Here is a 72,089-nt window from a genome sequence, read left to right as displayed (position 1 = left end):
TTTGATTTTACACATATTTAGTCGTTTGTAACAAATTTCAAATATTTGCTGATTAATATTTAGATGCTGGAATAACTCATCTAGACTATTAAAAGTCTCCTCTTTTACCGCTTTTTTCACTGCCTCCAGAGTTTTTAATGCCAAATCCTTATCTACCTTAAGCAGGTTATAGTAGTACTCATTACCACATGTGCACCGTTTTACTTCATGTTTTTTATCAGAATCGGAATCAGAATCACTCATTTTCTTTTCTTTTACTTTCTTACATTTATCGCATGGATTTGGATTTAAATTAACATTCACAACAAATGTCCTACCTGACACTGGTCTGGGGAAATTAAAGCGACATTCAGTGCCACCTTTTTTACAACTTTTTGAATGTTTCTTTGAATGTTGCTGCACAGATGTGACCTTCTCCAATAATGTCTCATCCTGTGCTGGTAGCTCGCATGTTACATACTTATCAATAAAAGCTACCACTTCCTCATCGGTGTTCGTATCAATTTTAGGTGCATTTTCTATCCAGAAAAGACAGTGCACATGAGGACTCCCGCGGCATTGAAACTCTACCCGATAAAAGTAATCAATAATTTTTCCTATTGGATTTGAAGGAGACATAAGGACCTCCTTCAAAAAACAATGCCAGCGGAAATCAAACATTCTGGCGGCAGTGACAGGATTACGACGCAATAAATCGCATCTATCGGTCCACTCCAAGTCTTCTAATGTTTGTGTTCGACCTTCCTGTTTTAAAATAGTTTTAAGAAGGTTTTGCCATCTCAGATCCGCGGAAGAAAATGAACAAAACCACGTGGGAATCCCAAGTTGCCGAACACAAGCCATCAGGTCGTTCTGTACTCCCTGCCAAAAGGCTGGAGTCCCTCTAATAGGCTTAAGAAACCGAAAACCATCATCTACCTCCAACAACTGCTTCAAGGACTCCTTGTTTTCCACATTCACCTCACCTCCTTTTCCTTTTCTTAATGCTATGCTAACTTTGGAAACAACCTGCTCTACCTCAGACATGTACTGAGCAAAGAAAATATACTCAATGTTCTGAGCAAACCTTCTATCCGCATGTAAAATTCGGTTATTGAAGTAACGACACAATGTTAAATCATACGCACGGCTTTCGTGATACATATTACAACCTCTAGGAAACAACACTGGAAAACACTTTGCTTCATTTTCTTTATCCGTCAACAACTTAACTGGGTTATTACCCTCAGCTGGTGCAACATTAACTATACTGTCAAAATACTGATCTAGAACTTCCTGACCAATATCTACCGGCATCAGACACGTGTCTGAAAACATGCAATGTTGCTGCCGATCATGCAGCATCTCATTATCAGCATCATCTGCTGTACTTTCAACTACTTCTTTCTTTTCCTTTTCTTCATCCTCAAGATGGTCTAAGCTAGACAACTCATTCACCCATTCCTCATTAAAATCTATGTCTTTATAAAACTTATTTGATTGCTTTAAAACCCGTAAAGCTTGCCGAATGTGCATCGTATCTACAAACTCGTACTCATAATGGCCTTTATAGGTTAATTTACGTTTTAATTTTACAGCTAATAAAGAGCCCTCCATATTTGAGCGGGGCAACATGTTAGATGTTTGAACTATGTTTGATGGAACGCAGGTTACTGGTCCATGAACTCCATTTTGGCCACCTTTGGGCAACGCGAGCATTTTCATGAAGGGAATATTTAAAGCAATCAAATGTTGTTCTAACCTATTTAAACAAGCTAATTCTGGGGGAACTGGATCTACTGCCAACCTATTTGTTACACTTTCAGCAGGCATTTGGCCAAGTGAAAGTTTACAATGACAAGTGTAACAAATCCAAAGATGTCCTCTACTAGAACTCATTATCTGACAGGGCTGAACACAATCCTCACTACATTCATGTAAGTAGTCAGTTTTAATACACCTGTCTGCTAAAGAACCTATCACTTCAGTCTTGTTATAAGCAGCCTTCCTACAACTCAACACCTGATGGGGAAACAACAGCCTGAAACAGACACAACAGACATACTCAGGACCATCTTCAACTTTGTTTAAAAACTCTCTGTGAAGAACTCAATATTCTGTGTTGCATCTTTATCTTTTATTTCTTGCCTCTTCAGTTTCACTACTCTTTTAACCATTTCTCGGTGACGCGCATCCTTTGCATATTTTATTTTGCTCTGGTCCTTCACATTTTTTCGGTGACACACATCCTTTGCATATTTTATTTTGCTTCTGTCCTTCACGTTTTTTCGGTGACGCACATCCTTTGAATATTTTAATTTGCTTTGGTCCATCATGTTTTGTCGATAATGCGCATCTTTTGCATACTTCGTTTTGCTATGGTGTATTACGTTTTGCCGATGACGCGCATCTAGTGCATATTTTACTTTGTGTTGCTCCTTCACATTTTGACGGTGACGCGCATCTACTGCATATTTTATTTTATTTATATTCCTAATTTGGGTTCTTCTCAGGACTTTCTTATATTTAGACGTATACAATCTTTTGTCGTACTGTACATCTTTTTTGGAAGTGGATGTGTCACTTTTGGATGAAGCACTACTAATTAAACCTTTGCCTGACAACCTAGTGTGATATGGTTCTGAACAATCTACTTTACAATACTCGTAACAACGTTCTAATCCAGGTTCTTTAACACATACCACAGTTTCATAATGATTACCCTGGCAGTTTTCCAAATAAATGGATTTTTCTGACACACTGCTACTGCATCCATACTTTAACCAACGACCATCTAAAAAGGTGAAGACATTAATACCCAATAAATCTGCTGTCGCTTGTATTTCTAATTCTGTGGCCCAGGTGCTAACGTATTTCATTTTTGATTTGTCTATGTAATCTGCCACAGAGGAATAACTTTCTCTTAGAATAGTTTTATATTTGAAGTCATTTTTTAATAAATGTTTAACAACTGCTCTCCTGATTTTGATGTGATGCTTTTGTGTGCCACTCACTGCCTGAGAAACGGCCCTAAAGTAGCAGCTACCGTCAGCAACTATATCTCTATTTTGGCACGGAACGCCTAACACGCCAACACGACTAGACGCAGCACTATTTACACTTTCATGCTCTATTTTTAATTTGGTACACAAGCTTTGGCAAGTACTTTCACAGAGAGGGTTAAACATAAGCTGTTCATGTTCTTCACTGACTACCTCCACATCTGAACTAACCTGCTGACTTAAGAAAACCTGTTCCTCAACAGCAAACTCTTCATCTGAAACATGACGACGTTTCTTTGCCACATGTTCAGATGGGCTGGAAAGGTCTGTTTCATCCCAATCTGCTGATTCCTGATGTTTTACACCTCACTTATTGTCATCATCAGAATCACAACCAAATAAGCTACTCGGCACATCATCATCACACTCCCTGCTAACATCAACACCATTGATCTCAAAAGGCTTGCTACGACCACCTAACATCACTGCCAAATGACTGAAGTGATCAAACACTTCCCTAATGGAACCAAAGTACAAAACAACACTGGTACCATTCACATTCAAGAGACCAGTAGGACCACGTGAATGAGAGTCTACCACGGCATACCTACCACCAGCAGATATGACAGCACATGTATTTGAACACAAGGTCAAAAGACATGTCTGGTACTGAGATAACATCCTTTCCAGCCAGTTTTCTAAAGTCACATAAGCTCCACACTCAATAAACTCTCCCTCAGTCACAGTGACATCCCCACTCAGAGTATCGGGGAACTCAAACTTAAAGTTCTGCCAGTACAAAACTCTCTGTCTCGGCAACTCTGGGACCATCAAAAAGTTTTCTCCTGAAGGGATTATACCACGGTCCTTTAGATCAGTATAGAGGTCATCTCCTAACCACAGAGCTAAATCTAAATCTTGTGTCCTCCAATTCATCACACTAGACACCATATGTCTGGCTAAACTGACCAACGCTATCGCCATGCACTGAACTCCAGGATTCCTAAACTGACCGTGCCCCTGGTGAAATGAACCCCGAACAACATCAGCATTAGCCATACTCACCTCACTTACCTCCACAGTAGCTTCCTCATCTTCATCAGTAGAAGACAACACACCCTGGCTCTGTGATGTCTCAACCTAAGCAAGGAAATCAACAAGCAATGGCCTCAAAACACTGTCATGTGTAATAATAAAAATATTTGATGCTAGTCTTTAAGAATAATATTCCTTACCGTCTTCACCTCCACAGTGGTCTCGGACTCCGACGACGACCCCCGGCTGGATGAAGTGTCGGTCTAAAGAGAAACCAAAACAAGTGTATTTTACTTTACATATACCCAAAATAGAAATAAATAAAATACATGAGAAATTTTTTCCCCCCCATACAATACAGAAATATGAACATAGACACATATTTATAATTTTAAAAAACCTTTAAACACAAAATAACATTTCTTACCTTCTTCGACTCCACAGTAGCCTTGGAGTCAGACGACATCCCTCGGCTGGATGTCATCTCGGTCTGGGGATTAAAAAAAAAAAACAAAAAAACAACTTTATTTTACTACATCGTCACAGGAAAAAGATTCAATACAAAAATTTTCATTGCCAAATCTCCTTACCCTTCGCTTGTCCGGGCGAATCCTCTTGGACTGGTGTTTCACGCGCCGCCTCTGGCCAAAACACAAAGATTTGCACACCGTGAATTTGATATGGACACTGAACACATTCAGCATTATAGAAGTCTATCGTTAATCAATGACTCTTTCAGAACAAAACATTTTATGACAACCCATAAACACGTTTGTCTTTATGCACTTTACCTTTGGTGGTGAAACACCAGCGAAGACAGCAGGAGATGTCAGATTCGATGGTGAAACCTTCTCCATCTCCTCCAACATCTCACTGCTGAACAGCACAGGATTCAGGGGGATGCCAGCAAGCTAGAAATACAAAAACAGAAACACAAGCAGTGACTTTTACTGCTTTTCCAATTGGAGCAAACCTTTCTTCAAACGTCTTTCTGTACAATTATCACACTGACCTCCCACTGAACTGCACTGCATTCTCCAGAGGACTGAAAAAAAAAGGAAAAAAAAGAAAATTAAAAAATAAACAAGGATAATTTTTGTCTGTGGAACTGTGACAACACTAAAAACCTTAGAGCTGTGACATTTCCTGCCATATTATTATTACCTTGCCGCCCGGACGAACAGCAATCCACTCCTCGGGGCCTGGACTCCGACGGACACGCACCTCTCCCTTCACAACCACACGGGGAGTGAAGCGAGGTGGTGGTGACGGACGACACACTGGGGGGGCTGGTGGCACGGTCTCCAGTTGCTTCAATAAAAAATAAAGACAGAATAATTATAAACAATATAGCTTTTTACATACTTGGTCAGCAGCCAAAATCACATCCAGCTGAATGTTTGTAAGGTAAAAAGTGTTTTAAATAAAAAAGGGCAAACCAGGTAAGCGACGTCGAACAGCAACTCTGCAAAGCGCACCATCCCGACGTCATCACTCAGGTGCACCTAGTACAACGACATGAATGAAATGTTAAGTTTCTCCACAACATCTCTCACTAAATACACACAGCTCTATTCAAACAGTTTGTCATCTCTGGATCAGAAGGTCCTGGATTCCATCCCAGCCACTGACTTGAGCATGAGTGCATCCAACTTCATCAAGACAAAAGATTTACTTACACCGTCACGACTCCACATGCTGAGGCACTGCCGGGGGAAGTAATCCACGAGGTGGTAGTACTTCACAGCTTTCAAAGAAAAACACATAGCACAGCTCTTTATGCTTGCAAAACAACACAATTACATACATCTATATACCACGATGCGGAAGATAAAATACAATCACGACACATGTCTGATGTCTTCTTTGATAAACATGCAACAGCACAAGTACATATTTTAACGTACCCATGCGGGTTGCCACGCGGTGAAACTCCTGACGGTAGAGCTCTTGCAGGGATTCCTCGACAGTCAGCCTCGGGGGAAAGTCCAGCACACACACCTGTAGAGAAACAACTCATCAACATCTCTCGTTTTCTGATCTTTTCTTGAACAGTCAGAAGGCTATCAATTTACACATTTTTCTGTCAACTTTTATCGGATGAAATTCTGTTCACACTACTGAGTTTAAACATACTGCAAAAACACTTTTAGTCATTTAGGAAAACGGACTTCTCAAAGACTGCTCTTACATATGCAGTATCAAAACATTAAAAACAAAAATATGCATTTTACATAAGTGTTTGAGCTGTATTCAGAGAAAACAGCTTTTACATGTAAAATACAAGGAAGAAGCTAATCATGCCTGCCACAAAGACTGTAATTTCAGGGTGTGCTTACCTTAGGCCAGCGACTGCAGACGGCGGCCAGGTACCTCTCAAAGTCTGCAGCCACGTGACCGATGGTGTGCTTGGAAGTCAAGTCATTGCTCGGAGCTAAAACGCACACCAAGTCGGGTGTCAGAGGGACTACTGCGTTAATCACCTCTGTCCTCAACTCTCGGGCGCCAGCTCCGGGCGTTGACATGAACCCCCACGCCAGACGCTCCCCGTCGACCTGCACGATGCCATCTAAAATAAAATCAAAGACGGTTTCTACTGTAATTGTTTTTATCTGTAAAACATTTTTATAAAACACATCAATACAGCACAAATGAATACTTTATTGAACATACAAAATAGTGATGTAAATACCTGCAAGGCTTCGAAGATGGGAGTCACCAATGGCTAAGACCACCTGAATGAGAAGATTTTTGTATTTATTTCAACATGTACTGTTCACTTGGGTAACTATTATGTTAGTCTATTTCAAACACAACATTACCTTCTTGCCGTGGGACTCCTGCGGGAGGACCAGTTTGTGCTGCCGCCCGGTGAACACCGATGTCTCCCACTTCTCCACCTGATGTCGGTGCCCAGTTCCGTGCGCTACAGACATACAGAGAAAATAGATCAATAACAGAATAACAACTAACTAAAAATACATAAAATGCTTGGATAAGAACTTTATTAGGCAGGCAATTGTTGTGCAGGGGTAGCCATACAGTAAAAACTATTAAAATATACAAAGATAAAAAATATATGAATATAAAGTATAAAAATATATGAAATATGAATACAGGCAGATAAGGTGCAAATAAGAGATACATACACGCACAGTGGACCTCGGGAGGCTGAGGAGAGGCCTCGATCGTCAGTCTGTTGGCTGCCCTCCTCATGGCTGCCTGGCATCTCCGGAAGTTCTTCTTTCTCGGCATCTCTGCAAAAAAAAAAAAAAAAAAAAAGAAAGAAAAACCACAACACACACTCACTCGCACACACACAAACACCCCCAACAGAGAGACAGGCGCTCACACAAACAGTCTTACACAAAAGCTGTATAAAAAGAGAAAATAGGTTAGACAAAATACAAAAAAATAAGAATATAGAAAAAAACAGAATGATACTGGTATAACACAAACATTTGCAAGCCATCATCAATTGCAATGAAGACAACATATTTCTGCTTCTACCAAATAAAATTCCACAAGACTAAACAGAAGGTAAATCACACACAATTATGGAAGAGTGACACATTCATAATTAATTTTTATTGCCTCTATGGAGTTATGTGTTGGATAACATGCAGTCATCCAACCATTAACTTGTGTGTTCCACCCTCAGATTTAAGTGTAACTACTATCAGGCAAAAATATTTTACTAGAAAATTTAGGTTTAAAAGTTTATTTGAACATGATGATAAATCTAAAAACAAAAACAGAAATAAAACATGACAAAATGTTCAAAAGGAGTGGGGAGAAGCATAAGCTTATAATGTAACCTGTCCCAGTGATAAAGAAATATAACAAAAACAGCAGTAGCAGAAACACAACAGCAGCAACCATCCATCAGTGATACCTGTACAATGATATCCTCACTATCTCATAATCGATAAGAATACAAGAATCAACTACAGTGATGAAGAAACAACAACTGGTCAAGCCAGCCTACACTTTGCACGTTCACTTTCAACTTTATGGTAAAGCCAACATCTACCAACGATTACTTTGGATTTCAAAATAAAGCATTTCACAAATGAAGCACAAAAACAATGAAATACTTTTGTGTACTTTACCTGTAATGCATTCAGAAAGTTCCTTACACACAGAAATAAAATGCATTATCAGCTAACTTTGAAGTATGATATAATTCATTTCTTGAATAGTTAGTACACCAAACCTGTACTGTAAGTACTTCATAGTTTCTGTACAAGTAATATATGAGGTACTGGGTCCAACTGCATGGGTTTGGCGGACTAACTATTAAGGAAATTAATTTTAATCCACTTCAACGTCATCCAAAAAGGTATTTCATTTTACGTGTTTGACACTTTATAAATGAATAACAGGAAAAGTACACAGTAAAAGTAGTTCATAGTTTCTGTGCAAGTAGTATATGAGGTACTGAGTCCAACTGTATGGGTTTGGTGGACTTGAAATGATAATAATGAAACCTGCCCCCAGTGATAAAAAAAATAGCACAACAAAATACAACAACAGCAGCAGCAGTAGCAGCAACACAAAAACAACCACCCAGTATATCAGTGATACCTGTACAATAATATTCTCAATATCTCATAATCTATAAGAAAACAACAATCAACTACAGTAATGGAGCAATCCAGCAAGACCAACAACAATAGCAACAATTATATCAATATTAACAGAACTACTCAGTTTATATAATACGTCTGTATTCTATACTATTTCTACCTTGCTCAGTTATCATTTCTGGACATTTGATAAGTGTGGTTTTGTAATTGTTACCCCACACCTCCACACAGTACTGTAACTACAGTAATATCAGTTAACAAAACAGAGTGTAAAGCGACTGGTAATCCAGAATCAGCCTAATACTCATGACTGCCTCTTTCATGTCATATTTAACACTACTGTTACCAGCAAAATATCTGGATATGTCATTTTCTTTGTCCCACTCTTTCTAAGTTGATTTAATATTCCTCAAATGTTTTTTTAATATCATTTTTAGTCTTATTTAGCTTTTTTCTGCAATACAATTTCTTAGTATATTAATTATTATTCTTATATCAATTAATATATCAATTAAATTGTTAACTTTTAAATTTATTTTCAGATTCTTCAGAACTTAATCTAAAAACATCCCAACTTTATAGCATCGTCTCACTAAATCTTCAGTAAAATAAAGCCATTTTCACAGAAAAACTAAATAAAATGCTCTGCAAATTTAGAGCTAGGAGAAGAAATAATCAACTACAGTAATGGAGCAATGCAGCAAGACCAACAACAATAGAAACAATTATATCAATAATAACAACTACTCAGTTTATATAATACGTCTGTATTCTATACTATTTCTGCCTTGCTCAATTATCATTTCTGGACATTTGATAAGTGTGGTTTTGTAATTGTTACCCCACACCTCCACACAGTACTGTAACTACAGTAATATCAGTTAACAAAACAGAGTGTAAAGCGACTTAATAAAGCGAACTTAATCTAAAAACATCCCAACTTTATAGCATCGTCTCACTAAATCTTCAGTAAAATAAAGCCATTTTCACAGAAAAACTAAATAAAATGCTCTGCAAATTTAGAGCTAGGAGAAGAAATAATCAACTACAGTAATGGAGCAATGCAGCAAGACCAACAACAATAGAAACAATTATATCAATAATAACAACTACTCAGTTTATATAATACGTCTGTATTCTATACTATTTCTGCCTTGCTCAATTATCATTTCTGGACATTTGATAAGTGTGGTTTTGTAATTGTTACCCCACACCTCCACACAGTACTGTAACTACAGTAATATCAGTTAACAAAACAGAGTGTAAAGCGACTTAATAAAGCGAACTTAATCTAAAAACATCCCAACTTTATAGCATCGTCTCACTAAATCTTCAGTAAAATAAAGCCATTTTCACAGAAAAACTAAATAAAATGCTCTGCAAATTTAGAGCTAGGAGAAGAAATAATCAACTACAGTAATGGAGCAATGCAGCAAGACCAACAACAATAGAAACAATTATATCAATAATAACAACTACTCAGTTTATATAATACGTCTGTATTCTATACTATTTCTGCCTTGCTCAATTATCATTTCTGGACATTTGATAAGTGTGGTTTTGTAATTGTTACCCCACACCTCCACACAGTACTGTAACTACAGTAATATCAGTTAACAAAACAGAGTGTAAAGCGACTTAATAAAGCGAACTTAATCTAAAAACATCCCAACTTTATAGCATCGTCTCACTAAATCTTCAGTAAAATAAAGCCATTTTCACAGAAAAACTAAATAAAATGCTCTGCAAATTTAGAGCTAGGAGAAGAAATAATCAACTACAGTAATGGAGCAATGCAGCAAGACCAACAACAATAGAAACAATTATATCAATAATAACAACTACTCAGTTTATATAATACGTCTGTATTCTATACTATTTCTGCCTTGCTCAATTATCATTTCTGGACATTTGATAAGTGTGGTTTTGTAATTGTTACCCCACACCTCCACACAGTACTGTAACTACAGTAATATCAGTTAACAAAACAGAGTGTAAAGCGACTTAATAAAGCGAACTTAATCTAAAAACATCCCAACTTTATAGCATCGTCTCACTAAATCTTCAGTAAAATAAAGCCATTTTCACAGAAAAACTAAATAAAAGCCTCAGCAAATTTAGAGCAAGGAGCAGAAATATCTCCATTCATGTGCAGTAAAACTTATGCCTAATCATCTCCTAAGCTAAATTAGCTTAGCTTAGATATCCATGTAAGAGAGGCATTTAGTTAATAAAAACACCGTTCGCTGTTAAGACATATTTTTTGAGCTCACGTTAAAAAAAACAAAACAATACAAACAAAAAAAAACAAAAACCCAAAAACATCGAACTATAATTTCAATGCAGAGGGATAAACAGGTTTTATTATTATTATTTACTTTTTTTTTCTCTTACCTACTATTGCTGTTTCTATTTCTTCCTCTATTGCTGTTCTGAGCTACTGTGACAACAGAATTTCCCTTGTGGATGAATAAAGTCTGTCTAAGTCTAAGTCTACAGGCTACACGAAGCTAAGCTCCACTTAAGCTAAGCTAAGCTAAGCTAAGTAAGCTAACACGGTGAAAAACATCTAATTGATCAATATAAAAATGATAAACTTACCAGTCGAAGACACGAAGGCTTTATAAGAAGTTCTCCCGGTTGAAAAGCTCGAAAATCTCTGGATGAAGTGACAATAATCCACCAATATTCAGACAGGCTCTCAACGAGACATGCAGTCAGGTCAGAAGCTCGATCTGAAAGACCGGAGAAGCTTCTGGAAGCTTCTAGAAAACAAGATGTCCGACCGGACACATCAAAGGAGCCGACGAGCACCTGCAGTTTGCAGCGCAGCAGCAGCTCTGACGAACGGTTTTTTTTTTTTTTTTCAATAAACTTTATTGAACAAAGCCAGTTTTACAAAACGAATTTTCTATTGAATATCAACTACATTTAGGAGTTATTCGCTGAATTGTAGTTTTTGTGTTTATAATGACTGTGGGGATGCTGCTAGTTTTATGAATGACAGCCCTGTTGTGTCAATAAACAAATAAATAACACAAAAGGTCTCTCTTCCATATGAGGAAAACAGGAGAGTGAAGGCTTTTTTTTCTTTTTTATATACACAAAAGCCTGTATGATTTTGTGACGCAGCATTGAAGCACTTCTCCGCAGCTCCACGGTAAAATTATCCGGATGTGAGAAAGCTGAGACGAGAAAAAGGTGGATTGGAACATAAAGATGAGGATGACAGCTGGAAAAAGCACTTCTTGTGGATGTGCCAGTGAAAGACAAACCACCGTGGTACAAGACACAGAACACCTCGTTGTCATCTTGAAGACGGAGGGGATTAAGGTGATGACACCTTGGACATGGATGAATAAATGAAAATAAATAAATAAACAAATAAAATGGAAAAAATACAGTATATTTTGTATTCAGTGACCCATAAATGTCCACATGTACACACATATATATATATATATATATATATATATATATATATATATGTGTGTGTGTGTGTGTGTGTGTGTGTGTGTGTGTGTGTGTGTGTGTGTGTGTATAATTTATTATTTTTTAGGTGGGGCTTTGTCAAATCTACCTATTGTTGAAGACAAACAATTATAGCAATAAAAAAAATTCTACTTTAAAAGTTATGTATTTCACAAATACTTTATTATATCATAAAATGACAACAATGACAAATACCAGAAATTCATTATTTCAATTTAGCTCAAAAGAAAATTTTGTTTTATAATGACAGGATTGTATTTAACATCTTATTTAATACAAATATTTTTGTAAAAAAAAAATTAAAAAAATAAGACATTAATTAGCTCATAATATATTTTGAAATATAAACAGTGGTAAAACAAATCTACACATAAATATTTGTCACAAGCCTTAATAAGACAATAGGCATGAGAAGTGCTTTTGGTGGCGGCTACAGAAAGTAAACACCAGCATACCTTTCCTTAAAAAATCTAACCTCACTCAAACTTTTGACATGACTTTTGCAACAATCTACATTCAGTAGTAATTCTTTGATTACTAAATAATGAACACTAGAACCTGATGAATGAACTGATTTCATATTTGGTTTTCTCCAAGAACAACAAAAAATCAAATAAAACTGGTAGAAGAATTTAGTTTTCCTCTCCTTATTTAAGGCAAATCTCTCAATAATCCTCCTATTAAAGTCTGAATGTCCCCCACAAGCTTATTCTCCATGAAGAGCATGGCATGGCGTTGAGGCGATCCTGTGTCATGGAGTTTCTCACAGTAGAGTAGAAAAGCATTTCTCAGATTCAGCAGTTGTTATGGTGTTGTCATAATGATCTGGAGAAGGCTGTGACTCATCTGAAGGTTGTTCTTTATGAAAAACTGCTACAGAGGCACTGCTGCACCACAACCTTTAACTTCACCGTTCTTGTAGAAGAGGGACAGTTCTGCCTTGGCCTTGTCCAACATGGGACATGCCTCAACAGTCGTGTTTAGCTGCTCCTCAGCGTGCACCAGGATGGTATCACAGACCTGAAGCAAACATCAAAAGTTTTCAATTATAAGAAAGTTAGACCTTAGCAATTCTATTTATCAGGGGTGTCAATAATTCTGTACCAGATCTTCAGTATTGTTCTAGCATCATGTGACCAAAGTAAGAATATAAACTACATGTATTTGACTGAAAATATGACTGACCTCTGTAGCCAGCCTCTGTTGTTCTCCTGGTCCCAGCATCCTGTCTCTTCACCGGCTGTCCAGCAGTGCTGTCCTCACAGAGAGACGGGACTGACATCCTGGTCCAAACAACATAATAACATAATTGAGGTTTTTATGCACTAAAAACATTCATGAAACACCATAATAATCTAAATCTGCCGATCACTTGACCTGTTTAGGTCACAGTCTGGATTAAGAAAAGGTTTATCATAAAACTTAAAAGAATCTTTATTTAAATACCAAAAGAATAAAATGCGATGTGCTTCATAAGACTAATTTGCTGTGATGTCAAGTCAATAAACTTATGGCTTTTACAGTCTTAAATGAGTGACTGCTCTATTTAACAATAACTTTCTGAGTAAACAATAAATTATAGTTTATATAAATATAAATATTTACCTGATGTTGAGCATGTTGTCTTTGAACCTCTGACAAAAAGTTTTAATCCAGACAGGGTCGATGTTTATTTTCTGAAACTGGTTGAACAGCATATCCACATGAGTCATGATTTGGTGGACCAGTACATTTTTTTTCCCACTGAATAGACATTGTTTATGTCCATAAAAATACATTGGATCGGCATCAAAGTTAACTGCATTTCTATTTTGTAGGTCCTTAACATGGTCCACAATGGAGAGGGGGGGGCGGGGTGTCTTCGGCATGAGGCGAGGACCCGATGGATGCCGCTTGCGGCTTTAATTATTATTATTCTCCTAAGCACAACTCACTCAATTTTGACCCCCTTAGACCCCGTGAAAAGTTGCGAAACTTGGCACACACCTCACGTCCGGTGAAAATTTCGATAATTTGGCGTTTGTATGCACGCCAATGCAAAAATGCCTCGACAGCGCCCCCTAGAAACGCCAAAAATGGCCTCTAGAATGGGGAAAAAATTTTTTAGTTTGACGTAGGACGACGAAATTCGGTACACATGTCTATCACATCAAGACAAGTAAAAAAGTCATTGAAACGCCTGTTGTCATGGCAACGGGCTTTCCGCCATCTTGGCGTTTGCGGCCATTTTTTTGCCCGTTTTTGTCAATTTGGGCGCATCGCATTTGAACGAACTAGTCTGAGGCGATTCATGCTATTGGCTCCACATTCGCCATGGAGCTTCGTGACGAGATGGGGACCAAAAGTTATTAAAATCTTTTTGATAGGCGAAAGCGTGTTACCGTGGCAACCCATGGAAAAAAGCGATCTCGCCATGAAACACGGTTTGCTTATATTTCTGCAGAAATACATCCGATCGGAACCAAAATTCTGATAATTCATGTTTGGTAGGTCCTTCACGCATTGTAATATGTATTGTGGGGGGGGCGCATTTTGGGGGGGGCCCCGAGGGGCCCGATAGTCTACTTTGACCTATGGCTACGAAATTCGGTACACATGTATAAGTAACCAAGACGAGCAAAAAACTCTATTGAGAACCTGTTACCATGGCAACGGGGTGTCCGCCATCTTGGTGTTTATGCCCTTTTTATCACTTTAAGCGCATCGTATTTCAACGAACTAGTCTGAGGGGATTCAGGCTATTGGCTCCACATTCGCCATGGAGCTTCGTGACAAGATGGGGACCAAAAGTTATTCAAATCTTTCTGATAGGAGAAAGCGTGTTACCGTGGCAACCCATGGAAAACAGCGTTCTCGCCATGAAACACGGTTTGCTTATATTTCTGCAGAAATACATCCGATCGGTACCAAAATTCCAATAATTCATATTTGGTAGGTCCTTAACGTGTTGTAATATGTATTGTGGGGGGGGCACATTTTGGGGGGGCCCCTAGGGGCCCGATAGTCTACTTTGAGCTAGGGCTACGAAATTCGGCACACATGTGTATCAACCCGAGACAAGCATAAAACTCAATTAAGAGCCTGTTACCATGGCACTGGAGTGTCCGCCATCTTGGAAAAAAGCCTTCTCGCCATGAAACACGGTTTGCTTATATCTTTGCACAAATTCATGCGATGTGCACCAAAATTTTAACTATTCATATTTGGTAGGTCCTTAACACATTATAGAATGTATTGTGGGGGGGGCACTTTTTGGGGGGGCCCTCAGGGGCCCGATTGTCTACTTTCATCTTAGGCTACGAAATTCGGCACACATGTGTAACAACCCAAGGCGAGTAAAAAAGTGCATTGACCACCTGTTACCATGGCAACATGGTGTCCGCCATCTTGGCGTTTATGCCTATTTATTTCTGAATGTGCATTATTTTTTAACAAACTAGTTTTGGATTCATGCCTTTTACTTCACATCTACCCGGAAGCTTTGTGGTGAGTTCGGGTGGAGGGTTCGGCATGAGGCGAGGACCCGATGGATGCCGCTTGCGGCTTTAATTAGGGTCCTCGCCATACGAAGTATGGCAGGGCCCTATTGTTATTGTAATGTTTATTATTATTATTAGGGTCCGAGCCATACGAAGTATGGCAGGGCCCTATTGTTATTGTAATGTTTATTATTATTCTCCTCGTTCTGAGCACAACTCGGCCATTTTTGACCCCCTTAGGCCCCGTGAAAAGTTGCGAAACTTGGCACACACCTCAGTCCCGGCGAAAATAGCGATATTCTGGGGTCCGCGTGCACGCCAATGTGAAAATGCCTCGACGGCGCCCCCTAGAAACGCCAAAAATGGCCTCTAGAATGGGGGAAAAAAATTTTAGTTTGACGTAGGATGACGAAATTCGGTACACATGTCTATCACATCCAGACAAGTAAAAAAGTCATTGAAACGCCTGTTGTCATGGCAACGGGCTTTCCGCCATCTTGGCGTTTGCGGCCATTTTTTGGCCCGTTTTTGTCAATTTGGGCGCATCGCATTTGAACGAACTAGTCTGAGGCGAATCATGCTATTGGCTCCACATTCGCCATGGAGCTTCGTGACAAGATGGGGACCAAAAGTTATTCAAATCTTTTTGATAGGCGAAAGCGTGTTACCGTGGCAACCCATGGAAAAAAGCGATCTCGCCATGAAACACGGTTCACTCATATCTTCGCAGAAATACATCCGATCGGAACCAAAATTACAATAATTCATGTTTGGTAGGTCCTTCACGCATTGTAATATGTATTGTGGGGGGGGGCGCATTTTGGGGGGGCCCCTAGGGGCCCGATAGTCTACTTTGACCTAGGGCTACGAAATTCGGTACACATGTATAAGTAACCAAGACGAGCAAAAAACTCTATTGACAACCTGTTACCATGGCAACGGGGTGTCCGCCATCTTGGCGTTTATGCCCTTTTTATCACTTTAAGCACATCGTATTTCAACGAACTAGTCTGAGGGGATTCAGGCTATTGGCTCCACATTCGCCATGGAGCTTCGTGACAAGATGGGGACCAAAAGTTATTCAAATCTTTCTGATAGGAGAAAGCGTGTTACCGTGGCAACCCATGGAAAAAAGCGTTCTCGCCATGAAACACGGTTTGCTTATATTTCTGCAGAAATACATCCGATCGGAACCAAAATTCCAATAATTCATATTTGGTAGGTCCTTAACGCGTTGTAATATGTATTGTGGGGGCGGCACATTTTGGGGGCGGCCCCTAGGGGCCCGATCGTCTTCTTTGAGCTAGGGCTACGAAATTCGGCACACATGTGTATCAGACCGAGACAAGCATAAAACTCAATTAAGCACCTGTTACCATGGCACTGGAGTGTCCGCCATCTTGGAAAAAAGCCTTCTCGCCATGAAACACGGTTTGCTTATATCTTTGCACAAATTCATGCGATGTGCACCAAAACTTTAACTATTCATATTTGGTAGGTCCTTGACACATTACAGAATTTTTTGTTGGGGGGGGCAGTTTTTTTGGGGGGGCCCTCAGGGGCCCGATCGTCTACTTTCACCTATGGCTATGAAATTCGACACACGTGTAACAACGCAAGGCGAGTAAAAAAGTGCATTGACCACCTGTTACCATGGCAACGGGGTGTCCGCCATCTTGCCGTTTACGCCCATTTAGCACTGTATGTGCATTGTTTTTTAACAAACTAGTTTTGGATTCGTGCCTTTTACTTCACATCCACCCGGAAGCTTTGTGGCGAGTTCGGGTGGAGGGTTCGGCATGAGGCGAGGACCCGATGGATGCCGCTTGCGGCTTTAATTATTATTATTAGGGTCCGAGCCATACGAAGTATGGCAAGGCCCTATTGTTATTGTAATGTTTATTATTTTAAGCACAACTCGCTCAATTTTGACCCCCTTAGACCCCGTGAAAAGTTGCGAAACTTGGCACACACCTCACGTCCGGTGAAAATTTCGATAATTTGGCGTTTGTATGCACGCCAATGCAAAAATGCCTCGACAGCGCCCCCTAGAAACGCCAAAAATGGCCTCTAGAATGGGGAAAAAAAATTTTAGTTTGACGTAGGACGACGAAATTCGGTACACATGTCTATCACATCAAGACAAGTAAAAAAGTCATTGAAACGCCTGTTGTCATGGCAACGGGCTTTCCGCCATCTTGGCGTTTGCGGCCATTTTTTTGCCCGTTTTTGTCAATTTGGGCGCATCGCATTTGAACGAACTAGTCTGAGGCGATTCATGCTATTGGCTCCACATTCGCCATGGAGCTTCGTGACGAGATGGGGACCAAAAGTTATTCAAATCTTTTTGATAGGCGAAAGCGTGTTACCGTGGCAACCCATGGAAAAAAGCGATCTCGCCATGAAACACGGTTCACTCATATCTTCGCAGAAATACATCCGATCGGAACCAAAATTAAAATAATTCATATTTGGTAGGTCCTTCACGCATTGTAATATATATTGTGGGGGGGGCGCATTTTGGGGGGGCCCCTAGGGGCCCGATCGTCTACTTTGAGCTAGGGCTACGAAATTCGGTACACATGTATAAGTAACCAAGACGAGCAAAAAACTCTATTGAGAACCTGTTACCATGGCAACGGGGTGGCCGCCATCTTGGCGTTTATGCCCTTTTTATCACTTTAAGCGCATCGTATTTGAACGAACTAGTCTGAGGGGATTCATGCTATTGGCTCCACATTCCCCATGGAGCTTCGTGACAAGATGGGGACAAAAAGTTATTCAAATCTTTCTGATAGGAGAAAGCGTGTTACCGTGGCAACCCATGGAAAAACGCGTTCTCGCCATGAAACACGGTTTGCTTATATCTCTGCCAAAATGCATCCGATTGGAACCAAAATTCCAATAATTCATATTTGGCAGGTCCTTAACGCGTTGTAATATGTATTGTGGGGGGGGCACATTTTGGGGGCGGCCCCTAGGGGCCCGATCGTCTACTTTGAGCTAGGGCTACGAAATTCGGCACACATGTGTATCAACCCAAGACAAGCAAAAAACTTCATTGTGCAGCCGTTACCATGGCAACGGGGTATCCGCCATCTTGGAAAAAAAACCTTCTCGCCATGAAACACGGTTTGCTTATATCTTTGCACAAATTCATACGATGTGCACCAAAACTGTAACTATTCATATTTGGTAGGTCCTTAACACATTATAGAATGTATTGTGGGGGGGACACTTTTTGGGGGGGCCCCTAGGGGCCCGATCGTCTACTTTCATCTCGGGCTACGAAATTCGGCACACATGTGTATCATCCCAAGACAAGCTAAAAAGTCAATGAAACACATGTTGCCATGGTAACGGGCTGTCCGCCATCTTGGCGTTTACACATTCTTTTCTCAATATGTGAATTGTATTTCTCTATTAAAATGAACTGGCTGTGCGGGTCCTTCACATGTAGCATTAGGAGAACCAGGACTCGGGTGGAGGGTTCGGCATGAGGCGAGGACCCGATGGATGCCGCTTGCGGCTTTAATTATTATTATTCTCCTCGTTCTGAGCACAACTCAGTCAATTTTGACCCCCTTAGACCCCGTGAAAAGTTGCGAAACTTGGCACACACCTCAGTCCCGGCGAAAATAGCGATATTCTGGGGTCCGCGTGCACGCCAATGTAAAAATGCCTCGACGGCGCCCCCTAGAAACGCCAAAAATGGCCTCTAGAATGGGGAAAAAAAATTTTAGTTTGACGTAGGACGACGAAATTCGGTACACATGTCTATCACATGAAGACAAGTAAAAAAGTCATTGAAACGCCTGTTGTCATGGCAACGGGCTTTCCGCCATCTTGGCGTTTGCGGCCATTTTTTGGCCCGTTTTTGTCAATTTGGGCGCATCGCATTTGAACGAACTAGTCTGAGGCGATTCATGCTATTGGCTCCACATTCGCCATGGAGCTTCGTGACAAGATGGGGACAAAAAGTTATTCAAATCTTTTTGATAGGCGAAAGCGTGTTACCGTGGCAACCCATGGAAAAAAGCGATCTCGCCATGAAACACGGTTCACTCATATCTTCGCAGAAATACATCCGATCGGAACCAAAATTAAAATAATTCATGTTTGGTAGGTCCTTCACGCATTGTAATATGTATTGTGGGGGGGGCGCATTTTGGGGGGGGGCCCCTAGGGGCCCGATAGTCTACTTTGACCTAGGGCTACGAAATTCGGTACACATGTATAAGTAACCAAGACGAGTAAAAAACTCTATTGACAACCTGTTACCATGGCAACGGGGTGTCCGCCATCTTGGCGTTTATGCCCTTTTTATCACTTTAAGCACATCGTATTTCAACGAACTAGTCTGAGGGGATTCAGGCTATTGGCTCCACATTCGCCATGGAGCTTCGTGACAAGATGGGGACCAAAAGTTATTCAAATCTTTCTGATAGGAGAAAGCGTGTTACCGTGGCAACCCATGGAAAAACGCGTTCTCGCCATGAAACACGGTTTGCTTATATCTCTGCCAAAATGCATCCGATCGGAACCAAAATTCCAATAATTCATATTTGGCAGGTAATTAACGCATTGATATATGTATTGTCGGGGGGGGCACACTTTGGGGGGGGCCCCTAGGGGCCCGATCGTCTACTTTGAGCTAGGGCTACGAAATTCGGCACACATGTGTATCAACCCGAGACAAGCAAGAAACTATATTAAACACCTGTTACCATGGCACTGGAGTGTCCGCCATCTTGGAAAAAAACCTTCTCTCCATGAAACACGGTTTGCTTATATCTTTGCACAAATTCATGCGATGTGCACCAAAACGGTAAATATTAATATTTGGTAGGTCCTTAACACATTATAGAATGTATTGTGGGGGGGACACTTTTTGGGGGGGCCCCAAGGGGCCCGATCGTCTACTTTCATCTCGGGCTACGAAATTCGGCACACATGTGTATCATCCCAAGACAAGCTAAAAAGTCAATGAAACACATGTTGCCATGGTAACGGGCTGTCCGCCATCTTGGCGTTTACACACATTATTTTCTCAATATGTGAATTGTAAATCTCTATTAAAATGAACTGGCTGTGCAGGTCCTTCACATGTAGCATTAGGAGAACCAGGAGTCGGGTGGAGGGTTCGGCATGAGGCGAGGACCCGATGGATGCCGCTTGCGGCTTTAATTAGGGTCCGAGCCATACGAAGTATGGCAAGGCCCTATTGTTATTGTAATGTTTATTATTATTATTCTCCTCGTTCTGAGCACAACTCACTCAATTTTGACCCCCTTAGACCCCGTGAAAAGTTGCGAAACTTGGCACACACCTCAGTCCCGGCGAAAATAGCGATATTCTGGGGTCTGCGTGCACGCCAATGTAAAAATGCCTCGACTGCGCCCCCTAGAAACGCCAAAAATGGCCTCTAGAATGGGGAAAAAAAATTTTAGTTTGACGTAGGACGACGAAATTCGGTACACATGTCTATCACATGAAGACAAGTAAAAAAGTCATTGAAACGCCTGTTGTCATGGCAACGGGCTTTCCGCCATCTTGGCGTTTGCGGCCATTTTTTGGCCCGTTTTTGTCAATTTGGGCGCATCGCATTTGAACGAACTAGTCTGAGGGGATTCATGCTATTGGCTCCACGTTCGCCATGGAGCTTCGTGACAAGATGGGGACCAAAAGTTATTCAAATCTTTTTGATAGGCGAAAGCGTGTTACCGTGGCAACCCATGGAAAAAAGCGATCTCGCCATGAAACACGGTTCACTCATATCTTCGCAGAAATACATCCGATCGGAACCAAAATTAAAATAATTTATATTTGGTAGGTCCTTCATGCATTGCAATATGTATTGTGGGGGGGGGGCGCATTTTGGGGGGGCCCCTAGGGGCCCGATAGTCTACTTTGACCTAGGGCTACGAAATTAGGTACACATGTATAAGTAACCAAGACGAGCAAAAAACTCTATTGAGAACCTGTTACCATGGCAACGGGGTGTCCGCCATCTTGGCGTTTATGCCCTTTTTATCACTTTAAGCGCATCGTATTTGAACGAACTAGTCTGAGGGGATTCATACTATTGGCTCCACATTCCCCATGGAGCTTCGTGACAAGATGGGGACAAAAAGTTATTCAAATCTTTATGATAGGAGAAAGCGTGTTACCGTGGCAACCCATGGAAAACAGAGTTCTCGCCATGAAACACGGTTTGCTTATATCTCTGCCAAAATGCATCCGATCGGAACCTAAATTCCAATAATTCATATTTGGCAGGTCCTTAACGCATTGTAATATGTATTGTGGGGGGGGCACATTTTAGGGGGGGCCCCTAGGGGCCCGATCGTCTACTTTGACCTAGGGCTACGAAATTCGGCACACATGTGTATCAACCCAAGACAAGCAAAAAACTTCATTGTGCAGCCGTTACCATGGCAACAGGGTGTCCGCCATCTTGCAAAAAAACCTTCTCGCCATCAAACACGGTTTGCCTATATCTTTGCACAAATTCATACGATGTGCACCAAAACGGTAACTATTCATATTTGGTAGGTCCTTAACACATTATAGAATGTATTGTGGGGGAGACACTTTTTGGGGGGGCCCCAAGGGGCCCGATCGTCTACTTTCATCTCGGGCTACGAAATTCGGCACACATGTGTATCATCCCAAGACAAGCTAAAAAGTCAATGAAACACATGTTGCCATGGTAACGGGCTGTCCGCCATCTTGGCGTTTACACACATTCTTTTCTCAATATGTGAATTGTATTTCTCTATTAAAAGGAACTGGCTGTGCGGGTCCGTCACATTTAGCATTAGGAGAACCAGGACTCGGGTGGAGGGTTCGGCATGAGGCGAGGACCCGATGGATGCCGCTTGCGGCTTTAATTAGGGTCCGAGCCATACGAAGTATGGCAGGGCCCTATTGTTATTGTAATGTTTATTATTATTCTCCTCGTTCTGAGCACAACTCGGCTATTTTTCACCCCCTTAGGCCCCGTGAAAAGTTGCGAAACTTGGCACACACCTCAGTCCCGGCGAAAATAGCGATATTCTGGGGTCCGCGTGCACGCCAATGCAAAAATGCCTCGACGGCGCCCCCTGGAAACGCCAAAAATGGCCTCTAGAATGGGGTCAAAAAAATTTAGTTTGACGTAGGACGACAAAATTCGGTACACATGTCTATCACATCAAGACAAGTAAAAAAGTCATTGAAACGCCTGTTGTCATGGCAACGGGCTTTCCGCCATCTTGGCGTTTGCGGCCATTTTTTGGCCCGTTTTTGTCAATTTGGGCGCATCGCATTTGAACGAACTAGTCTGAGGCGATTCATGCTATTGGCTCCACATTCGCCATGGAGCTTCGTGACAAGATGGGTACCAAAAGTTATTCAAATCTTTTTGATAGGAGAAAGCGTGTTACCGTGGCAACCCATGGAAAAAAGCGTTCTCGCCATGAAACACGGTTCACTCATATCTTCGCAGAAATACATCCGATCGGAACCAAAATTAAAATAATTCATGTTTGGTAGGTCCTTCACGCATTGTAATATGTATTGTGGGTGGGGCGCATTTTGGGGGGGGGCCCCTAGGGGCCCGATAGTCTACTTTGACCTATGGCTATGAAATTCGGTACACATGTATAAGTAACCAAGACGAGCAAAAAACTCTATTGAGAACCTGTTACCATGGCAACGGGGTGTCCGCCATCTTGGCGTTTATGCCCTTTTTATCACTTTAAGCGCATCGCATTTGAACGAACTAGTCTGAGGGGATTCAGGCTATTGGCTCCACATTCGCGATGGAGCTTCGTGACAAGATGGGGACCAAAAGCTATTCAAATCTTTCTGATAGGAGAAAGCGTGTTACCGTGGCAACCCATGGAAAAAAGCGTTCTCGCCATGAAACACGGTTCACTCATATCTTCGCAGAAATACATCCGATCGGAACCAAAATTCAGATAATTCATATTTGGTAGGTCCTTAACGCATTGTAATATGTATTGTGGGGGGGGGCACATTTTCGGGGGGGCCCCTAGGGGCCCGATTGTCTACTTTGACCTATGGCTACGAAATTCGGTACACATGTATAAGTAACCAAGACGAGCAAAAAAACTCTATTGAGATCCTGTTACCATGGCAACGGGGTGTCCGCCATCTTGGCGTTTATGCCCTTTTTATCACTTTAAGCGCATCGTATTTGAACGAACTAGTCTGAGGCGATTCATGCTATTGGCTCCACATTCGCCATGGAGCTTCGTGACAAGATGGGGACCAAAAGTTATTCAAATCTTTCTGATAGGAGAAAGCTTGTTACCGTGGCAACCCATGGAAAAAAGCGTTCTCGCCATGAAACACGGTTTGCTTATATCTCTGCAGAAATGCATCCGATCGGAACCAAAATTCCAATCATTCATATTTGGTAGGTCCTTAACGCATTGTAATATGTATTGTGGAGGGGGCACATTTTGGGGGCGGCCCCTAGGGGCCCGATCGTCTACTTTGACCTAGGGCTACGAAATTCGGTACACATGTATAAGTAACCAAGACGAGCAAAAAACTCTATTGAGAACCTGTTACCATGGCAACGGGGTGTCCGCCATCTTGAAAAAAATACTCCTCGCCATGAAACACGGTTCACTCATATCTTCGCAGAAATACATCCGATCGGAACCAAAATTCCAATACTTCATATTTGGTAGGTCCTTAACGCATTGTAATATGTATTGTAGGGGGGGGGGGCACATTTTGGGGGGGCCCCTAGGGGCCCGATCGTCTACTTTGAGCTAGGGCTACGAAATCCGGCACACATGTGTATCAACCCTAGACAAGCAAAAAACTCAATTAAGCACCTGTTACCATGGCAATGGAGTGTCCGCCATCTTGGAAAAAAACCTTCTCGCCATGAAACACGGTTTGCTTATATCTTTGCACAAATTCATGCGATGTGCACCAAAACTTTAACTATTCATATTTGGTAGGTCCTTAACACATTATAGAATGTATTGTGGGGGGGGGGCACTTTCTGGGGGGGGCCCTCAGGAGCCCGATTGTCTACTTTCACCTATGGCTACGAAATCCGGCACACATGTGTAACAACCCAAGGCGAGTAAAAAAGTGCATTGACCACCTGTTACCATGGCAACGGGGTGTCCGCCATCTTGGTGTTTACGCCCATTTAGCACTGTATGTACATTGTTTTTGAACAAACTAGCTTTGGATTCGTGCCTTTTACTTCACATCCACCCGGAAGCTTTGTGGCGAGTTCGGGTGGAGGGTTCGGCATGAGGCGAGGACCCGATGGATGCCGCTTGCGGCTTTAATTATTATTATTATTATTAGGGTCCGAGCCATACGAAGTATGGCAAGGCCCTATTGTTTTCCAAATGTTTATTATTATTCTCCTAAGCACAACTCACTCAATTTTGACCCCCTTAGGCCCCGTGAAAAGTTGCGAAACTTGGCACACACCTCACGTCCGGTGAAAATTTCGATAATTTGGCGTTTGTATGCACGCCAATGCAAAAATGCCTCGACGGCGCCCCCTAGAAACGCCAAAAATGGCCTCTAGAATGGGGAAAAAAAATTTTAGTTTGACGTAGGACGACGAAATTCGGTACACATGTCTATCACATCAAGACAAGTAAAAAAGTCATTGAAACGCCTGTTGTCATGGCAACGGGCTGTCCGCCATCTTGGCGTTTGCGGCCATTTTTTTGCCCGTTTTTGTCAATTTGGGCGCATCGCATTTGAACGAACTAGTCTGAGGCGATTCATGCTATTGGCTCCACATTCGCCATGGAGCTTCGTGACAAGATGGGGACCAAAAGTTATTCAAATCTTTTTGATAGGCGAAAGCGTGTTACCGTGGCAACCCATGGAAAAAAGCGATCTCGCCATGAAACACGGTTCACTCATATCTTCGCAGAAATACATCCGATCGGAACCAAAATTACAATAATTCATATTTGGTAGGTCCTTCACGCATTGTAATATGTATTGTGGGGGGGGGGCGCATTTTGGGGGGGCCCCTAGGGGCCCGATAGTCTACTTTGACCTAGGGCTACGAAATTCGTTACACATGTATAAGTAACCAAGACGAGCAAAAAACTCCATTGAGAACCTGTTACCATGGCAACGGGGTGTCCGCCATCTTGGCGTTTATGCCCTTTTTATCACTTTAAGCACAACGTATTTCAACGAACTAGTCTGAGGGGATTCAGGCTATTGGCTCTACATTCGCCATGGAGCTTCGTGACAAGATGGGGACCAAAAGTTATTCAAATCTTTCTGATAGGAGAAAGCGTGTTACCGTGGCAACCCATGGAAAAAAGCGTTCTCGCCATGAAACACGGTTTGCTTATATTTCTGCAGAAATACATCCGATCGGAACCAAAATTCCAATAATTCATATTTGGTAGGTCCTTAACGCGTTGTAATATGTATTGTGGGGGGGGCACATTTTGGGGGGGGGCCTAGGGGCCCGATTGTCTACTTTGAGCTAGGGCTACGAAATTCGGCACACATGTGTATCAACCCGAGACAAGCATAAAACTCAATTAAGCACCTGTTACCATGGCACTGGAGTGTCCGCCATCTTGAAAAAAATCCTCCACGCCATGAAACACGGTTCACTCATATCTTGGTAGAAATGCATCTGATCTGCACCAAAGTGGAAAACATTCATATTTGGTAGGTCCTTAACATATTTTAATATGTATTGTGGGGGTGGCACATTTTGGGGGGGGGCCCTAGGGGCCCGATCGTCTACTTTGACGTAGGGCTACGAAATTCGGCACACATGTCTAACATCCCAAGACGAGCTGAAAAGTCAATGAAACACATGTTGCCATGGTAACGGGCTGGCCACCATCTTGGCGTTTACACACATTCTTTTCTCAATATGTGAATTGTATTTCTCTATTAAAATGAACTGTCTCTGCGGGTCCTTCACATGTAGCATTAGGAGAACCAGGACTCGGGTGGAGGGTTCGGCATGAGGCGAGGACCCGATGGATGCCGCTTGCGGCTTTAATTAGGGTCCTCGCCATACGAAGTATGGCAGGGCCCTATTGTTATTGTAATGTTTATTATTATTATTATTATTTTTTTCCTCAGCACAACTCACTCAATTTTGACCCCCTTAGACCTGGTGAAAAGTTGCGAAACTTGGCACACACCTCAGTCCCGGCGAAAATAGCGATATTCTGGGGTCCATGTGCACGCCAATGTAAAAATGCCTCGACGGCGCCCCCTAGAAACGCCAAAGATGGAAAATAAAATGGGGTGTCAAAAGTCTACTTTCACGTAGGACAACGAAATTCGGTACACATGTCTACCACCTCAAGACGACCAAAAAAGTCAATCGTAGACCTGGCGTCATGGCAACGGGATGTCAGCCATCTTGGCGTTTGCGGCCATTTTTTTGCCCGTTTTTGTCAATTTGGGCGCATCGCATTTGAACGAACTAGTCTGAGGCGATTCATGCTATTGGCTCCACATTCGCCATGGAGCTTCGTGACAAGATGGGGACCAAAAGTTATTCAAATCTTTTTGATAGGTGAAAGCGTGTTACCGTGGCAACCCATGGAAAAAAGCGATCTCGCCATGAAACACGGTTCACTCATATCTTCGCAGAAATACATCCGATCGGAACCAAAATTAAAATAATTCATATTTGGTAGGTCCTTCACGCATTGTAATATATATTGTGGGGGGGGCGCATTTTGGGGGGGCCCCTAGGGGCCCGATCGTCTACTTTGAGCTAGGGCTACGAAATTCGGTACACATGTATAAGTAACCAAGACGAGCAAAAAACTCTATTGAGAACCTGTTACCATGGCAACGGGGTGGCCGCCATCTTGGCGTTTATGCCCTTTTTATCACTTTAAGCGCATCGTATTTGAACGAACTAGTCTGAGGGGATTCATGCTATTGGCTCCACATTCCCCATGGAGCTTTGTGACAAGATGGGGACCAAAAGTTATTCAAATCTTTTTGATAGGTGAAAGCGTGTTACCGTGGCAACCCATGGAAAAATGCGTTCTCGCCATGAAACACGGTTTGCTTATATCTCTGCAGAAATTCATCCGATCGGAACCAAAATTCCAATTATTCATATTTGGTAGGTCCTTAACGCATTGTAATATGTATTGTGGGGGGGGCACATTTTGGGGGGGGGCCCCTAGGGGCCCGATCGTCTACTTTGAGCTAGGGCTACGAAATTCGGCACACATGTGTATCAACCCGAGACAAGCATAAAACTCAATTAAGAGCCTGTTACCATGGCACTGGAGTGTCCGCCATCTTGGAAAAAAGCCTTCTCGCCATGAAACACGGTTTGCTTATATCTTTGCACAAATTCATGCGATGTGCACCAAAATTTTAACTATTCATATTTGGTAGGTCCTTAACACATTATAGAATGTATTGTGGGGGGGGCACTTTTTGGGGGGGCCCTCAGGGGCCCGATTGTCTACTTTCATCTTAGGCTACGAAATTCGGCACACATGTGTAACAACCCAAGGCGAGTAAAAAAGTGCATTGACCACCTGTTACCATGGCAACATGGTGTCCACCATCTTGGCGTTTATGCCTATTTATTACTGAATGTGCATTATTTTTTAACAAACTAGTTTTGGATTCATGCCTTTTACTTCACATCTACCCGGAAGCTTTGTGGTGAGTTCGGGTGGAGGGTTCGGCATGAGGCGAGGACCCGATGGATGCCGCTTGCGGCTTTAATTAGGGTCCGAGCCATACGAAGTATGGCAAGGCCCTATTGTTATTGTAATGTTTATTATTTTAAGCACAACTCGCTCAATTTTGACCCCCTTAGACCCCGTGAAAAGTTGCGAAACTTGGCACACACCTCACGTCCGGTGAAAATTTCGATAATTTGGCGTTTGTATGCACGCCAATGCAAAAATGCCTCGACAGCGCCCCCTAGAAACGCCAAAAATGGCCTCTAGAATGGGGAAAAAAAATTTTAGTTTGACGTAGGACGACGAAATTCGGTACACATGTCTATCACATCAAGACAAGTAAAAAAGTCATTGAAACGCCTGTTGTCATGGCAACGGGCTTTCCGCCATCTTGGCGTTTGCGGCCATTTTTTTGCCCGTTTTTGTCAATTTGGGCGCATCGCATTTGAACGAACTAGTCTGAGGCGATTCATGCTATTGGCTCCACATTCGCCATGGAGCTTCGTGACGAGATGGGGACCAAAAGTTATTCAAATCTTTTTGATAGGCGAAAGCGTGTTACCGTGGCAACCCATGGAAAAAAGCGATCTCGCCATGAAACACGGTTCACTCATATCTTCGCAGAAATACATCCGATCGGAACCAAAATTAAAATAATTCATATTTGGTAGGTCCTTCACGCATTGTAATATATATTGTGGGGGGGGCGCATTTTGGGGGGGCCCCTAGGGGCCCGATCGTCTACTTTGAGCTAGGGCTACGAAATTCGGTACACATGTATAAGTAACCAAGACGAGCAAAAAACTCTATTGAGAACCTGTTACCATGGCAACGGGGTGGCCGCCATCTTGGCGTTTATGCCCTTTTTATCACTTTAAGCGCATCGTATTTGAACGAACTAGTCTGAGGGGATTCATGCTATTGGCTCCACATTCCCCATGGAGCTTCGTGACAAGATGGGGACAAAAAGTTATTCAAATCTTTCTGATAGGAGAAAGCGTGTTACCGTGGCAACCCATGGAAAAACGCGTTCTCGCCATGAAACACGGTTTGCTTATATCTCTGCCAAAATGCATCCGATTGGAACCAAAATTCCAATAATTCATATTTGGCAGGTCCTTAACGCGTTGTAATATGTATTGTGGGGGGGGCACATTTTGGGGGCGGCCCCTAGGGGCCCGATCGTCTACTTTGAGCTAGGGCTACGAAATTCGGCACACATGTGTATCAACCCAAGACAAGCAAAAAACTTCATTGTGCAGCCGTTACCATGGCAACGGGGTATCCGCCATCTTGGAAAAAAAACCTTCTCGCCATGAAACACGGTTTGCTTATATCTTTGCACAAATTCATACGATGTGCACCAAAACTGTAACTATTCATATTTGGTAGGTCCTTAACACATTATAGAATGTATTGTGGGGGGGACACTTTTTGGGGGGGCCCCTAGGGGCCCGATCGTCTACTTACATCTCGGGCTACGAAATTCGGCACACATGTGTATCATCCCAAGACAAGCTAAAAAGTCAATGAAACACATGTTGCCATGGTAACGGGCTGTCCGCCATCTTGGCGTTTACACACATTCTTTTCTCAATATGTGAATTGTATTTCTCTATTAAAATGAACTGGCTGTGCGGGTCCTTCACATGTAGCATTAGGAGAACCAGGACTCGGGTGGAGGGTTCGGCATGAGGCGAGGACCCGATGGATGCCGCTTGCGGCTTTAATTATTATTATTATTTTTTTCCTCAGCACAACTCACTCAATTTTGACCCCCTTAGACCTGGTGAAAAGTTGCGAAACTTGGCACACACCTCAGTCCCGGCGAAAATAGCGATATTCTGGGGTCCATGTGCACGCCAATGTAAAAATGCCTCGACGGCGCCCCCTAGAAACGCCAAAGATGGAAAATAAAATGGGGTGTCAAAAGTCTACTTTCACGTAGGACAACGAAATTCGGTACACATGTCTACCACCTCAAGACGACCAAAAAAGTCAATCGTAGACCTGGCGTCATGGCAACGGGATGTCAGCCATCTTGGCGTTTGCGGCCATTTTTTTGCCCGTTTTTGTCAATTTGGGCGCATCGCATTTGAACGAACTAGTCTGAGGCGATTCATGCTATTGGCTCCACATTCGCCATGGAGCTTCGTGACAAGATGGGGACCAAAAGTTATTCAAATCTTTTTGATAGGTGAAAGCGTGTTACCGTGGCAACCCATGGAAAAAAGCGATCTCGCCATGAAACACGGTTCACTCATATCTTCGCAGAAATACATCCGATCGGAACCAAAATTAAAATAATTCATATTTGGTAGGTCCTTCACGCATTGTAATATATATTGTGGGGGGGGCGCATTTTGGGGGGGCCCCTAGGGGCCCGATCGTCTACTTTGAGCTAGGGCTACGAAATTCGGTACACATGTATAAGTAACCAAGACGAGCAAAAAACTCTATTGAGAACCTGTTACCATGGCAACGGGGTGGCCGCCATCTTGGCGTTTATGCCCTTTTTATCACTTTAAGCGCATCGTATTTGAACGAACTAGTCTGAGGGGATTCATGCTATTGGCTCCACATTCCCCATGGAGCTTCGTGACAAGATGGGGACAAAAAGTTATTCAAATCTTTCTGATAGGAGAAAGCGTGTTACCGTGGCAACCCATGGAAAAACGCGTTCTCGCCATGAAACACGGTTTGCTTATATCTCTGCCAAAATGCATCCGATTGGAACCACAATTCCAATAATTCATATTTGGAAGCTCCTTAACGCGTTGTAATATGTATTGTGGGGGGGGCACATTTTGGGGGCGGCCCCTAGGGGCCCGATCGTCTACTTTGAGCTAGGGCTACGAAATTCGGCACACATGTGTATCAACCCAAGACAAGCAAAAAACTTCATTGTGCAGCCGTTACCATGGCAACGGGGTATCCGCCATCTTGGAAAAAAAACCTTCTCGCCATGAAACACGGTTTGCTTATATCTTTGCACAAATTCATACGATGTGCACCAAAACTGTAACTATTCATATTTGGTAGGTCCTTAACACATTATAGAATGTATTGTGGGGGGGACACTTTTTGGGGGGGCCCCTAGGGGCCCGATCGTCTACTTTCATCTCGGGCTACGAAATTCGGCACACATGTGTATCATCCCAAGACAAGCTAAAAAGTCAATGAAACACATGTTGCCATGGTAACGGGCTGTCCGCCATCTTGGCGTTTACACATTCTTTTCTCAATATGTGAATTGTATTTCTCTATTAAAATGAACTGGCTGTGCGGGTCCTTCACATGTAGCATTAGGAGAACCAGGACTCGGGTGGAGGGTTCGGCATGAGGCGAGGACCCGATGGATGCCGCTTGCGGCTTTAATTATTATTATTATTCTCGTTCTAAGCACAACTCACTCAATTTTGACCCCCTTAGACCCCGTGAAAAGTTGCGAAACTTGGCACACACCTCACGTCCGGTTAAAATTTCGATAATTTGGCGTTTGTATGCACGCCAATGCAAAAATGCCTAGACAGCGCCCCCTAGAAACGCCAAAAATGGCATCTAGAATGGGGAAAAAAATTTTTAGTTTGACGTAGGACGACGAAATTCGGTACACATGTCTATCACATCAAGACAAGTAAAAAACTCATTGAAACGCCTGTTGTCATGGCAACGGGCTGTCCGCCATCTTGGCGTTTGCGGCCATTTTTTGGCCCGTTTTTGTCAATTTGGGCGCATCGCATTTGAACGAACTAGTCTGAGGGGATTCATGCTATTGGCTCCACATTCGCCATGGAGCTTCGTGACAAGATGGGGACCAAAAGCTATTCAAATCTTTTTGATAGGAGAAAGCGTGTTACCGTGGCAACCCATGGAAAAAAGCGATCTCGCCATGAAACACGGTTTGCTTATATTTCTGCAGAAATACATCCGATCGGAACCAAAATTCTGATAATTCATGTTTGGTAGGTCCTTCACGCATTGTAATATGTATTGTGGGGGGGGCGCATTTTGGGGGGGGCCCCGAGGGGCCCGATAGTCTACTTTGACCTATGGCTACGAAATTCGGTACACATGTATAAGTAACCAAGACGAGCAAAAAACTCTATTGAGAACCTGTTACCATGGCAACGGGGTGTCCGCCATCTTGGCGTTTATGCCCTTTTTATCACTTTAAGCGCATCGTATTTCAACGAACTAGTCTGAGGGGATTCAGGCTATTGGCTCCACATTCGCCATGGAGCTTCGTGACAAGATGGGGACCAAAAGTTATTCAAATCTTTCTGATAGGAGAAAGCGTGTTACCGTGGCAACCCATGGAAAACAGCGTTCTCGCCATGAAACACGGTTTGCTTATATTTCTGCAGAAATACATCCGATCGGTACCAAAATTCCAATAATTCATATTTGGTAGGTCCTTAACGTGTTGTAATATGTATTGTGGGGGGGGCACATTTTGGGGGGGCCCCTAGGGGCCCGATAGTCTACTTTGAGCTAGGGCTACGAAATTCGGCACACATGTGTATCAACCCGAGACAAGCATAAAACTCAATTAAGAGCCTGTTACCATGGCACTGGAGTGTCCGCCATCTTGGAAAAAAGCCTTCTCGCCATGAAACACGGTTTGCTTATATCTTTGCACAAATTCATGCGATGTGCACCAAAATTTTAACTATTCATATTTGGTAGGTCCTTAACACATTATAGAATGTATTGTGGGGGGGGCACTTTTTGGGGGGGCCTTCAGGGGCCCGATTGTCTACTTTCATCTTAGGCTACGAAATTCGGCACACATGTGTAACAACCCAAGGCGAGTAAAAAAGTGCATTGACCACCTGTTACCATGGCAACATGGTGTCCGCCATCTTGGCGTTTATGCCTATTTATTACTGAATGTGCATTATTTTTTAACAAACTAGTTTTGGATTCGTGCCTTTTACTTCACATCTACCCGGAAGCTTTGTGGTGAGTTCGGGTGGAGGGTTCGGCATGAGGCGAGGACCCGATGGATGCCGCTTGCGGCTTTAATTATTATTATTATTTTTGTCAGCACAACTCGGCCATTTTTGACCCCCTTAGGCCCCGTGAAAAGTTGCCAAAATTGGCACACACCTCAGTCCCGGTGAAAATAGCAATATTCTGGGGTCCGCGTGCACGCCAATGCAAAAATGCCTCGACGGCGCCCCCTAGAAACGCCAACAATGGCCTCCAGAATGGGGTCAAAAAAATTTAGTTTGACGTAGGACGACGAAATTCGGTACACATGTCTATCACATGAAGACAAGTCAAAAAGTCATTGAAACGCCTGTTGTCATGGCAACGGGCTGTCCGCCATCTTGGCGTTTGCGGCCATTTTTTTGCCCGTTTTTGTCAATTTGGGCGCATCGCATTTGAACGAACTAGTCTGAGGGGATTCATGCTATTGGCTCCACATTCGCCGTGGAGCTTCGTGACAAGATGGAGACCAAAAGTTATTCAAATCTTTTTGATAAGAGAAAGCGTGTTACCGTGGCAACCCATGGAAAAAAGCGTTCTCGCCATGAAACACGGTTCACTCATATCTTCGCAGAAATACATCCGATCGGAACCAAAATGCCAATAATTCATGTTTGGTAGGTCCTTCACGCATTGTAATATGTATTGTGGGGGGGGCGCATTTTGGGGGGGGCCCCGAGGGGCCCGATAGTCTACTTTGACCTATGGCCACGAAATTCGGTACACATGTATAAGTAACCAAGACGAGCAAAAAACTCTATTGAGAACCTGTTACCATGGCAACGGGGTGTCCGCCATCTTGGCGTTTATGCCCTTTTTATCACTTTAAGCACATCGTATTTGAACGAACTAGTCTGAGGGGATTCAGGCTATTGGCTCCACATTCGCCATGGAGCTTCGTGACAAGATGGGGACCAAAAGTTATTCAAATCTTTCTGATAGGAGAAAGCGTGTTACCGTGGCAACCCATGGAAAACAGCGTTCTCGCCATGAAACACGGTTTGCTTATATTTCTGCAGAAATACATCCGATCGGAACCAAAATTCCAATAATTCATATTTGGTAGGTCCTTAACGTGTTGTAATATGTATTGTGGGGGGGGCACATTTTGGGGGGGCCCCTAGGGGCCCGATCGTCTACTTTGAGCTAGGGCTACGAAATTAGGCACACATGTGTATCAACCCGAGACAAGCATAAAACTCAATTAAGAGCCTGTTACCATGGCACTGGAGTGTCCGCCATCTTGGAAAAAAGCCTTCTCGCCATGAAACACGGTTTGCTTATATCTTTGCACAAATTCATGCGATGTGCACCAAAATTTTAACTATTCATATTTGGTAGGTCCTTAACACATTATAGAATGTATTGTGGGGGGGGCACTTTTTGGGGGGGCCCTCAGGGGCCCGATTGTCTACTTTCATCTTAGGCTACGAAATGCGGCACACATGTGTAACAACCCAAGGCGAGTAAAAAAGTGCATTGACCACCTGTTACCATGGCAACATGGTGTCCGCCATCTTGGCGTTTATGCCTATTTATTACTGAATGTGCATTATTTTTTAACAAACTAGTTTTGGATTCATGCCTTTTACTTCACATCTACCCGGAAGCTTTGTGGTGAGTTCCAGTGGAGGGTTCGGCATGAGGCGAGGACCCGATGGATGCCGCTTGCGGCTTTAATTATTATTATTATTATTTTTGTCAGCACAACTCGGCCATTTTTGACCCCCTTAGACCCCGTGAAAAGTTGCGAAACTTGGCACACACCTCAGTCCCGGCGAAAATAGCGATATTCTGGGGTCCGCGTGCACGCCAATGTAAAAATGCCTCGACGGCGCCCCCTAGAAACGCCAACAATGGCCTCCAGAATGGGGTCAAAAAAATTTAGTTTGACGTAGGATGACGAAATTCGGTACACATGTCTATCACATCAAGACAAGTAAAAAAGTCATTGAAACGCCTGTTGTCATGGCAACGGGCTGTCCGCCATCTTGGCGTTTGCGGCCATTTTTTTTCCCCGTTTTTGTCAATTTGGGCGCATCGCATTTTAACGAACTAGTCTGAGGGGATTCATGCTATTGGCTCCACATTCGCCATGGAGGTTCGTGACAAGATGGAGACCAAAACTTATTCAAATCTTTTTGATAGGAGAAAGCGTGTTACCGTGGCAACCCATGGAAAAAAGCGTTCTCGCCATGAAACACGGTTCACTCATATCTTCGCAGAAATACGTCCGATCGGAACCAAAATTAAAATAATTCATGTTTGGTAGGTCCTTCACGCTTTGTAATATGTATTGTGGGGGAGGGCGCATGTTGGGGGGGGGCCCCGAGGGGCCCGATAGTCTACTTTGACCTAGGGCTACGAAATTCGGTACACATGTATAAGTAACCAAGACGAGCAAAAAACTCTATTGAGAACCTGTTACCATGGCAACGGGGTGTCCGCCATCTTGGCGTTTATGCCCTTTTTATCACTTTAAGCGCATCATATTTGAACGAACTAGTCTGAGGCGATTCATGCTATTGGCTCCACATTCGCCATGGAGCTTCGTGACAAGATGGAGACCAAAAGTTAGTCAAATCTTTCTGATAGGAGAAAGCGTGTTACCGTGGCAACCCATGGAAAAAAGCGTTCTCGCCATGAAACACGGTTCACTCAGATCCCTGCAGATATACATCCGATCGGAACCAAAATTCCAATAATTCATATTTGGTAGGTCCTTAACGCATTGTAATATGTATTGTGGGGGGGGCGCATTTTGGGGGGGGCCCCTAGGGGCCCGATCGTCTACTTTGACCTAGGGCTACGAAATTCGGCACACATGTGTATCAACCCAAGACAAGCAAAAAACTTCATTGTGCAGCCGTTACCATGGCAACGGGGTGTCCGCCATCTTGGAAAAAAACCTTCTCGCCATGAAACACGGTTTGCTTATATCTTTGCACACATTCATACGATGTGCACCAAAACTGTAACTATTCATATTTGGTAGGTCCTTAACACATTATAGAATGTATTGTGGGGGGGAACCTTTTTGGGGGGGCCCCAAGGGGCCCTATCGTCTACTTTCATCTCGGGCTACGAAATTCGGCACACATGTGTATCATCCCAAGACAAGCTAACAAGTCAATGAAACACATGTTGCCATGGTAACGGGCTGTCCGCCATCATGGCGTTTACACACAATCTTTTCTCAATATGTAAATTGTATTTCTCTATTAAAATGAACTGGCTGTGCGGGTCCTTCACATGTAGCATTAGGAGAACCAGGACTCGGGTGGAGGGTTCGGCATGAGGCGAGGACCCGATGGATGCCGCTTGCGGCTTTAATTATTATTATTTTTTTCCTCCTCGTCAGCACAACTCACTCAATTTTGACCCCCTTAGACCCCGTGAAAAGTTGCGAAACTTGGCACACACCTCAAGACCGGCGAAAATAGCAATATTCTGGTGTCCGCATGCACGCCAATGCAAAAATAACTCGACAGCGCCCCCTAGAAACGCCAAAGATGGCCCGTAGAATGGTGTGTCAAAAGTTTACTTTGACGTAGGACTACAAAATTCGATACACATGTCTAACAACATAAGACAACCAAAAAAGTAAATCGTAGACCTGTTGTCATGGCAACGGGTTGTCCGCCATCTTGGCGTTTGCGGCCATTTTTTGCCCCGTTTTTGTCAATTTGGGCGCATCGCATTTGAACGAACTAGTCTGAGGGGATTCATGCTATTGGCTCCACATTCGCCATGGAGCTTCGTGACAAGATGGGGACCAAAAGTTATTCAAATCTTTTTGATAGGAGAAAGCGTGTTACCGTGGCAACCCATGGAAAAAAGCGTTCTCGCCATGAAACACGGTTCACTCATATCTTCGCAGAAATGCGTCCGATCGGAACCAAAATTCCAATAATTCATGTTTGGTAGGTCCTTCACACTTTGTAATATGTATTGTGGGGGGGGCACATTTTGGGGGGGGCCCCTAGGGGCCCGATCGTCTACTTTGACCTAGGGCTACGAAATTCGGCACACATGTATAAGTAACCAAGACGAGCAAAAAACTCTATTGACAACCTGTTACCATGGCAACGGGGTGTCCGCCATCTTGGCGTTTATGCCCTTTTTATCACTTTAAGCGCATCATATTTAAACAAACTAGTCTGAGGCGATTCATGCTATTGGCTCCACATTCGCCATGGAGCTTCGTGACAAGATGGGGACCAAAAGTTATTCAAATCTTTCTGATAGGAGAAAGCGTGTTACCGTGGCAACCCATGGAAAAAAGCGTTCTCGCCATGAAACACAGTTCACTCTCATCCCTGCAGAAATACATCCGATCGGAACCAAAATTCTGATAATTCATATTTGGTGGGTCCTTCACGCATTGTAATATGTATTGTGGGGGGGGGCACATTTTGGGGGGGGGGCCCTAGGGGCCCGATCGTCTACTTTGAGCTAGGGCTACGAAATTCGGCACACATGTGTATCAACCCTAGACAAGCATAAAACTCGATTAAGCACCTGTTACCATGGCAACGGTGTGTCCGCCATCTTGAAAAAAATCCTCGCCATGAAACACGGTTCACTCATATCTTGGTCGAAATGCATCTGATCTGCACCAAAGTGGAAAACATTCATATTTGGTAGGTCCTTAACATATTTTAATATGTATTCAGGGGGTGGCACATTTTGTGGGGGGCCCCTAGGGGCCCGATCGTCTACTTTGACGTAGGGCTACGAAATTTGGTACACATGTCTAACATCCCAAGATGAGCTGAAAAGTCAATGAAACACATGTTGCCATGGTAACGGGCTGTCCGCCATCTTGGCGTTTACACATTCTTTTCTCAATATGTGAATTGTATTTCTCTATTAAAATGAACTGTCTCTGCGGGTCCTTCAGATGTAGCATTAGGAGAACCAGGACTCGGGTGGAGGGTTCGGCATGAGGCGAGGACCCGATGGATGCCGCTTGCGGCTTTAATTATTATTATTATTATTATTTTTGTCAGCACAACTCGGCCATTTTTGACCCCCTTAGACCCCGTGAAAAGTTGCGAAACTTGGCACACACCTCAGTCCCAGCGAAAATAGCGATATTCTGGGGTCCGCGTGCACGCCAATGCAAAAATACCTCGACGGCGCCCCCTAGAAACGCCAACAATGGCCTCCAGAATGGGGTCAAAAAAATTTAGTTTGACGTAGGACGACGAAATTCGGTACACATGTCTATCACATCAAGACAAGTAAAAAACTCATTGAAAGGCCTGTTGTCATGACAACGGGCTGTCCGCCATCTTGGCGTTTGCGGCCATTTTTTTGCCCGTTTTTGTCAATTTGGGCGCATCGCATTTGAACGAACTAGTCTGAGGGGATTCATGCTATTGGCTCCACATTCGCCATGGAGCTTCATGACAAGATGGGGACCAAAAGTTATTCAAATCTTTCTGATAGGAGATAGCGTGTTACCGTGGCAACCCATGGAAAAAAGCGTTCTCGCCATGAAACACGGTTCACTCATATCATCGCAGAAATACGTCCGATCGGAACCAAAATTAAAATAATTCATGTTTGGTAGGTCCTTCACGCTTTGTAATATGTATTGTGGCGGGGGGGCGCATTTTGGGGGGGGCCCTTAGGGGCCCGATAGTCTACTTTGACCTATGGCTACGAAATTCGGTACACATGTATAAGTAACCAAGACGAGCAAAAAACTCTATTGAGAACCTGTTACCATGGCAACGGGGTGTCCGCCATCTTGGCGTTTATGCCCTTTTTATCACTTTAAGCGCATCGTATTTCAACGAACTAGTCTGAGGGGATTCCTGCTATTGGCTCCACATTCCCCATGGAGCTTCGTGACAAGATGGGGACAAAAAGTTATTCAAATCTTTCTGATAGGAGAAAGCGTGTTACCGTGGCAACCCATGAAAAAAAAGCGTTCTCGCCATGAAACACGGTTTGCTTATATCTCTGCCAAAATGCATCCGATCGGAACCAAAATTCCAATAATTCATATTTGGCAGGTCCTTAACGCATTGTAATATGTATTGTGGGGGGGGGGGCACATTTTGGGGGGGGCCCCTAGGGGCCCGATTGTCTACGTTGACCTAGGGCTACGAAATTCGGCACACATGTGTATCAACCCAAGAAGAGCAAAAAACTTCATTGTGCAGCCGTTACCATGGCAACAGGGTGTCCGCCATCTTGCAAAAAAACCTTATCGGCATGAAACACGGTTTGCTTATATCTTTGCACAAATTCATACAATGTGCACCAAAACTGTAACTATTCATATTTGGTAGGTCCTTAACACATTATAGAATGTATTGTGGGGGGGACACTTTTTGGGGGGGCCCCAAGGGGCCCGATCGTCTACTTTCATCTCGGGCTACGAAATTCGGCACACATGTGTATCAACCCTAGACAAGCAAAAAACTCAATTTTGCACCTGTTACCATGGCACTGGAGAGTCCGCCATCTTGGAAAAAAACCTTCTCGCCATGAAACACGGTTTGCTTATATCTTTGCACAAATTCATGCGATGTACACCAAAACTTTAACTATTCATATTTGGTAGGTCCTTAACACATTATAGAATGTATTGTGGGGGGGGCACTTTTTGGGGGGGGCCCTCAGGGGCCCGATCGTCTACTTTCACCTATGGCTACGAAATTCGACACACATGTGTAACAACGCAAGGCGAGTAAAAAAGTGCATTGACCACCTGTTACCATGGCAACGGGGTGTCCGCCATCTTGGCGTTTACGCCCATTTAGCACTGTATGTGCATTGTTTTTGAACAAACTAGTTTTGGATTCGTGCCTTTTACTTCACATCCACCCAGAAGCTTTGTGGCGAGTTCGGGTGGAGGGTTCGGCATGAGGCGAGGACCCGATGGATGCCGCTTGCGGCTTTAATTATTAGGGTCCGAGCCATACGAAGTATGGCAAGGCCCTATTGTTTTCCAAATGTTTATTATTATTCTCCTAAGCACAACTCACTCAATTTTGACCCCCTTAGACCCCGTGAAAAGTTGCGAAACTTGGCACACACCTCACGTCCGGTGAAAATTTCGATAATTTGGCGTTTGTATGCACGCCAATGAAAAAATGCCTCGACAGCGCCCCCTAGAAACGCCAAAAATGGACTCTAGAATGGGGAAAAAAAATTTTAGTTTGACGTAGGACGACGAAATTCGGTACACATGTCTATCACATCAAGACAAGTAAAAAAGTCATTGAAACGCCTGTTGTCATGGCAACGGGCTTTCCGCCATCTTGGCGTTTGCGGCCATTTTTTTGCCCGTTTTTGTCAATTTGGGCGCATCGCATTTGAACGAACTAGTCTGAGGCGATTCATGCTATTGGCTCCACATTCGCCATGGAGCTTCGTGACGAGATGGGGACCAAAAGTTATTCAAATCTTTTTGATAGGCGAAAGCGTGTTACCGTGGCAACCCATGGAAAAAAGCGATCTCGCCATGAAGCACGGTTCACTCATATCTTCGCAGAAATACATCCGATCGCAACCAAAATTAAAATAATTCATGTTTGGTAGGTCCTTCACGCATTGTAATATGTATTGTGGGGGGGGCACATTTTGGGGGGGGCCCCTAGGGGCCCGTTAGTCTACTTTGACCTAGGGCTACGAAATTCGGCACACATGTATAAGTAACCAAGACGAGCAAAAAACTCTATTGAGAACCTGTTACCATGGCAACGGGGTGGCCGCCATCTTGGCGTTTATGCTCTTTTTATCAATTTGGGCGCATCGCATTTGAACGAACTAGTCTGAGGGGATTCATGCTATTGGCTCCACGTTCGCCATGGAGCTTCGTGACAAGATGGGGACCAAAAGTTATTCAAATCTTTCCGATAGGAGAAAGCATGTTACCGTGGCAACCCATGGAAAAAAGCGATCTCGCCATGAAACACGGTTTGCTTATATCTCTGCAGAAGTGCATCCGATTGGAACCAGAATTCCAATAATTCATATTTGGTAGGTCCTTAAAGCATTGTAATGTGTATTGTGGGGGGGTGCACATTTTGGGGGGGCCCCTAGGGGCCCGATCATCTACTTTGAGCTAGGGCTACGAAATTCGGCACACATGTGTATCAACCCTACACAAGCAAAAAACTATATTAAGCACCTGTTACCATGGCAACGGAGTGTCCGCCATCTTGGAAAAAAAACCTTCTCGCCATGAAACACGGTTTGCTTATATCTTTGCACAAATTCATGTGATGTGCACCAAAACTTTAACTATTCATATTTGTGAGGTCCTTAACACATTATAGAATGTATTGTGGGGGGGGGGCACTTTTTGGGGGGGCCCCTAGGGGCCCGATCGTCTACTTTGAGCTATGGCTACGAAATTCGGCACACATGTATAAGTAACCAAGACGAGCAAAAAACTCTATTAAGAACCTGTTACCACGGATACAGGGTGTCCGCCATCTTGGCGTTTATGCCCTTTTTATCACTTTAAGCGCATCGTATTTGAACGAACTAGTCTGAGGGGATTCAGGCTATTGGCTCCACATTCGCCATGGAGCTTCGTGACAAGATGGGGACCAAAAGTTATTCAAATCTTTCTGATAGGAGAAAGCGTGTTAACGTGGCAACCCATGTAAAACTGCGTTCTCGCCATGAAACACGGTTTGCTTATATCTCTGCAGAAATACATCCGATCGGAACCAAAATTAAAATAATTCATATTTGGTAGGTCCTTCACGCATTGTAATATGTATTGTGGGGGGAGTGCATTTTGTGGGGGGCCCCTAGGGGCCCCTATCGTCTACTTTGACCTAGGGCTATGAAATTTGGTACACATGTATAAGTAACCAAGACGAGCAAAAAAAGTCAATTAAGAACCTGTTACCATGGCAACGGTGTGTCCGCCATCTTGGCGTTTGTGCCCTTTTGATCACTTTAAGTGCATCATATTTGAACAAACTAGTCTGAGGGAATTCATGCGATTGACTCCATGCTCAGCAAGGAGCTTCGTTACAAGATGGGGAACAAAAGTTAGTGAAATCTTTCCAACAGGACAGAACGTGTCACTGTGGCAACCCATGGAAAAATGTGTTCTCGCCATGAAAGACGGTTTGCTTATATCTCTGCAAAAATGCATGCGATCTGCACCAAAAATGTAAACTTTCATATTTGGTAGGTCCTTAACACATTGGAACATGCATTGTGGAGGGGGGGGGGGGGGGGGGTCCCCGAGGGTCCGGAACAACTACTTTGACAGAGGGCTATGAAATTTGGCACACATGTATTAACCCAAGACAAGCAAAAAAAAAACTCAATTAAGCACCTGTTACCAGTACAACGGGTTGTCCGCCATCTTACCATTTATGCACTTTTTATCACTTGAAGCGCATTGTATTTGAACGAAGTAGTCTGAGGAGCTTCATGCGACTCGTGTCTACTTTTACGTAGGAAATTCAAATTCCGCACAGATAATAACTCACATGGAGTATAAAAGTCCATTACGCACCTGTTGGAATGGCAACAGGGTGTCCGCCATCCTGCCGTTTTAAAGCTTTTTTTTTTTCCCCCACTTATTGCACACTGTACCTAAACAATTTTGTGGGAATTTATGCGACTGACTCCAAATTTGGAAGTAAGCTTAGTGACAAGATCAAAAGTTGTTCTAATCTTTCTAATAGGAGAAACGGTGTTACCATGGCAACCAATGAAACAAAGCCTTCTCTCCATGCAAAACAGTTTACTCACATCTCTGCAGAAATACATGTGATCTGCACCAATATTTACAGCATTTATATTTGTTAGGCCCATGACACATTACACTATGCACTGTGGGGGCTGCTTATAGGGGGGGTCATGTGGGTCCCCAAATCTCCACTTTGATGGGGGAAAATGAAATTTGCCACACGTATAACACAAGAACAGCAAAAGTAGTCCATAAAGTCCATTACCATGGCAACAGATTGTCTGCCATCTTGGATTTTGTGTCCATTTGTTTACTGAATGCATATTGTGTTTAAAGAAAATTGATTGACTGACTGATTGGGATTCCTGCAGATGACAGCAGGGAGCTTTGTCACACGATGGGGATCAAAAGTTATTCCAATCTTTCCAATAGGAATGGCAACCCACAGAAAAACAGTCCTCTCTCATAAAGTAAAATTCACCCATATATACACTAAAATTGGCAGCATTTATTTTCCTTTTTGCTTCCAACCACATTATACTCTGCCTAAATAGGCACGATATGGTCGGCGGGGGGCCATAGTGCTAACCAAAATGCCAGTATGTAATCAAAAAGGTTAGCTGGCTACAATAACACAACCATTATTACTAAGCAGATCATGTTAGCAAGTATATCACCATGTTGTATTTTTGATGTCTTCTGAATTTCTTCCATTTTGTTTTATAAAGTCTTTTAGCATAAAACATGCATTTTGTGAATACAAAATAATTTTACATAAATTCATGGAAAATGCTTTGCAGCAATAAATAACATGACCTCCTTTGTCAGCTGTACATTCTTCCTTGGGGTTCACAGTGCTCCTGCACCTACCTTTATTTCTGCACACTTCACACTCACCATGACTCTGATAAAATGCTGTGTATTTCAAGTTTTTACAATTGAGTGCAAATGCTCAGAAAACAACTGTGTGTGCCCTAACCAATGACAAATATTTTCAATGACTAAATATTTACTTCAGACTTTTGTTAGAAAATAAATAGCAAAAAATTGGTTTATTATAATCCGTTTTGACCATAACATTCATGTGTTTATAGTAAACCAGTTCACCAATTACAACAGATACATCATATCTATACAATATTTTTTTCTCATTTGCATTATTTTTTTGTACCATGACCGACAAAAACTCCAAAGACATGCTGTATAACTTAAAAAGGAATTTATTCATATGGCAACAAATTAGAACTCAAGTTCATTAAAAAATGCTATGTATAGACTATTATCTAAACTCCACTGTTGCTACAATTCTACAGTTTATTTTTACCACTATACACAGGATATGTAATGGGTTAAAAAAATAAGAAAGGGAAAAATTAGGGAAAATAATACAAAAGACTGTCTTCCAATTCATCTTGGTGAACACCTTCTTGCCAACTGCTACAAGCCAAAGTCTCCTAGGGAAATGACAAAAAAAATGTATGAGTGTGTGCATATGTAAATGTACATATGCCCCGCACGCATACACACACATGCATATTGCAAGCATCAATCACATGAAAGATACATAATTGCATCAGGCAATGTTTTATTCTAGACATCACTTCTCTACTCAATATAGTAACACTATAAAATACAGTTTTGGATTACTATAACACAAGCGATACTAATGCTACAGACTGGTCAAGGTCTAACAAGGATACAGCGACTGTGCCTCTGTAATAACCGTAAATACACAGTGCAACTATTAAATATGAAGCCTCAGGTTACAGCTTTTTTCATGCTCTTCACAGGCCTAATGAGGATCAGGACCACCAACAGAGCTCAGTGTAACTTTGTTCATCATTGGCTTCTGTTAGCTAAAGATAAACTACTAATATAAACCAGATATAAAAACACTCAAGAATATTTTTTTTAAACCAAGACTTACTGAAGTGTGTCACGAGTCTAATTGTGTGAAAAAGTAACTGTATAGGATAATGAATACTTACATTTACTTGTGTACCTACCTTGGCTGCAGTTACCTGTTCACTTAATTATCTCTGTAATTACACTTAAACACAACAGTTACATACAACTAAAATGATCCAATTTAATAAAACCAATAGAAAAAGAGGCATGATCCTAAACAACATCCAACAACCTAACCACACAGCGCAACAAAGCCTGTATCGACAACTTTGCAACTTGGATCGCTACACTACACTAACACTAACAAATTAAAAACCATTTATTTTCTATTCAACCACCAACAAATCTAACTATTTTAACACTTTCACTACTTCCTAGACAGGGAGCACAGAATACCTTGGAACATGGACTAACAGTTGTACACAATATAATGGATACCAAGAGAGGACTAAATTAACTTATTACGCGCAAATGATTTCAAACAGGGAACTCAGGTGAAGAGCAGCACAGCAACTACATGTTAAATATATTGACAGTGGAGAAAACATTTCTTAAGTTAAAAGCATGTGGGCTGCCTTACTTAAAGGAACATATGATGCCCTCATGATCACTAAAATATGTAGGCACCACTACCGCTTCTACTCTATAATTACTATTTTTAACATAAACATGGTCAATTAAGGTGCCTTTCTCTGTTGTGGCTGACGAAACATGTTGTTCATATCCTCTGTCTTTCATTTTCTGACAAATTGTTGAGGACTTCAAAATGTCCTCATTGAAATCACCAAAAACAACTATTGTTCCACTATGTGACTCTAATACATTTAGCAATGCTTCAAAATGTCTGAAAAAGAGAGAAACAGGATATGATGGTGGCCTGTAAATGACTGCTATTAAAATGTTGTATGTGGCACATTTTACAGCTAAACACTCTACATTTAAACCTGCTACTGTGACACTTTCAAATTCTACATTACTGTCACAGTACATACCAACGCCACCACGCTGTTGACTTTTAAGTGAAGTTAACACTGGATTAATGTTTGTGTAGGCTAAACTACGTGGAGCATTACTAAACCTATATCCAGTGATTTCTACAGAATCTAAGCTAACATCAGCAGGTATCCATGTCTCTGTCACAGCAATACAGTTAGGCTGCAAATGCTGTGTACAGTGGGCCAAATCTGAAACATGGCGATTTAAACTCTGAACATTCATTAGAAATACTCTAAAACCATCCTTTTCTACTGTGTGGCTTTCAGATATAAATGGTGGCATATTATTGATGGCCTCTTTAATGCTGTCATTACAATAAACAACTTTTTCTTTAAACTTCTGAATAATCAAACCAGACAAGCTTCTAACTCTACTTAATGCCACATAAGCCTGTCCTGGTGCAAAGATCTTAGCTAAAGAGACGACAGCACTATCTACTGTAAGGCCCTGTACTTTGTGTACAGTACAGACCCAGGCTAACTTTAATGGAAACTGTCGTCTCATGCCTTTTTTATTGGCTCTCTCTTCCTGAGGTTCAATTGGTACTGAACCTACTAACTCTGCTGATGGATAAGTGGTTTGTTTCTTCGTCTTGATGCCTATCTTCTCATCATCAAATTTAACATAAACTCTGAGAGGAAACTCATTTTTAACAGGCTGTTCAATGTGAATCACTGTGCCACATACACCATTTACTAAACCATCATTTACATCAATGTTCTGAGACAACATGACTCGAGCATTTTTACCCAAATACAACTCCCTTGGTAAACTAGTTTTCTTGGCCCTAACATGATGATCTGACTTTAATTCTAATTTACCAGTTTTTTTATTGTAACCAAAGTCCTGAGCAGTTATAATTATGTAGTCAGGACATATGCTTGTTAACTGTTTCTCATTATATTCATCAACCTGGGAATTTGTAGCAAAAATGTGTAAGGCTGTGCTCTCTTCACCTGTTTCACACTTTTTCAAGATGTTTATATCGCGTGCTAACATCTGTGTGCCTTTTTTATGTGTTCGCATCCTATTTAATAATTGCGCAAACTCTTCATCTTGTTGCCGAACGACTGTTGTTAACTCGACGAGCTGAAATAAACTAGACCACAACGTCATATTTACATCCTGCACATACAACGCTTTTCCCTTTACCGGGGGCAACTGATAAAAATCTCCGACCGCGATAATGCTGACGTTACCGAAAGGGTTATAGTCACCAGTTTGTTTGATTTGTCTCAATCTGCCATGGATATAAGCCAATAGATTATGATTGACCATGGAGATTTCGTCAATTATGACTATCTGCAAATCAGCATATTTAACACGCAAAGAGTTCAGCTTTTCCTCACTCAAAGGTGTGTAAGGAAGGCTGACGTCTTTGCCAATGCCAAATGTACTGTGGATAGTCGCTGCATTTAAATGATAAGCAGCTATTCCTGTAGGAGCCGTTAATAAAACACAAATATTATCTGGCTTCTGACAAGTTGGTGACAATAACCTCATAGCCTCATACTGAATCGCTCTAACTAGGTAGCTCTTTCCGACTCCAGCTCCTCCAGATATAAACACGTGGAGGGGTTCTGGGTTTCTACCATTTACTTTGTCTAAACACCAGTTGCGGATTTTATAAAAGACCGAGAGCTGCTTCTCATTCAGAGATCTAATTAATTCTAGGCCCTCACTTCTACTCATTAGGTTATTAGTTTTTTCTAACTGACACGCCTGATCGTTCCTAAGAGCTAAATCTGGAATGTTGTCGATGGGCTCCTGACCTACTTCTACATCTTCCTCTGGTGCCTGTTCTTTTGCTTTAACTTCTTCTTTACATTCTAAACGCTCTACTTCCTGTTCAGGGCAGAGATTTGCCCAAGCATCTACTGGGCCTTCCTCATTTTCAAGTTTATTCTGTAACTCTTCTAATTCGTCTGAATCTTCTACCTCGAATTTGTTCCTATTCTCATCGACGACAGATTTAACTGTGTGTTCTGATCCATCACTAAAGATCACGGAACCATTTTCATAAAACTGTTCGAACGTCGCACAGTCAGCAGCTTTTAGATCGTCGTCTACGCGGTACGGACGAAACAACTGTAACTGACTTTTGTAATATAATTCGGGGTTTTTTGTTTTTGAAAAGCGCGCATAACGAACTACAGCGGGTTTTGTTCGTGTTCGTTTTAGAATAAACCCTAACCCCCTTTGCAACTGTATCGCATCCTTTGACTTTTCATTTCCTCTCATAACACGATATTCAGACACGAACGTCGCAATGCACATATCATTAAAAGTGCTATTATTAGGCCTACTTTTATAGCGATCTACGACACTAACCATCCACACGTCGTCTCCAGATAGTCCACTTTCTTGGATTAAACTAATCGGTTTACTCATTTTAACTATTTTGTCCCCTGTTGGTATAAACTCTACTTTACGTGAATTCTCCTTTAAATGCATTCCCGTTAATCTATAAACTGCCTCTTGAGCAGACACGTCACGACTGTTGAGATAAACGCTGCCAATTGTTTTCAGTGCATGTTGAGCATTCACGTTTCCATCTTTTGTCGCTTCTTTATGCGCTTTACTAAGTAACAGTCCTACCTCTTTTTCTGATTTACTGATGTATGAAATAATGTAAACTATAACGGCGTACGCATCGGTTACATATTGAATATCTAAATTTGCATTCCAGCATTTTAAAAGAGACTTGTTATATGGATTTATCCATGCCTCTTTAATGTCTCTTTTATAAATAATTTTGGTTTTGCACATATTCAGTCGCTTGTAACAAATCTCAAATATTTGCTGATTAATATTTAGATGCTGGAACAACTCATCTAGACTATTAAAAGTCTCCTCTTTTACCGCTTTTTTCACTGCCTCCAGAGTTTTTAATGCCAAATCCTTATCTACCTTAAGCAGGTTATAATAGTACTCATTACCACATGTGCACCTTTTTACTTCATATTTTTTATCCGAATCAGAATCTGAATCACTTATTTTCTTTTCTTTTCGTTTCTTGCATTTATCACACTCATTTGGATTCAAATTAACATTAACAACAAATGTCCTACCTGACACTGGTCTGGGGAAATTAAAGCGACATTCAGTGCCACCTTTTTTACAACTTTTTGAATGTCTCTTTGAATGTTGCTGCACAGATGTGACCTTCTCCAATAATGTCTCATCCTGTGCTGGTAGCTCACATGTTACATACTTATCAATAAAAGCTACCACTTCTTCATCTGTGTTTGTATCTATTTTAGGTGCATTTTCTATCCAGAAAAGACAGTGCACATGAGGACTCCCGCGGCATTGAAACTCTACCCGGTAAAAGTAATCAATAATTTTTCCTATTGGATTTGAAGGAGACATAAGGACCTCCTTCAGAAAACAATGCCAGCGGAAATCAAACATTCTGGCGGCAGTGACAGGATTACGGCGCAGCAGATCGCATCTATCGGTCCACTCCAAGTCTTCTAATGTTTGTGTTCGACCTTCCTGTTTTAAAATCGTTTTAAGAAGGTTTTGCCATCTCAGATCCGCGGAAGAGAATGAACAAAACCACGTTGGAATCCCAAGTTGCCGAACACAGGCCATCAGGTCTTTCTGTACTCCCTGCCAAAAGGCTGGAGTCCCTCTAATAGGCTTAAGAAACCGGAAACCATCATCCACCTCTAACAACTGCTTCAGGGACTCCTCATTTTCTACAATCACCTCACCTCCTTTTCCTTTTCTTAATGCTATGCTAACCTTAGAAACAACTTGCTCTACTTCAGACATGTACTGAGCAAAGAAAATATACTCAATGTTCTGCGCAAACCTTCTATCAGCATGTAGAATTCTGTTGTTAAAGTAACGCGACAATGTCACATCATAAGCACGCCTTTCATGATACATATTACGACCACTAGGAAACAACACCGGGAAACACTTTGCTTCATTTTCATGATCCGACAACAACTTAACTGGGTTATTGCCCTCAGCTGGTGCAACATTAACTATACTGTCAAAATACTGATCTAAAACTTCCTGACCAATATCTACAGGCATCAGACACGTGTCTGAAAACATGCAATGTTGCTGCCGATCATGCAGCATGTCCTCATTGTCAGCATCATCTGCAGCACTCTCAACTACTTCCTTCTTTTCCTTTTCTTCATCCTCAAGATGGTCTAAGCTACACAACTCATTCACCCATTCCTCATTAAAATCTATGTCTTTATAAAACTTATTTGATTGCTTTAAAACCCGTAAAGCTTGCCGAATGTGCATCGTATCTACAAACTCATACTCATAATGGCCTTTATAAGTTAACTTGCGTTTTAATTTTACTGCCAATAAAGAGCCCTCCATATTTGAGCGGGGCAACATGTTAGATGTCTGAACTACGTTTGATGGAACGCAGGTTACTGGTCCATGAACTCCATTTTGGCCGCCTTTGGGCAACGCGAGCATTTTCATGAACGGAATATTTAAAGCAATCAAATGTTGTTCTAACCTATTTAAACAAGCTAATTCTGGGGGAACTGGATCTACTGCCAAATTATTTGTTACACTTTCAGCAGGCATTTTGCCATTTGAAATTTTATGGCGACAAGTGTAACAAATCCAAAGATGTCCTCTACTTGAAGTCAGTATCTGACAGGGCTGAACACAATCCTCACTACATTCATGTAAATAGTCAGTTCTAATACACCTATCTGCTAAAGAAGCTATTATCTTAGTCTTGTTATAGGCAGCCTTCCTACAACTCAACACCTGATGGGGAAACAACAGCCTGAAACAGACACAACAGACATACTCTGGACCATCTTCAACTTTGTTTAAAAACCTCTCTGTGAAGAACTCAATATTCTGTGTTTTATCTTTGTCTTTTATTTCTTGCCTCTTTAATTTCACTACTCTTTTAACCATTTCTCTGTGACGCGCATCCTTTGCATATTTTATTTTGCTCTGGTCCTTCACGATTTGTCGGTGACGCGCATCCTTTGCATATTTTATTTTGCTCTGGTCCTTCACGATTTGTCGGTGACGCGCATCCTTTGCATATTTTATTTTGCTTTTTTCCTTCACGTTTTGCCGATGATGCGCATCCTGAGCATATTTTCTTTTCTTTTGGTCCTTCACGTTTTCCCGGTGACGCGCATCAACTGCATATTTTATTTTATTTATATCCTTAATTTGAGTTTTTCTCATTACGTTTCGATATTTTGACATATAGTTCTTTTTGTAACTGGATGTGTCACTTTCAGGTGAAGCCTCTCTACTTAAACCTTTGCCTGACAATCTAGTACGATACGCTTCTGAACAATCTACTTTACAGTACTCATAACAACTTTCTAGTTCAGGTTCTTTAACACAAACTACAGTCTCATAATGACTCCCCAGGCAGTTTTCCAAATAAATGGATTTTTCTGACACACTGCTACTGCATCCATACTTTAACCAACGACCACCATAAAATGTAAATACATTAATGCCCAATAAATCTGCTGTCGCTTGGATTTCTAATTCTGTGGCCCAGGTGCTAACGTATTTCATTTTTGATTTGTCTATGTACTCTGCCACAGAGGAATAACCTTCTCTTAGACTAGTTCTATATTGGTAGTCATTTTTTATTAAATGTTTAATAACCGCTCTCCTAATTTTGATGTGATGCTTTTGTGTGCCACTCACTGCCTGAGAAACGGCCCTAAAGTAGCAGCTACCGTCAGCAACTATATCTCTATTTTGGCACGGAACGCCTAACACGCCGACACGACTAGACGCAGCACTATTTACACTTTCATACTCTATTTTTAATTTGGTACACAAGCTTTGGCAAGTACTTTCACAGAGAGGGTTAAACATAAGCTGTTCATGTTCTTCACTGACTAGCTCCACATCTGAACTAACTAGCTGACTTAAGAAAACCTGTTCCTCAACAGCAAACTCTTCATCTGAAACATGATGACGTTTCTTTGCCACATGTTCAGATGGGCTGGAAAGGTCTGTTTCATCCCAATCTGCTGACACCTGACGTTTTACACCTCGCTTGTCATCATCAGAATCACAACCAAATATGCTACTCGGCACATCGTCAACACACTCCCTGCTAACATCAACACCATTGATCTCAAAAGGCTTGCTACGACCACCTAACATCACTGCCAAACGACTGAAGTGATTAAACACTTCCCTAATGGAACCAAAGTACAAAACTACACTGGTACCATTGACGTCCAACAGGCCAGTAGCACTACGGGAATGAGAGTCTACCACGGCATACCTACCACCAGCAGATATGACAGCACATGTATTTGAACACAAGGTCAAAAGACATGTCTGGTACTGAGATAACATCCTTTCCAGCCCATTTTCTAAAGTCACATATGCTCCACACTCAATAAACTCTCCCTCAGTCACAGTGACATCCCCACTCAGAGTATCGGGGAACTCAAACTTAAAGTTCTGCCAGTACAAAACCCTCTGTCTCGGCAACTCTGGGACCATCAAAAAGTTTTCTCCTGAAGGGATTATACCACGGTCCTTTAGATCACTATAGAGGTCATCTCCTAACCACAGAGCTAAATCTAAATCTTGTGTCCTCCAATTCATCACACTAGACACCATATGTCTGGCTAAACTGACCAAAGCTATCGCCATGCACTGAACTCCTGGATTCCTAAACTGACCGTGCCCCTGGTGAAATGAACCCCGAACAACATCAGCATTAGCCATACTCACCTCACTTACCTCCACAGTAGCTTCCTCATCTTCATCAGTAGAAGACAACACACCCTGGCTCTGTGATGTCTCAACCTAAGCAAGGAAATCAACAAGCAATGGGCTCAAAACACTGTCATGTGTAATCATAAAATATTTGATGCTAGTCTTTAAGAATAATATTCCTTACCGTCTTCACCTCCACAGTGGTCTCGGACTCCGACGACGACCCCCGGCTGGATGAAGTGTCGGTCTAAAGAGAAACCAAAACAAGTGTATTTTACTTTACATATACCCAAAATAGAAATAAATAAAATACATGAGAAATTTTTTCCCCCCCATACAATACAGAAATATGAACATATACACATATTTATAATTTAAAAAGACCTTTAAACACAAATTAACATTTCTTACCTTCTTCGACTCCACAGTAGCCTTGGAGTCAGACGACATCCCTCGGCTGGATGTCGTCTCGGTCTGGGGATTAAAAAAAAACAACAAAAAAACAACAACTTTATTTTACTACATCGTCACAGGAAAAAGATTCAATACAAAAATTTTCATTGCCAAATCTCCTTACCCTTCGCTTGTCCGGGCGAGTCCTCTTGGACTGGTGTTTCACGCGCCGCCTCTGTCCAAAACACAAAGATTTGCACACCGTGAATTTGATATGGACACTGAACACATTCAGCATTATAGAAGTCTATCGTTAATCAATGACTCTTTCAGAACAAAACATTTTATGACAACCCATAAACATGTTTGTCTTTATGCACTTTACCTTTGGTGGTGAAACACCAGCGAAGACAGCAGGAGATGTCAGATTTGATGGTGAAACCTTCTCCATCTCCTCCAACATCTCACTGCTGAACAGCACAGGATTCAGGGGGATGCCAGCAAGCTAGAAATACAAAAACAGAAACATAAGCAGTGACTTTTATTGCTTTTCCAATTGGAGCAAACATTTCTTCAAACGTCTTTCTGTACAATTATCACACTGACCTCCCGCTGAACTGCACTGCATTTTCCAGAGGACTGAAAAAAAAAAAAAAATTAAAAATATAAACACGGATAATTTTTGTCTGTGGAACAGTGACAACAATAAAAACCTTAGAGCTGTGACATTTCCTGCCATATTATTACCTTGCCGCCCGGACGAACAGCAATCCACTCCTCGGGGCCTGGACTCCGACGGACACGCACCTCTCCCTTCACAACCACACGGGGAGTGAAGCGAGGAGGTGGTGACGGACGACACACCGGGGGGGCTGGTGGCACGGTCTCCAGTTGCTTCAATAAAAAATGAAGACATAATAATTATAAACAATATAGCTTTTTACATACTTGGTCAGCAGCCAAAATCACATCCAGCTGAATGTTTGTAAGGTAAAAAGTGTTTTAAATGAAAAAGGGCAAACCAGGTAAGCGACGTCGAACAGCAACTCTGCAAAGCGCACCATCCCGACGTCATCACTCAGGTGCACCTAGTACGACGACATGAATGAAATGTTAAGTTTCTCCACAACATCTCTCACTAAATACACACAGCTCTATTCAAACAGTTTTTCATCTCTGGATCAGAAGGTCCTGGATTCCATCCCAGCCACTGACTTGAGCATGAGTGCATCAAACTTCATCAAGACAAAAGATTTACTTACACCATCATGACTCCACATGCTGAGGCAACGTCGGGGGAAGTAATCCACGAGGTGGTAGTACTTCACAGCTTTCAAAGAAAAACACATAGCACAGCTCTTTATGCTTGCAAAACAACACAATTACATACATCTATATACCACGATGCTGAAGGAAAATACAATCACGACACATGTCTGATGTCTTCTTTGATAAACATGCAACAGCACAAGTACATATTTTAACGTACCCATGCGGGTTGCCACGCGGTGAAACTCCTGACGGTAGAGCTCTTGCAGGGATTCCTCGACAGTCAGCCTCGGGGGAAAGTCCAGCACACACACCTGTAGAGAAACAACTCATCAACATCTCTCGTTTTCTGATCTTTTCTTGAACAGTCAGAAGGTTATCAATTTACACATTTTTCTGTCAACTTTTATCGGATGAAATTCTGTTCACACTACTGAGTTTAAACATACTGCAAAAACACTTTTAGTCATTTAGGAAAACAGACTTCTCAAAGACTGCTCTTACATATGCAGTATCAAAACATTAAAAACAAAAATATGCATTTTACATAAGTGTTTGAGCTGTATTCAGAGAAAACAGCTTTTACATGTAAAATACAAGGGAGAAGCTAATCATGCCTGCCACAAAGACTGTAATTTCAGGGTGTGCTTACCTTAGGCCAGCGACTGCAGACGGCGGCCAGGTACCTCTCAAAGTCTGCAGCCACGTGACCGATGGTGTGCTTGGAAGTCAAGTCATTGCTCGGAGCTAAAACGCACACCAAGTCGGGTGTCAGAGGGACTACTGCGTTAATCACCTCTGTCCTCAACTCTCGGGCACCAGCTCCGGGCGTTGACATGAACCCCCACGCCAGACGCTCCCCGTCGACCTGCACGATGCCATCTAAAATAAAATCAAAGAAGGTTTCTACTGTAATTGTTTTTATCTGTAAAACATTTTTATAAAACACATCAATACAGCACAAATGAATACTTTATTGAACATACAAAATAGTGATGTAAATACCTGCAAGGCTTCGAAGATGGGAGTCACCAATGGCTAAGACCACCTGAATGAGAAGATTTTTGTATTTATTTCAACATGTACTGTTCACTTGGGTAACTATTATGTTAGTCTATTTCAAACACAACATTACCTTCTTGCCGTGGGACTCCTGCGGGAGGACCAGTTTGTGCTGCCGCCCGGTGAACACCGACGTCTCCCACTTCTCCACCTGATGTCGGTGCCCAGTTCCGTGCGCTACAGACATACAGAGAAAATAGATCAATAACAGAATAACAACTAACTAAAAGTACATAAAATGCTTGGATAAGAACTTTATTAGGCAGGCAATTGTTGTGCAGGGGTAGCCATACAGTAAAAACTATTAAAATATACAAAGATAAAAAATATATGAATATAAAGTATAAAAATATATGAAATATGAATACAGGCAGATAAGGTGCGAATAAGAGATACATACGCGCACAGTGGACCTCGGGAGGCTGAGGAGAGGCCTCGATCGTCAGTCTGTTGGCTGCCCTCCTCATGGCTGCCTGGCATCTCCGGAAGTTCTTCTTTCTCGGCATCTCTGCAAAAAAAAAAAAAAAAAGAAACCACAACACACACTCACTCGCGCACACACAAACACCCCCAACAGAGAGACAGGCGCTCACACAAACAGTCTTACACAAAAGCTGTATAAAAAGAGAAAATAGGTTAGACAAAATACAGAAAAATAAGCATAAAGAAAACAACAGAATGATACTGGTATAACACAAACATTTGCAAGCCATCATCAATTGCAATGAAGACAACATATTTCTGCTTCTACCAAATAAAACTCCACAAGACTAAACAGAAGGTAAATCACACACAATTATGGAAGAGTGACACATTCATAATAAATTTTTATTGCCTCTATGTCATGTGTTGGATAACATGCAGTAATCCAACCATTAACTTGTGTGTTCCACCCTCATAGATTTAAGTGTAACTACTATCAGGCAAAAATATTTTACTAGAAAATTTAGGTTTAAAAGTTGATTTGAACATGATGATAAATCTAAAAACAAAACAAAAACAGAAATAAAACATGAAAAAATGTTCAAAAGGAGTGGGTAGAAGCATAAGCTTATAATGAAACCTGTCCCATCATTTCTGGACATTTGATAAGTGTGGTTTTGTAATTGTTACCCCACACCTCCACACAGTACTGTAACTACAGTAATATCAGTTACCAAAACAGAGTGTAAAGCGACTGGTAATCCAGAATCAGCCTAATACTCATGACTGCCTCTTTCATGTCATATTTAACACTACTGTTACCAGCAAAATATCTGGATATGTCATTTTCTTTGTCCCACTCTTTCTAAGTTGATTTAATATTCCTCAAATGTTTTTTTTTTTTTTAGATCATTTTTAGTCTTATTTAGCTTTTTTCTGTAATACAATTTCTTAGTATATTAATTATTATTCTTATATATCAATTAATATATCAATTAAATTGTTAACTTTTAAATTTATTTTCAGATTCTTCAGAACTTAATCTAAAAACATCCCAACTTTATAGCATCGTCTCACTAAATCTTCAGTAAAATAAAGCCATTTTCACAGAAAAACTAAATAAAATGCTCAGCAAATTTAGAGCTAGGAGCACAAATATCTCCATTCATGTGCAGTAAAACTTCTAATCATCTCCTAAGCTAAATTAGCTTAGCTTAGATATCCATGTAAGAGAGGCATTTAGTTAATAAAAACACTGTTCGCTGTTAAGACATATTTTTTTGAGCTCACGTTAAAAAAAACCAAAACAATACAAACAAAAAAAAAACCCCAAAAACATCTAACTATAATTTCAATGCAGAGGGATAAACAGGTTACAGGCTACACGAAGCTAAGGTCCACTTAAGCTAAGCGAAGCTAAGCTAAGCTAAGTAAGCCAACACGGTGGAAAAACATCTAATTGATCAAAATAAAAATGATAAACTTACCAGTCGAAGACACGAAGGCTTTATAAGAAGTTCTCCCGGTTGAAAAGCTCGAAAATCTCTGGATGAAGTGACAATAATCCACCAATATTCAGACAGGCTCTCAACGAGACGTGCGGTCAGGTCAGAAGCTCGATCTGAAAGACCGGAGAAGCTTCTGGAAGCTTCTAGAAAACAAGATGTCCGACCGGACACATCAAAGGAGCCGACGTGCACCTGCAGTTTGAAGCGCAGCAGCAGCTCTGACGAACGTTTTTTTTTTTTTTTCAATAAACTTTATTGAACAAAGCCAGTTTTACAAAACGAATTTTCTATTGAATATCAACTACATTTAGGAGTTATTCGCTGAATCGTGGTTTTTGTTTTTATAATGACTGTGGGGATGCTGCTAGTTTTATGAATGACAGCCCTGTTGTGTCAATAAACAAATAAATAACACAAAAAGTCTCTCTTCCATATAAGGAAAACAGGAGAGTGAAGGCTTTTTTTTTTTTTTTTTTTTATACACAAAAGCCTGCATGATTTTGTGACGCAGCATTGAAGCACTTCTCCGCAGCTCCACGGTAAAATTATCCGGATGTGAGAAAGCTGAGACGAGAAAAAGGTGGATTGGAACACAAAGATGAGGATGACAGCTGGAAAAAGCACTTCTTGTGGATGTGCCAGTGAAAGACAAACCACTGTGGTACAAGACAGAGAACACCTCGTTGTCATCTTGAAGACGGAGGGGATTAAGGTGATGACACCTTGGACATGGATGAATAAAGGAAAATAAACAAACAAATAAAATGGAAAAAAATACAGTATATTTTGTATTCAGTGACCCATAAATGTCCACATGTACATACATACACACACACACACACATACACACATTCTATATATATATATATATATATATATATATATATATATATATATATATATGTATGTGTGTGTGTGTGTGTGTGTATATATATTTTATTATTTTTTAGGTGGGGCTTTGTCAAATCTATCTATTGTTGAAGACAAACAATAATTATAGCAATAAAAAAAAATCTACTTTAAAAGTTATGTATTTCACAAATACTTTATTATATCATAAAATGACAACAATGACAAATACCAGAAATTCATAATTTAGCTCAAAGGAAAATTTTGTTTTATAATGACAGGATTGTATTTAACATCTTATTTAATACAAATATTTTTGTAAAAAAAAAAAAAAAGACATTAATTAGCTCATAATATATTTTGAAATATAAACAGTGGTAAAACAAATCTACACATAAATATTTGTCACAAGCCTTAATAAGACAATAAGCATGAGAAGTGCTTTTGGTGGCGGCTACAGAAAGTAAACACCAGCATACCTTTCCTTAAAAAATCTAACCTCACTCAAACTTTTGACAGGACTTTTGCAACAATCTACATTCAGTAATAATTCTTTGACTACTAAATAATGAACACTAGAACCTGATGAATGAACTGATTTCATATTTGGTTTTCTCCAAGAACAACAAAAGATCAAATAAAACTGGTAGAAGAATTTAGTTTTCCTCTCCTTATTTAAGGCAAATCTCTCAATAATCCTCCTATTAAAGTCTGAATGTCCCCAACAAGCTTATTCTCCATGAAGAGCATGGCATGGCGTTGAGGCGATCCTGTGTCATGGAGTTTCTCACAGTCGAGTAGAAAAGCATTTCTCAGATTCAGCAGTTGTTATGGTGTTGACATAATGATCTGGAGAAGGCTGTGACTCATCTGAAGGTTGTTCTTTATGAGAAACTGCTACAGAGGCACTTCTGCACCACAACCTTTAACTTCACTGTTCTTGTAGAAGAGGGACAGTTCTGCCTTGGCCTTGTCCAACATGGGACATGCCTCAACAGTCGTGTTTAGCTGCTCCTCAGCGTGCACCAGGATGGTATCACAGACCTGAAGCAAACATCAAAAGTTTTCAATTATAAGAAAGTTAGACCTTAGCAATTCTATTGATAAGGGGTGTCAATAATTCTGTACCAGATCTTCAGTATTGTTCTAGCATCATGTGACCAAAGTAAGAATATAAACGACATGGATTTGACTGAAAATATGACTGACCTCTGTAGCCAGCCTCTGTTGTTCTCCTGGTCCCAGCATCCTGTCTCTTCACCGGCTGTCCAGCAGTGCTGTCCTCACAGAGAGACGGGACTGACATCCTGGTCCAAACAACATAATAACATAATTGAGGTTTTTATGCACTAAAAACACTCATGAAACACCATTATAATCTAAATCTGCCGATCACTTGACCTGTTTAGGTCACAGTCTGGATTAAGAAAAGGTTTATCATGAAACATAAAAGAATCTTTCTTTAAATACCAAAAGAATGAAATGCGATGTGCTTCATAAGAATAATTTGCTGTGATGTCAAGTCAATAAACTTATGGCTTTTACAGTCTTAAATGAGTGACTGCTCTATTTAACAATAACTTTCTGAGTAAACAATAAATTATAATTTATATAAATATAAATATTTACCTGATGTTGAGCATGTTGTCTTTGAACCTCTGAAAAAGAGTTTTAATCCAGACAGGGTTGATGTTTAATTTCTGAAACTGGTTGAACAGCATATCCACATGAGTCAAGGTTTGGTGGACCAGTATATTTTTTTTTCACTGGATAGACATTGTTTATGTCCATAAAAATACATTGGATCGGCATCAAAGTTAACTGCATTTCTATTTTGTAGATCCTTAACATGGTCCACAATGGAGGGGGGGGCGGGGTGTCTTCGGCATGAGGCGAGGACCCGATGGATGCCGCTTGTTAGGGTCCGAGCCATACGAAGTATGGCAAGGCCCTATTGTTATTGTAATGTTTATTCTTCTCAGCACAACTCACTCAATTTTGACCCCCTTAGACCCCGTGAAAAGTTGCGAAACTTGGCACACACCTCAGTCCCGGCGAAAATAGCGATATTCTGGGGTCCGCGTGCACGCCAATGTGAAAATGCCTCGACGGCGCCCCCTAGAAACGCCAAAAATGGCCTCTAGAATGGGGGAAAAAAATTTTAGTTTGACGTAGGACGACGAAATTCGGTACACATGTCTATCACATCAAGACAAGTAAAAAACTCATTGAAACGCCTGTTGTCTTGGCAACGGGCTGTCCGCCATCTTGGCGTTTGCGGCCATTTTTTGGCCCGTTTTTGTCAATTTGGGCGCATCGTATTTGAACGAACTAGTCTGAGGGGATTCATGCTATTGGCTCCACATTCGCCATGGAGCTTCGTGACAAGATGGGGACCAAAAGTTATTCAAATCTTTTTGATAGGAGAAAGCGTGTTACCGTGGCAACCCATGGAAAAAAGCGATCTCGCCATGAAACACGGTTCACTCATATCTTCGCAGAAATACATCCGATCGGAACCAAAATTAAATTAATTCATGTTTGGTAGGTCCTTCACGCATTGTAATATGTATTGTGGGGGGGGGCGCATTTTGGGGGGGGCCCCGAGGGGCCCGATAGTCTACTTTGACCTAGGGCTACGAAATTCGGCACACATGTGTATCAGCCCGAGACAAGCATAAAACTCAATTAAGCACCTGTTACCATGGCAACGGAGTGTCCGCCATCTTGGCGTTTATGCCCTTTTTATCACTTTAAGCTAATCGTATTTCAACGAACTAGTCTGAGGGGATTCAGGCTATTGGCTCTACATTCGCCATGGAGCTTCGTGACAAGATGGGGACCAAAAGTTATTCAAATCTTTCTGATAGGAGAAAGCGTGTTACCGTGGCAACCCATGGAAAAAAGCGTTCTCGCCATGAAACACGGTTTGCTTATATTTCTGCACAAATACATCCGATCGGAACCAAAATTCCAATAATTAGTATTTGGTAGGTCCTTAACGCGTTGTAATAGGTATTGTGGGTGGGGCACATTTTGGGGGCGGCCCCTAGGGGCCCGATCGTCTACTTTGAGCTAGGGCTACGAAATTCGGCACACATGTGTATCAACCATACACAAGCAAAAAACTATATTAAGCACCTGTTACCATGGCACTGGAGTGTCCGCCATCTTGGAAAAAAACCTTCTCGCCATGAAACACGGTTTGCTTATATCTTTGCACAAATTCATGCGATGTGCACCAAAACTTTAACTATTCATATTTGGTAGGTCCTTCACACATTATAGAATGTATTGTGGGGGGGGCACTTTTTGGGGGGGGCCCTCAGGGGCCCGATCGTCTACTTTCACCTATGGCTACGAAATTCGGCACACATGTGTAACAACCCAAGGCCAGTAAAAAAGTGCATTGACCACCTGTTACCATGGCAACGGGGAGTCCGCCATCTTGGCGTTTACGCCCATTTAGCACTGTATGTGCATTGTTTTTTAAACAAACTAGTTTTGGATTCGTGCCTTTTACTTCACATCTACCCGGAAGCTTTGTGGCGAGTTCGGGTGGAGGGTTCGGCATGAGGCGAGGACCCGATGGATGCCGCTTGCGGCTTTAATTAGGCCCGAGCACCTTGGCGGTGCGAAGGCCTATTGTAATTGCAGCGTTTATTATTATTATTATTATTATTATTATTATTATTATTATTATTCTCCTAATAAATGAATTGCTTTTTTGGAGGCCTGAACATGCTCAAAAACTCACCAAATTTTGCGTACCCCCCCAAGGGAATGCGAAAAATTTGATATTTTGAGGTGCTCCAGAATGTTTGGGCGAAACTGAATGAGAGCGCCACCTATTTTAGGTGCCCCGCCACTGCATGTCATTAATCTTTATGAAAATTCATACACATGATCTACATGCTAGGGCGAACAAAAAATCCTCTTAATGTCATGGTAAAATGTTGACAGGAAGGCGGCCATTTTAGGTCAAAGTAAATATTTTGGCGTTTTAGCACCTCGCATTTTAACGAACTCGTCCTAGAGCTTTTATCCCACTGAGCCACAAATTGCTGAGGATGTTCAGGAGGCATGTGTGATTAAATGTTGTGTTATTTCTTCTAATAGGAGACTTAGTTTACGAGGGGCGGGGCCTCAAAGTTTGATGTCTCGCCATGAAAAATTAAACGGATATAACTCCCACATAAAGCAACATTTCTGCACCAAATTTGCTAGATATGATGGCAGTCCCCTCCTACAGAGTTCTATATGTCAATATTTTGATTATGAAATAGCCACGCCCCCTGGAGGTCAAAAGTGTTGTTTTTTGCTCACACACCCATAACTCTGGCTTGGTGGACACCACATGGCCCAAATTCACTCTGGCATCACAAAACATGTTGGTGAAGAGATCTTATAAAGGACGTTGCTCTACGCTGCACGGCGTGCCCGTGACGCCATGGCGAAGTTCCATGCGGCGGCGTGACATCATAAATCACTATAAAATTGTCAATTTTGATCTGATCACCCTAAAACTTATAGGGATTAATAAGGGATCAGTCCTGAACAGATTACTGTGACCATTGCTGGTGTAGACCTAAACTCCGCCCACTTACAACAGGAAGTGTTTTTTTGCACGTTTGAGGGTCATGCTTCTAAGCAAATGGTCCAAAACACTTGAGCCTCCTCCAAAACATGTCAAACCCTTTCATGATGCCACAATAAAAACCTCAAGTTGCTACGCTAAACGGGACATGGCGAATGGCGGTCCAACGCCATGAAACAGGAAGTACCTGTGACCAAGCCATGGAACCTTGGACCGCAACCATACTTGCCATGACTGATGACAGTAAGGCCCTGAACTAAGCCCCATTGAAACATAATGGAATACATGGAGCATGTCTCTATAGCGCCCCCTACAAAATTTCAATCAATCAGCCCCGCCCACTACATGGACCGACATGGATAAAATTCAGCACAGTTGGAGAACCTTCCAGTACCTTCAAAAAAGTCTCTTGGACATATGGGCTAAATTCAACAGGAAGTCGGCCATTTTGAAAAAGGCGCCATTTTTGGGGTCATTTCTTTGCCATGCATTTTAAACAACTCCTCCTAGGGATATTGTCCAACTGACACCCAACTTGCACAGGATGCTCAGGAGGCATGTGTGATTTAAAGTTGTGTTATTTCTTCTAATAGAAGATTTAGTTTAGGAGGGGCGGGCCCTCAAAGTTTGATGTCTTATTAACAAAGACTTATTGCTAAACCTCCCACATAAAACAACATATCAGCACAGGAATCGCCACATTTGATGCCAGTCCCATGATGAACAAAATCTACAATGCAATAATGGGACTATGAATTAGCCCCACCCCTTGGCAACAAGAAGTGTCTGATATCATGAACCAGGAAGTACCTGTAACAAAGCCATGAAACCTTTGATCTTCACCATACTTGCCATGAGTCATGAAAGTTATGCCCTTAATAGAGTAAAATTAAAATATAGTGGAAAAGATAGTAAATGGCTCCATAGCGCCCCCTACAATATTTCAATCAATCAGCCCCGCCCACTACATTGACTGACATGGATAAAATTCAGCACACTCATAGACCATTCCAGCACCTTCAAAAAAGTCTCTTGGACATATGGGCTAAATAAAACAGGAAGTCGGCCATTTTGAAAAAGGTGTCATTTTTGGGGCAATTTCTGTCATTTTCTTTGTCATGCATTTCTAGAAGTTCCTTCTAAGAATTTTGTCCAACTTTAACCCAAATGAGTCAGGATGCTCAAGAGACATGTGTGATTAAAAGTTGTGCTATTTCTTTTAATAGGGGATATCGTTTAGGAGAGGCGGGGCAGCAAAGCAGATCGTGATGCAATGAAAAGGAAAACTGACATAACTCCCACAAAAAACAACCAACCTGCACCAAATTTGCTACAGATGATGCCAGTCATATCCTTCACATTTCTGTATGTCAATAATTAGATTATAAATTAGCCCCGCCCCTTGGTGACAGGAAGTGACCCTTCATAAGGCCTAAATGGCCTGAAGAGCAGTCTGGCTGCACTTTAGGTTGAGAGAGGCATGGGAAGGATGTTGCCAGGGGAGGCGGTGGCATTATGCCGAGCGGCGCCATGGTGCGAGGGCCTATATCACCGCTTGCGGTTTTAATTATTATTATTATTATTCTCCTAATAAATGAATTGCTTTTTTGGAGGCCTGAACATGCTCAAAAACTCACCAAATTTTGCGTACCCCCCCAAGGGAATGCGAAAAATTTGATATTTTGAGGTGCTCCAGAATGTTTGGGCAAAACTGAATGAGAGCGCCACCTATTTTAGGTGCCCCGCCACTGCATGTCGTTAATCTTTATGAAAATTCATACACATGATCTACATGCTAGGGCGAACAAAAAATCCTCTTAATGTCATGGTGAAATGTCGACAGGAAGGCGGCCATTTTAGGTCAAAGTCAATATTTTGGCGTTTTAGCACCTCGCATTTTAACGAACTCGTCCTAGGGCTTTTATCCCACTGAGCCACAAATTGCTCAGGATGTTCAGGAGGCATGTGTGATTAAATGTTGTGTTATTTCTTCTAATAGGAGACTTAGTTTACGAGGGGCGGGGCCTCAAAGTTTGATGTCTCGCCAGGAAAAATTAAACGGATATAACTCCCACATAAAGCAACATTTCTGCACCAAATTTGCTAGATATGATGGCAGTCCCCTCCTACAGAGTTCTATATGTCAATATTTTGATTATGAAATAGCCACGCCCCCTGGAGGTCAAAAGTGTTGTTTTTTGCTCACACACCCATAACTCTGGCTTGGTGGACACCACATGGCCCAAATTCACTCAGGCATCACAAAACATGTTGGTGAAGAGATCTTATAAAGGACGTTGCTCTACGCTGCACGGCGTGCCCGTGACGCCATGGCGAAGTTCCATGCGGCGGTGTGACATCATAAATCACTATAAAATTCTCAATTTTGATCTGATCACCCTAAAACTTATAGGGATTAATAAGGGATCAGTCCTGAACAGATTAATGTGACCGTTGCTGGTGTAGACCTAAGCCCCGCCCACTTAAAACAGGAAGTGGTTTTTTCCACGTTTGAGGGTCATGCTTCTAAGCAAATGGTCCCAAACACTTGAGACTCCTCCAAAACATGTCAAACCCTTTCATGATGCCACAATAAAAACCTCAAGTCGCTACGCTAAACGGGACATGGCGAATGGTGATCCAACGCCATGAAACAGGAAGTACCTGTGACCAAGCCATGGAACCTTGGACCGAAACCATACTTGCCATGACTGATGACAGTAAGGCCCTGAACTAAGCCCCATTGAAACATAATGGAATACATGGAGCATGTCTCCATAGCGCCCCCTACAATATTTCAATCAATCAGCCCCGCCCACTACATGGACCGACATGGATAAAAGTTTGCACAGTTGGAGAACCTTCCAGTACCTTCAAAAAAGTCTCTTGGACATATGGGCTAAATTCAACAGGAAGTCGGCCATTTTGAAAAAGGTGCCATTTTTGGGGTCATTTCTTTGCCATGCATTTTAAACAACTCCTCCTAGGGATATTGTCCAACTGACACCCAACTTGCACAGGATGCTCAGGAGGCATGTGTGATTTAAAGTTGTGTTATTTCTTCAAATAGAAGATTTAGTTTAGGAGGGGCAGGCCCTCAAAGTTTGATGTCTCATTAACAAAGACTTATTGCTAAAACTCCCACATAAAACAACATATCAGCACAGGAATCGTCACATTTGATGCCAGTCCCATGATGAACAAAATCTACAATGCAATAATGGGACTATGAATTAGCCCCACCCCTTGGCAACAACAAGTGTCTGATATCGTGAACCAGGAAGTACCTGTAACAAAGCCATGAAATTGTTCATCTTCACCATACTTGCCATGACTTATGACAGTTATGTCCTTAATAGAGTAAAATTAAAATATAGTGGAGAAGATAGTAAATGGCTCCATAGCGCCCCATACAATATTTTAATTAATTAGCCCCGCCCACTACATTGACTGACATGGATATGATTCGGGAAACTTGTAGACGCTCCCAGTACCTTCAAAAAAGTCTCTTGGACATATGGGCTAAATCAAACAGGGAGTCGGCCATTTTGAAAAAGGTGCCATTTTTGGGGTCATTTCTGTCATTTTCTTTGCCATGCATTTTGAGGAACTTCTCCTAAGAATGTTGTCCAACTTTAACCCAAATGAGTCAGGATGCTCAAGAGGCATGTGTGATTAAAAGTTGTGCTATTTCTTTTAATAGGGGATATCATTTAGGAGAGGCGGGGCAGCAAAGCTGATGTGATGCAACGAAAAGAAAAACTGACATAACTCCCCCAAAAAACAACCAACCTGCACCAAATTTGCTACAGATGATGCCAGTCATATCCTTCACATTTGTGCATGTCAATAATTAGATGATAAGTTAGCCCCGCCCCTTGGTGACAGGAAGTGACCCTTCATAAGACCTAAATGGTCTGAAGTGCAGTCTGGCTGCACTTTAGGTTGAGAGAGGCATGGGAAGGATGTTGGCAGGGGAGGCAGTGGCATTATGCCGAGCGGCGCCATGGTGCGAGGGCCTATATCACCGCTTGCGGTTTTAATTATTATTATTATTATTCTCCTAATAAATGAATTGCTTTTTTGGAGGCCTGAACATGCTCAAAAACTCACCAAATTTTGCGTACCCCCCCAAGGGAATGCGAAAAATTTGATATTTTGAGGTGCTCCAGAATGTTTGGGCGAAACTGAATGAGAGCGCCACCTATTTTAGGTGCCCCGCCACTGCATGTCATTAATCTTTATGAAAATTCATACACATGATCTACATGCTAGGGCGAACAAAAAATCCTCTTAATGTCATGGTGAAATGTCGACAGGAAGGCGGCCATTTTAGGTCAAAGTCAATATTTTGGCGTTTTAGCACCTCGCATTTTAACGAACTCGTCCTAGAGCTTTTATCCCACTGAGCCACAAATTGCTCAGGATGTTCAGGAGGCATGTGTGATTAAATGTTGTGTTATTTCTTCTAATAGGAGACTTAGTTTACGAGGGGCGGGGCCTCAAAGTTTGATGTCTCGCCATGAAAAATTAAACGGATATAACTCCCACATAAAGCAACATTTCTGCACCAAATTTGCTAGATATGATGGCAGTCCCCTCCTACAGAGTTCTATATGTCAATATTTTGATTATGAAATAGCCACGCCCCCTGGAGGTCAAAAGTGTTGTTTTTTGCTCACACACCCATAACTCTGGCTTGGTGGACACCACATGGCCCAAATTCACTCAGGCATCCCAAAACATGTTGGTGAAGAGATCTTATAAAGGACGTTGCTCTACGCTGCACGGCGTGCCCGTGACGCCATGGCGAAGTTCCATGCGGCGGCGTGACATCATAAATCACTATAAAATTGTCAATTTTGATCTGATCACCCTAAAACTTATAGGGATTAATAAGGGATCAGTCCTGAACAGATTACTGTGACCATTGCTGGTGTAGACCTAAACTCCGCCCACTTACAACAGGAAGTGTTTTTTTGCACGTTTGAGGGTCATGCTTCTAAGCAAATGGTCCAAAACACTTGAGCCTCCTCCAAAACATGTCAAACCCTTTCATGATGCCACAATAAAAACCTCAAGTCGCTACGCTAAACGGGACATGGCGAATGGCGGTCCAACGCCATGAAACAGGAAGTACCTGTGACCAAGCCATGGAACCTTGGACCGCAACCATACTTGCCATGACTGATGACAGTAAGGCCCTGAACTAAGCCCCATTGAAACATTATGGAACAAATGGAGCATGTCTCCATAGCGCCCCCTACAAAATTTCAATCAATCAGCCCCGCCCACTACATTGATCGACATGGATAAAATTCAGCACACTTGGAGAACCCTCCAGTACCTTCAAAAAAGTCTCTTGGACATATGGGCTAAATTCAACAGGAAGTCGGCCATTTTGAAAAAGGCGCCATTTTTGGGGTCATTTCTTTGCCATGCATTTTAAACAACTCCTCCTAGGGATATTGTCCAACTGACACCCAACTTGCACAGGATGCTCAGGAGGCATGTGTGATTTAAAGTTGTGTTATTTCTTCTAATAGAAGATTTAGTTTAGGAGGGGCGGGCCCTCAAAGTTTTATGTCTTATTAACAAAGACTTATTGCTAAACCTCCCACATAAAACAACATATCAGCACAGGAATCGCCACATTTGATGCCAGTTCCATGATGAACAAAATCTTCAATGCAATAATATGACTATGAATTAGCCCCACCCCTTGGCAACAACAAGTGTCTGACATCATGAACCAGGAAGTACCTGTAACAAAGCCATGAAATTGTTGATCTTCACCATACTTGCCATGAGTCATGAAAGTTATGCCCTTAATAGAGTAAAATTACAATATAGTGGAGAAGATAGTAAATGGCTCTATAGCGCCCCCTACAATATTTCAATCAATCAGCCCCGCCCACTGCATTGACTGACATTGATATGATTCGGCACAGTTGTAGAAACTTCCAGTACCTTGAAAAAAGTCACTTGGACATATGGGCTAAATAAAACAGGAAGTCGGCCATTTTGAAAAAAGTTGTCATTTTTTGGGCAATTTCTGTCATTTTCTTTGTCATGCATTTTGAGAAGTTCCTTCTAAGAATTTTGTCCAACTTTAACCCAAATGAGTCAGGATGCTCAAGAGGCATGTGTGATTAAAAGTTGTGCTATTTCTTTTAATAGGGGATATCGTTTAGGAGAGGCGGGGCAGCAAAGGAGCTGTGATGCAATTAAAAGGAAAACTGACATAACTTCCACAAAAAACAACCAACCTGCACCAAATTTGCTACAGATGATGCCAGTCATATCCTTTACATTCCTGCATGTCAATAATTAGATGATAAGTTAGCCCCGCCCCTTGGTGACAGGAAGTGACCCTTCATAAAACCTAAATGGTCTGAAGTGCAGTCTGGCTGCACTTTAGGTTGAGAGAGGCATGGGAAGGATGTTGGCAGGGGAGGCGGTGGCATGATGCCGAGCGGCGCCATGGTGCGAGGGCCTATATCACCGCTTGCGGTTTTAATTATTATTATTATTATTATTTTTATTCGGACACTTCGCGTGCTTTTTTGGAGGCCTGAACGTGCTCGAAAACTCACCAAATTTTGCGTACCCCCCCAAGGGAATACGAAAAATTTGATATTTTGAGGTGCTCCAGAATGTTTGGGTAAAACTGAACGAGAGCGCCACCTATTTTAGGTGCCCCGCCACTGCATGTCGTTAATCTTTATGAAAATTCATACACATGATCTACATGCTAGGGCGAACAAAAAATCCTCTTAATGTCATGGTGAAATGTCGACAGGAAGACGGCCATTTTAGGTCAAAGTCAATATTTTGGCGTTTTAGCACCTCGCATTTTAACGAACTCGTCCTAGGGCTTTTATCCCACTGAGCCACAAATTGCTTAGGATGTTCAGGAAACATGTGTGATTAAATGTTGTGTTATTTCTTCTAATAGGAGACTTAGTTTACGAGGGGCGGGGCCTCAAAGTTTGATGTCTCGCCATGAAAAATTAAACGGATATAACTCCCACATAAAGCAACATTTCTGCACCAAATTTGCTAGATATGATGGCAGTCCCCTCCTACAGAGTTCTATATGTCAATATTTTGATTATGAAATAGCCACGCCCCCTGGAGGTCAAAAGTGTTGTTTTTTGCTCACACACCCATAACTCTGGCTTGGTGGACACCACATGGCCCAAATTCACTCAGGCATCACAAAACATGTTGGTGAAGAGATCTGATAAAGGACGTTGCTCTACACCGCACGGCGTGCCCGTGACACCATGGCGAAGTTCCATGCGGCGGCGTGACATCATAAATCACTATAGAATTCTCAATTTTGATGTGATCACCCTAAAACTTATAGGGATTAATAAGGGATCAGTCCTGAACAGATTAATGTGACCATTGCTGGTGTAGACCTAAGCCCCGCCCACTTACAACAGGAAGTGGTTTTTTCCACGTTTGAGGGTCATGCTTCTAAGCAAATGGTCCCAAACACTTGAGACTCCTCCAAAACATGTCAAACCCTTTCATGATGCCACAATAAAAACCTCAAGTCGCTACGCTAAACGGGACATGGCGAATGGCGGCCCAACGCCATGAAACAGGAAGTACCTGTGACCAAGCCATGGAACCTTGGACCGCCACCATACTTGCCATGACTGATGACAGTAAGGCCCTGAACAAAGCCCCATTGAAACATTATGGAACAAAGGGAGCATGTCTCCATAGCGCCCCCTACAAAATTTCAATCAATCAGCCCCGCCCACTACATTGATCGACATGGATAAAATTCAGCACACTTGGAGAACCTTCCAGTACCTTCAAAAAAGTCTCTTGGACATATGGGCTAAATTCAACAGGAAGTCGGCCATTTTGAAAAATGTGCCATTTTTGGGGTCATTTCTTTGCCATGCATTTTAAACAACTCCTCCTAGGGATATTGTCCAACTGACACCCAACTTGCACAGGATGCTCAGGAGGCATGTGTGATTTAAAGTTGTGTTATTTCTTCTAATAGAAGATTTAGTTTAGGAGGGGCGGGCCCTCAAAGTTTTATGTCTCATTAACAAAGACTTATTGCTAATACTCCCACATAAAACAACATATCAGCACAGGAATTGACAAATTTGATGCCAGTCCCATGATGAACAAAATATACAATGCAATAATATGACTATGAATTAGCCCCACCCCTTGGCAACAACAAGTGTCTGATATCATGAACCAGGAAGTACCTGTAACAAAGCCATGAAATTGTTGATCTTCACCATACGTGCCATGAGTCATGACAGTTATGTCCTTAATAAAATAAAATTACCATATAATGGAAAAGATAGTAAATGGCTACATAGCGCCCCCTACAATATTTCAATCAATCAGCCCCGCCCACTACATTGACTGACATGGATATGATTCGGGACACTTGTAGACCCTCCCAGTACCTTCAAAAACGTCTCTTGGACATATGGCCTAAATCCAACAGGAAGTCGGCCATTTTGAAAAGGGTGCCATTTTTGGGGTCATTTCTGTCATTTTCTTTGCCATGCATTTTGAGGAACTTCTAAGAATTTTGTCCAACTTTAACCCAAATGAGTCAGGATGCTCCAGAGGCATGTGTGATTAAAAGTTGTGCTATTTCTTTTAATAGGGGATATCGTTTAGGAGAGGCGGGGCAGCAAAGCAGATGTGATGCAATGAAAAGGAAAACTGACATAACTCCCACAAAAAACAACCAACCTGCACCAAATTCACTACAGATGATGCCAGTCATATTCTTCACATTTGTGCATGTCAATAATTAGATGATAAGTTAGCCCCGCCCCTTGGTGACAGGAAGTGACCGTTCATAAGGCCTAAATGGCCTGAAGTGCAGTCTGGCTGCACTTTAGGTTGAGAGAGGCATGGGAAGGATGTTGGCAGGGGAGGCGGTGGCATTATGCCGAGCGGCGCCATGGTGCGAGGGCCTATATCACCGCTTGCGGTTTTAATTAGGCCCGAGCACCTTGGCGGTGCGAAGGCCTATTGTAATTGCAGCGTTTATTATTAGGCCCGAGCACCTTGGCGGTGCGAAGGCCTATTGTAATTGCAGCGTTTCTTCTTCTTATTATTTTTATTTTATACACTTCGCGTGCTTTTTTGGAGGCCTGAACGTGCTCGAAAACTCACCAAATTTTGCGTACCCCCCCAAGGGAATACGAAAAATTTGATATTTTGAGGTGCTCCAGAATGTTTGGGCGAAACTGAAGGAGAGCGCCACCTATTTTAGGTGCCCCGCCACTGCATGTCATTAATCTTTATGAAAATTTATACACATGATCTACATGCTAGGGCGAACAAAAAATCCTCTTAATGTCATGGTGAAATGTCGACAGGAAGGCGGCCATTTTAGGTCAAATTCAATA

At 42.0% G+C, this 72,089-nt stretch overlaps 1 long non-coding RNA gene across 1 annotated transcript; it reads right to left on the bottom strand.

The window, feature by feature from the left end:
- Positions 1-12,798: 12,798 nt before the first annotated feature.
- LOC306754856 lies at positions 12,799-52,824 on the bottom strand. The gene is made up of 4 exons (XR_013771277.1): positions 52,760-52,824; positions 52,591-52,665; positions 13,283-13,380; positions 12,799-13,117 (listed from the first exon to the last, which is right to left on the bottom strand). It is a non-coding gene; the product is annotated as an uncharacterized lncRNA (long non-coding RNA).
- Between the last annotated feature and the right edge of the window lie 19,265 nt (positions 52,825-72,089).

Source organism: Telmatherina bonti (assembly GCF_933228915.1).
Source record: "Telmatherina bonti genome assembly, chromosome: 4".
NCBI classification, from domain to species: Eukaryota; Metazoa; Chordata; class Actinopteri; order Atheriniformes; family Telmatherinidae; genus Telmatherina; species Telmatherina bonti.
Note: the sequence above shows the minus strand (reverse complement) of the source record. Positions and strands in the feature narration are given on the sequence as shown.